Source organism: Zingiber officinale, chromosome 3B (assembly GCF_018446385.1).
Source record: "Zingiber officinale cultivar Zhangliang chromosome 3B, Zo_v1.1, whole genome shotgun sequence".
In the NCBI taxonomy this organism is placed as follows: Eukaryota; Viridiplantae; Streptophyta; class Magnoliopsida; order Zingiberales; family Zingiberaceae; genus Zingiber; species Zingiber officinale.
In genome coordinates this window covers 129012645-129083528 of record NC_055991.1, presented here as the reverse complement: position 1 = coordinate 129083528, position 70884 = coordinate 129012645, and the positions used below count along the sequence as shown (strand labels likewise).

The following is a 70884-nucleotide window of genomic DNA, read 5'->3' as shown; positions in this document are numbered from 1 at the left end:
CTCCAAGCTTCCTTTGCAAAAAGATAATAAGAAAACTAGTGTTTCAATCCTTATGTCCTCAATCCTTTTAATCATACAGAATATCTATCATCTCATTACTGATTCAATCAGAAACCAAATTAAATCTACCAACAAGATAATCAATGATGAAGGTGATTACATCTATAAAATTCTTCTTAACCCCAAAAGATCAGATATCTTACTCAACGATCTACACTAACTGGTCCAGAATTCAAAGCACGGCTAGGATTTGAGCTTGTCTATGTTAATCATAATAGATCGACTTCCCAAATAAATGGATGCACTTATTATTCCACGCCATCGAGAAACTAGTTATGAGAAGTGGGGTCCTTGTAATGGGATGGCTTTGAAGCCTACTATCTTAATGCACCAAATGTTAGAATCTTATCTCATTTCATAAACACTTAGTGCAATGGAATCTTAATTCATAAAAACTTTATTTATCATTACAAGATAGGTCAAAGTGCTCGAAACCTAACACCAACAATCGTAACTAAAGTCCCTCTGATTGCATTGGGGATAGAACCACAGTTGAAGACAAAGTTTGAGTTTTTGGTAGTGAGCAAGCAAGTAAAGTAAACAAAAATTAATTGACAACTCTATTTATAGAGGGAAATGAGCATGCAAACGAGAATAAGAATGACTAGGTGGATAGTCCAAGGGTAGTAACAATGAAAAATATGAAGTATAATTTGTATCAAATTCCTTAAAATGACTTCATTGGTAGCAAAAGTTATAATATGTCACTCCAACGGTCCCACATGATCAGTCTCACAATCATCTATGAATAGGTAAATCAAAAAATTATAACTAATCAGTGCCCTTAAAATGACTTCATTGAATATTACAATGGAGGAATAACTAATGTGTTAAAATTACTAATTTTAATCATCACTTATAATCATAGGGTGAAGTTTGTTGAATCATGCACCGCCAATTACGGCAAGATTAGTACTCTTAAATCCAAAAGAATTCATTATTTTCAATCTTGAAAATGAAAGTTAAAAATTGTTTAACACTGTAACTATGATTATGATCTTATATTGTATCATAAATATATATTTTTTGCTATAATAAATATATATACTCTTAAAAATATTATAAATTATTTATATGATTAAAAATTAATGAAATAATAAAAATAAAAAAAAATAAATTTTACATCAATGCAAAGAAATTGAGAGATTATTATAAAATAAATAGTAGGAAATTAAAGATATTAATGAAAAAAATTAAAAAGAACGCAAGGATGAAGAATGAGACTATGTGAGTTAGAAAATGAGACTAAAAAAATAAAAATTTTCAATCTGACGATTCTTATTTGAGGATACCAACAGAAATACAATTCCATCAAAAAGATATTCCCGATAGATTGTTATTTTCATCGAGAATGAAGAATCCACCAATGGAAATAACCTTCCATCGGAAGGGAGGGGTTACCGACGGATTGTTATTGTCAACGGTAACCGCTGACAAACTCTAATTTTCCACATAATCACCAACGAAATTCAAATTCCATTGGTGATTCTTTGGAGGGTTAACGATGAAATTGGAATTCTGTCAGAATTCATTGACGGAATATTAATTCTATTGGAATTCACCGATGGAACATTAATTCCGTCGGTGATCCATAGTGAAAATCAAGGGCGCAGCCCCTATTTTCACTCACGCGCACATCTTCCCTAATCTCCCGAGTCACGCCGTCTCTCCAGCCCCATTGAAGATCTCCGATAAGATTTCTTCGCCCTAATATCTCCCTCTTCCCAATTCTAGTAATGGCTGGCGGCTTTATCGGTCGTTAGCAAGCCATTTTTTTCTTTGTCGGTCGCCAGCCACTGCTTTGACAACACGCGGCTAGTGGCTGGCACCTTGGCCGGTCACCAAAATGCGGTCGCCCGTTTGGTTGGCCTCCAGAATGTGGTCGGCTGCTTAGCGGCCATAGGTCGAGCGGCCGCTTGGCTGGGCCTGCAGTTTGGTCGGTCGTCGCTTGGGCAGTGGGCAACTGGTGGCCATGGCTGGCAGATTGGTCGGTTGCATTCGGTAGCTTGGCTGACTGCCAGCTCACAACCAGAAGCATGGCGGCTGTAGCTTGGCTAGCCACCAGCTGTTGGCAGTGAGCTTGGATGCGGCTAGTAGGTTAGCCATGGCTAGGAGGGTGGCCCCCCTCCAGCACGCGACAGACAACTTATCCGAGCACTAGCTTGGTCTTGCCGTGAATTTGTCCTAGCTTGTCATTCTTTATGATTAATTTTAGCTATTTTTTTTGTAGGTTACTGCATTTGCTGCTCTTCTCAGGCTAGACTACTCATTTTCAGGTGTAATTTATTAAACAGTACCTATATTAAGTTATTATTTACATCTATAGCATGAAATGATCATTTTGTTATTTTAGTGTTGGTATATTTACATCTAAGATAATTTTAGACCTCATTATCTTTGGTTAAAACATGAAACATAGTATAGTTTCTTATTTTGTGAAACTCATATACTTTGTAACAAATTATATGAAATTATTTTCTCATTAGTTGACAATGTCTATAAATAAAACTTGGATGTACAATCTGTTGGTCTTGGTGCGGACAACAAGAGGGGGTAAATTGTCCTAAAATTACAATTATACTCTTCTTGTTCTTTCGACTTGAGTTGGACAAACACTTAATAAATAAAAAGAAAATGTGTATAAATAAATACGAGGCTACTGAGATTTACCTGATTTACAACCGGAAAGGTTGTTAATCTAAAGCAATGTAAGCATTAGCAAAGTCTCCTTCGAGCAAGGTCGGAGGTGGAGAAACCTCGTACAACGTTTGAAAGCACAAAATGTAAATACGAAAAACAGAGTTGAAAATGAAGTACATAAAGTGTTGTGCTCGAATAAGAGAACAAGCTTTCCTTTTATAGCCCTCTGGTCAGATTTGACCGTTGGCTTATGTGGCAACTTAAGATTCCTGGAGTAGGTCTGGGCGCACTAACGATGCACACTATCTGCTTCGCAATGTCTCTTCAACGGCTTTAGGATAAACTTTTATCCTCACCCGGGCACCTAGATCAGTACAGGCGCTTGGAGTGTTGCGGATGTGGATTCTGAATGTCATCTGCAGCAACGACTCGTCGAGGCGCTTGGACAAGTCAACTTTGTGTTGACTTGTTCGACTTCTGCTCCAATCACTTGGGTAATTCTCCGGTCATCTAGAGTTGAGCTCACCCTGACCCAACTCCGGCCTTCTCTTCGAGTAGGCTTCCTTCTCGGTTTCTCGTCCCTCAGATCGTAGCGCGCGTCCTTCTCGCTCCACCAGTATACTCTTCTATAGCTTCTCGTTCCTCGGATGTACTGAGTCTGTCAACTCGCTTCCCGTGTCATCTTTCTCATCTACTGCTTTTTTCACTTGACTTTTGTATTCATAAGTTCCTGCACACTCAGATACAAGGCATTAAATAAGCAGAACCTAACTTAACCTGGTTGATCACATTCAAACCAACTCAGGATAATTATAATCTCCCCCTTTTTGATGTGTATCAACCCGGATTAAGATTAGGGTTAAACAAAAATATAAAAAATAATTGTAATTAAGTATGGGTGAAATATTACAATTAAGTACAAGTGAAATATTGTAATTAAGTACAAGTGAATTGCAATTTAAGAAAAACAAATACACATTTCCCTTTTTAACCCCTAACTTTCTCTCCTCATTTGATCACGTCAAAAAAATAGGGGTACATGCTAAAAAATTCTAAAACTTTTTCAGGGTTACTCAAATAATGACCAAGTTTGGGAAAAAAATTTAATAATTATTTTTTGAATATCCAAATTTCTAAAAATCAAAAACCAGATTTGTCAAAAATAATTAAAAAATTATTTTTAATCTTCTAGAAATTATGAAAAAAAAAATCACTGACAAAGATAATTATCCAGATTAGTGTTAAATTTTTCATGAGTAAATAATATTTATTTTAATTAAAATAAATCATTTGGATAGCATGTATTTTTGAAATAAAAATGCTTAAAAATAGAATTTTCATCTAAAAATCTGGCTGATTATTTCCAATGTTCAACATACAATGGTAATTAACTAAAAAATTAGTTTTTTTCAAAATTCATCTCCAAAAAAATTTTAAATTTTAACTTGTATTTTTTGATTAAAAATTCATAAAAAAATTATACTATCGTCGTCGAAAAATTTAAAAAAAAATCTAACAGAAAATAAATTTCATTATTAAAAAAAATTCAACCAAAAATATGAACAGTATGGATATATGAAATATTTAATTTTACTAAACAATAATAAGATTAAACTAAGTTTTTATTTTGGCATGCATAAAAATTAATTAAATCTAACTACATATGATATGATTTGGGTACCTAATATAAGTTTTTACATATTGAATTAATAAGACAATTTTTTGAAATATATTTTTTATCACTTTTCTAATTTAGCACTTGTAAAATCTAAAATATCAATGAAGTATTTGAAAATTTCTAAAATTCTAAACATTTGAACATACATAATTCTTTTCTAATGTTTTTATTTATTCCTTTAATTTTTATTTTCAATTTTGAGTTTATCAAAATTTTCTAAAGGAGATATATTAGCTAAAGTAGTTCTTAAGTCTAAATTTTCTCTTTTTAACTGTATGCATTTCATCCTTAGCTTGCATAATGATCTAGAAAGCTTTTGTATACCTTCATATAGCTGATTATGAGGTAGAAGGCGTACCGCACTTATCAAGTCATCCTCATAATTCGATGCTCTCCCTTTATCGCTGTTTTCTTCTGACGTTTCTCCCCCTTCATCTATGTTTATATCTGAGTTACTTTAATTTCGTCATCTTTCTGGTGATCCGCAATTAGTGTTAGTCTGGCTTACTCTTCCAGTTCGGACTTGGATGACGACTCGTCCCATGTTGCTCAAAGGTTCTTGTGCTTGATTTTATTTTGCCCTTTATCCTTTTCTTTTGGTTTATTCTTTTGTTTAGGGTAGTTGTCTTTGATGTGCTATTCTTCTTAATAGTTATAGTATTGAACCTTTCTTCTTCTCCTTACTAGTTTTTTTTTTTGCTTGAGACTTACTAAACTTGTTAATTTTAAAGAACTTAGAAATTTTTCTTACCATGAATGCTTCTGCGTCTTCGTCGAGAGATAATTCTGAGTCTAGTTCATCCTTTTTGCCTTGTAGTGCTAGGTTCTGGTTTGTCTTCATTTCTTTTGTAACTCATACACATCTAAACTCGTGTAATTCGAAAGTCGAGAATAGTTCTTCTAGAGTACTTACCTCCAAGTCCTTAGAGATGTAGTATGCATCTACTAAGGTTGACCACTCTTGTGTTCTCGGAAAGACGTTGAGTGCGTATCGGATTGAGTCTCAATTCGTTATCGATTATCAAAGGTTGTTGAGTTGGGTGATCAGTTCCTTGATCTTCATATGGAGTTGAGTCACCTTCTCTCCCTTGTTCATTCGGATATTTATTAGCTAATTTCGGATGTCCCGTCTCACTAGCTTGGCTTCCAAGGTGTCTTCCTGGAGCTCTAGGAATTTCTCCCAAAGATCTTTTAGGGGGTTGTAGGTGCCGATTTGGTTGACTTCTTAAGATGGCAGTACGATTAACAAATGGAATTCTACTTTGTTATTGGCTATAAAGTTAGCCTGCTACTTTTTGTTCCAGAGGTGTTCCTTTTTTTGTTCTCCATTTTCATCTCTGGACTTCAAAATCATTTTTTAAGTTAGAAATATGTCCAAATCAGTTTTAAAGTATGCCTCTAATTTGTGCTTCCAAAATGCAAATTCTCCTTCAAACTTGGGTGGTTGAATGTGTTGGTACAATTTACACTAATGATCAAACTCAAGTTTTAATGAATAACAAGTTTAATAAAGTTAGAGTGTTTGTGATCTAATTGTTTTGCCAAATGTACAGGAGTTGACGGATTTGGAGGACTTGAGACTAGACTGAAATCCAACTAAGTTCACGACACCCGATAGCTGGTGCGAAGTCCAGATAGGTCAATGAGTGACCCGATATCTGGCAGAAAGTCCAATTGGGTCTGCGGGACCTGACAATCAACTGAAATCCAATTGGATCTACGGGTCTGATAACTGACGGAAAGACCTGATGGGTCAAAGGCAAGTTAAGCGACTACAGTTGGTAAGTGAGATAAGTCACTGAGGAGGGAGATCCAGTGAGGACGCATTCCCGGTTGAGAGAACAGTAGGCGTTGATCTAGCTTAGATCCATTTGGGAAACCTAAACTGAGACTGTGACTAGATCCTAGTTTTGGGGAGATAGGATCTAATTAATACTACTATCTTATTGTGATAACTTTCTTTTGCATGATAAACATATTTTTGTTACATGAACTAACTCTTTTTTGTAAGAAAGAGAAGTGTAAAAAGAGGTCTCCAAGTGCCCGGAAGGGATCCGGGGGCCCGAACAAGTTTCAACCAGGCGGGTGCCTAGCTAGGCACCTAGGCAGTCCGGGCGCTTGAAGTTGGTCCAAGCGCTCGGACCAGAAAAACTCATCCAGAAGCTGAGTTGGAGCGTGTCGACTGGCCGAGCCCACATCAACGGTCCAGGCACCCAGAGGGGGTACGGGCGCCCGGAGGTGGATAAATTTGAGGACGAAGTTTCGACGAGAGGTTGCCACGTCAGCACATTCCAAGCACCCAGGAGAGGATCTAAGCACCTGAACGTGGCTATATAAAAAGGCTTCGACTAGCAGCTCAAAAATAACATCTACTACAACTTTCATTCTTGTGCACTACTTCAAAGAAACTCCTACGATGTTGTAACACTCCACTGACAACCGGACATCAATCTCTATTTAGTTTTCTCTATTATTGGTAACCTTTCATTATAATTCTTGTACTTCATTTATGTAACATTTTGAATTATTAGTGGATTGCCCAGTGAAAGCACTCAATGAGTGCGGGCCTTGGTGTAGGAGTCGTCGAAGGCTTCGAACTAAGTAAAAAACTACTTATGTTAGCGCTTGTCTTTTTCTTTCTCACTACTTTCCCCTTAGCTTTATTTCTGTTGCGTATTCTTGATTTCTAAAAAAGCGATGAACGCTATTCCCCCCCCCCCCCCCCCCGTCTTAATGATCCAACAAGTAGTATCAGAGCCAGGTTGGCTCTGAATTGGTACAACCACCAATTAAGTAGGGGTGACTTTCAAACTTTCTTTTAATTTTTCTTTTCAATTTTGAGTTTTCGATATAGTGCAAATTGGTACAATTATCTTTTTTGATAAGTCTTCTCGTCACTTTTTGCAATATCTTGAATTGGTGTAATACCAATCAAGTCTTTCTTTTCTCCCATACTACTTACCTCAAGACCAAGTATTGGCAATATTTCTAAGTTTCTCTTTTAGAAATTAATGGTCCAGAACGAGGGATACAGCACCGTTCCCCCCCCCCCCCCCCCCCCCTCTTCAATGAGGATGACTTCCCATATTGAAAGAAGATGATGGCAGTGTACTTGAAGACAGACTTTGAGCAATGGTTCAACATCTACAAAGGATACAAGCCTTTGATCGACAACAACATCGGAATTCCGGTGGACCCAGAAAATTAGAATTCGGAGATGAAAAAGAAGGCACAAACTGACTTCAAGGCATTGAACACGATCCAGTGCGGACTCACGAAGGAGGATCTAAACCACATCGGTCCACATGAAAATGCAAAGGAACTTTGGGATAAACTCATCGAGTTACACGAAGGAACAAATGATGCAAAGGAAGGAGAAAAGGTGACTTGGGATGAGGCGTCTTCCGAAGAATCGGACATCGAAGATCTAAAGCATCACAACTACCTCGCATTGATGGCATCCGGACCAGAATCCGAAAATGAGGCGGATCAAGATGACAAGTCCAAATACGAGTCAAGCTACGAGTCCGTACTCATTTTTGATAGTTCCGATAAGGTACAATCAATTTTAACTACAAAATTCTTTAAAATTATTGTCTATCTTAATAAATAATTAATTAAATCTAAAAAATAAAATAACACACTCCTTAAGGAAAATCAACACTTTAAGGAACAACTTAACTCCCAAACCGAAAACACTAACCCAACTCAAGTCGAAAGACTTGAAAAAGAAAACTCTAAATTGAAAACTAAAGTAACTAATCTAAAAGAATTGTTAAAAAAAATTCACAACCAGATCTAAGTATCTAGATATGATACTTGGATGTCAACGAGCTGTATATAATAAATCCGGACTCGGATACAAGTCCAGCTAAACAAAAAAAATATTTATATCACTTATGAGCCAAAATAAGAAACTAACTAAAGCGTGAGTTCTGAAAGCTTGTCTAACTGAGCAAGTAGGATTCAATCAATTTTATGCACCTAAAAATGAAATTCATGACCTAAAACCAAATCCATCTACACCTATTAATTCAAACTCAAACCTAAAATATAAAATGAAATCAAACAAATCAAACTCAAATTGAAAAGCTAAATTTAAATCAAATAACTATAAATTTAATTTAAACTCAAATTACAATGAAATTTATTATAACTATAAAATAAATCGACACAAACCTAAAACCTAAATTCAAAATTTTATAATTCAAGGGAGGCTCCAAATTAGTTGGCACCTCCAAAATAATAATTTACATGACTGGGTAATTAGGACTAGGTTAAATAGGGATAAAAATTTAACTTGAAATAATACTGAAAAAAATCTTGGATGATAGTAGGTTAGGGAAGCTCTATCTATGTATGTCTAGGAAGATATAACTTCGACCTAGTACATTTGATTTAATGGAACTAATTGAAACTATCCCTTACTAATCCTACTGGTTACGCCAAAGTTTTGTACTAAGTTCAGTGGACATGACTATTTAAAATTTTTTAAATGTGTGATTACTCTAATGATGTCCAAGTGACTCACCACAACTTAGACGTTTATCCAAAGAATAATTACTTGTTGAACCCAAAGTTAAACTTGATTCTAACACAAGTTAAACCAAACCCTAAAATTCAACTTAACTCATCTCACAAAATTATAGGATTCTCTTGATTAAAAATATAGATTGGGTGAGACAAATAAGGATAAATTTAAATTAAATTTAAATTTAAATTTAAATTCAAATTCAAATTTAAATTAAATTAAAACAACAACAACAACAACCAAGCATTTTCCCACTAGGTGGGGTCAGCTAAATTAAAATTAAAAACAAAAGGTAAGTTAACACGTATGCTAAATTTATTACTCCTATTTTTTGTAGGAATCTAAATGGATAGTGGATAGTGGGTGCTCCCGACACATGACCGAGGATCAAATAATGTTCACAAACCTGACATTCAAAATACTAGGAACAGTTGCCTTAAGAAATAATGACAAACTTAAGGTAATTAGAATAGGTAACATTGAATTAAAATCTAATTTCATTATTCATAAAGTACTACTTATTGAAAATTTTAAATTCAACTTGCTCAATGTTAGTTAATTATGTGATTCAGAGTATAAGGTTAGGTTTACATCCACTGAATGTTTAATTAAACATATGAAAGACCCCACAATAAAATTAAAAAGATTTAGGAATAATAATATTTACATAATTAGCTTAGCCAGCTCCTCACTTAAATGTCACTTCACACAAAAGGAGGAAATCTGGTTATGGCATAGAAGACTATCTCACACTCATTTTAGAAATATACCAAACTAAATGGCTTAGTTAGAGGATTACCAAAACTACCTAACTTAGACTCAACAATTTATAATGCTTGTCAACAAGAAAAACATACCAAACCAACCCACAAACCAACTAATCAAACTCAAACCAATTCAACACTTGAATTATTACACTTAGATTTATTTGACTTACATGGGATTAAATATATTAATGAAAATTTAAACTGTCTAATTATAATTGATGATTACTCAAGATTAACTTGGTTAAGTTTTTAAAATAATAAAGATGAAACATTTAAAATATTTAGTGATTTTTGTAAACAAATTGAAAACAAAAAAGACTAAAAAATCAAAAGAATTAGGAGTGACAACGGTAGGGAATTTAAAAATCATAGGTTTATTAAATTCTGCGTAGATACCCATCAAGAATTCTCATGTCCTAATATACCTCAACAAAATTCTTAGTAGTTGACGTCATGCCCTCGGATGAGCATCCTTTCATAGTAGCTGACGTCATCTAAATTTCTTGAAGACCGTGCAAATCTCTAATCATTATGGTTGAGCATGCGGCCATACCTTTTAATTAAGCCTCATTAATATCTTCCGCTAGCTGAACGTCATGTGTCTCACTTTCTGCTGCCACACGTTTAACGTGATAAGCGGATATCTACTGGTGATGTGACAGGCACCTTTTAAAATTCTATGGCCGGATTTTCTCCTAGTTTTTTAAACTCTTGATCGAGCGGCTCAGGGCAATCGGCCGCGAGGGTTATAAACCCCACTTCGCGTCGCTGTCGTCTTCATTTCGTGTGCCTTCGTCTTTGAGCCTTTTCTGTGACGCTTCACCTTTTTTTTCTTCTCCGGTGATTGTTTTCTGTAAACTTCTTCGCTTTTTCCCTATCTGAATCTATTTGTTGTTCCTTCTTGAATCCTTTATCTTTAATGGTCAGTTCTTTGCAACCCCCTGTCCTCGTCCCTGGGCTCTGGTATACTTCCACCGAGTCCAAGTTCTATGGGGACGACATTGAAGGGATGAAATCCGCCTACCACCTCCTATTTGACTACCAAATTGTCATTACATCTGCATACAACCGGCCACATCAGCCACTAGCGGACTTTCTATATTTTTTTAAGGATCAGTTCACTGCCGACCTTCAGTTCCCCATGCATCCATTTTTTTTCATTGTTTGTAAATACTTTCATATTTCCCTTAATCAGCTGGTGCCGAACTCCTTTAGACTATTGTGTGGGGTCATTGTTTTATTCCGCCTACACAGCATTCCCTTGACTCCTCGGGCTTTTCATTATTTTTATTATCCCAAATTGTCCGAGTCAGGGACGTTCTTGTTTCAAGCCCGAGTGAGCTCAGTCTTTTTTGATAAAATATTGTCCTCCAATAAGCATTAGAGGGAACACTACTTCTTTCTTCATTTTCCCTAGCGGTCAGACTTCCCGACCGGCTGCTAGATGGAAGTGATGAATCCCCCATCGCTTAGGAAATATAGAAGTCGATCGGACTTTCTCCAAACAGCTTTCTGTTTGGCCAATCAGAAATATCATATTCACCGGTTGCTGTTGGAGGGGTCCTTTACGTGTTCATCTTCAGCCTGATCCGTACGCGGCTTCCATCTAGCCTAAGTATGCCCTTTCTTGTCTTCATCTTTGAATCTAACTGATTTTGCCTTCTTTTTTATAGCTTGCATCATGTTGAGGGCACGTCTGGTCGGCAAGAATACACTTGCAGACACAAAAATTAATGATGCGGTAGTGGCCGAATTGGAGAGTTGAGGCTTACAGTTGGTCGGCTCGCACGAAGATCCGCTTGGCAACACCGAAGGAACGCAAGCATCGGCTAGTGAGGGTGGAAGAAGTCAGACTGCGGCTAGTGATGCAGCGGCCGCTACAGTCGACCTCCCTCCCGAACGACCCTCAATGCTGCCGATCATGGTGGCTTCTGAGTCGGCCACTTCTGGTGAACCTCTAGTATGACACAAGAGGTGTCGCGTGGAAGGGTCCTCCTGTTCTGCTACTTCCGTCCTACAGATTCCAGCCTAAGCCGCCTCACAACCATCCTCCGATAGGGGCGAGACATTCATGGTTGCTCTTCTCGAGCAGGAAGCCGCAACGCTCCACACCTCCCTTCATTCCACTGGACACCGTTGTTGTCCGAGCTAGAAGATTGTGTCCTGCACCCCCAAACACCACATACGGATCCAAGGGTTGGTCGCACAAATATAGGTTGATGCCCAGGCCCATGCGGCGGTCATCTCTCCAGGGGAGCTCGTGAACAGCCATACAGATGTCCATTGGGGTATGTGCGTTGTCTTTGCACTTACTTCTCTTTATCTGCTCTGCCTTTACCATTTTTCTGTTGCTGCAGTACTGGATCCAGAGTCTGGCCATGTGCAGAGGCTTGAATTTTTGGAGCATGAAGTCCAATAGTTGCACGCTCCGAGCGGCCAGTCAGCGACTTCTGAGACGCGCTTGGAGCAGCTGACTATGAAGGCCACTCAACTAAAGGTCGATCTGTAAAAGAGTGTCGAGCTGCTGGAGGCAGAGAGGGACAAGAGTACCGAGCAAGCTTCACAACTGGCGAGGCTTAATAAGCAGGCCAGCTCTTTTGAGGCGAGGATCCTTTCGGCCAATACCAAGAAGCTTTGAGCCATTAAGGATCTGGAGATCAAGAATAAAAAGGCTCAGATCCTGGCCCAAAACCTAAAGGAGGCAGCTCTGAGTGCCGAGCTTGAGAGTCGATCGACTGAGCAAGCAGTCGCGCAAGAGCAGTTGACCGCTAAGGATGTCAAGCTGGCTACTTTGAAGGCTGAGCTAGAGGCTTCCCGAACGGTATTAGAAATTTATCATGGTGTTGAGGCAAGCCGGTTCGAGATTATGAAGCAAGAATACCTCCGCTCGGACCCTTTTGAGGCAAGCAGTCGCGCAAGAGTAGTTGACCGCTAAGGATGTCGAGCTTGCTACTTTGAAGGCTGAGCTAGAGGCTTCCCGAATGGCATTAGAAGTTTATCAAGGTGTTGAGGCAAGCCGGTTCGAGATTATGAAGCAAGAATACCTCCGCTCGGACCCTTTCAATGACCGGCTCACCGATCAAGCGCTCCGCCTCTTCAACCTCACCATTGATGGGACGCTCGACCAGTTGAAGGGTGGTGGCTATATCTCAACCGCATTGACCAACAAGGTCATCAGTCGGGACAAGCTGACCAAGCCGCTACCCGATGATGTGTTGGATTACCTTGAGTGACCCCACCCCCTGCGAAGCTCACCTTCTTTTGTACTTCCCCTTGCAAACTTGTAAAAAGTTTTTAAGTCTTAATGCATGATCGCCCATTCGACATATCTTTGTTTATTTGGTTGTCACACTTGTTCATGGATGCATCGCCACTTGAATCAAGTAGGACTACGAACCACTTACCGTTTTACGAAAAATTTCTAAGTGTGGTTTTATGTCCTCCAGATCATCGATGTAACCAGTCACTAGGATGTCCGAGCGATCAGTTCAACGCTGCCAAACGGCCTTATTTTAATGAAAACTACTTGGAACGGCACGTTTCCTGGTCAGCCTTATTCTTGACTTACATATTCATCGATCCTCTTCATTTGTCATAGACTTGGTTTTAGAGAGGTCGATCAGCCGTTATTCGTTGTAGACTCGGGTTTATAGTCGTTGCTCAGCTGTTGAAGCCGCAGACTTGGATTTTAAGTTGTTGCTCAACTGTTGACGAAGACTTAGATTTATAGCCGTCACTCGGATGTTGAAGGCGCAGACTTGGGTTTAAAGTTGCCGCTCGACTGTTGACGAAAACTTGGGTTTAAAGTCATCGCTCGACTGTTGACAAAGACTTGGGTTTAAAGTCACCGCTCGACTATTGACGAAGACTTGGATTTAAAGTCGTCGCTTGACTGTTGAAGGCATAGACTTGGGTTTAAAGTCATCGCTCGACTGTTGATAAAGACAGGGGTTTAAAATCATCGCTCGACTGTTGACGAAGACAGGAGTTTAAGGTCGTCGCTCGACCGTTGATGAAGACAAGGGTTTAAGGTCGCCGCTCAATTGTTGACGAAGACAGAGGTTTAAGGTCGCTACTCAACCATTGACGAAGACAGGGGTTTAAGGTCGTCGCTCGACCATTGACGAAAACATGGATTTAAGATCGTCGCTTGACTGTTGATGTAGACTAGGGTTTATAGTCATCACTCGACTTTTAACTTTGTCGATTGGCACAAGAGTCTGGAACACTTGGGATTTTTATTCATTCTCTTCCTACATCCATAAGACATAGACTTATACAAATACATTAGGATTTAACCACGTACCTTGCCTTCGACCGACTAGGGTGGGTCTAGACCTCCTCCCTCTCCTCATAGACCAGCGCGAGGGGCTCCTTTATGATGGCGTTCACCTCCAAGTGTTGGTTCTTCCGAGCGACCCTTGCTTTTTTAGACTTGACCATCTCAACATAACATTGTCGAGTGGCCAACTAATTGCCTTTGACTTCGCCGACCTCGTTGTCCACTGGAAACATAATCTTCTGGCAGAAGGTGGACATCACTGTTCGGAACTCATTGAGGGTCGGCCAGCCCAGTATGACATTGTAGGCGGACGGCGCGTCCACCACGATAAAGTTCGTGGTCCTGGTCCTCTTGAGTGGCTCCTCTCGGAGCGAAATGGCCAGCCGTGCCTGCCTGATCGGCAACACTTTGTTACCTGTGAAGCTGTAGAGTGGGATCGTCATTGGCTGCAACTCGCTCCTGTCGATTTGTAGTTGGTCGAACACCTTCTTGAATATAATATTCACCGAGCTCCTTGTATCAACAAAGGTTCGGTGAATAATATAATTAGTAATTACCGCTCGGATGATTAGGACGTCGTCGTGAGAAATCTCCACTCCCTCTAAGTCTCGGGGGCCGAAACTTATCTCAGGTCCTTCGGTCTTCTTCTTGCTGCATCCAACAACATGGATCTCTAGTCTCCGAGCGTGTGATTTCCTCGCTCGGTTGGAATCACCGTCGGTCAATCCACCGGTGATCATTCCAATTTCTCCCCGAGCGAAATTGCTCCTGTTCTCCTCCTCTCGATCCGAGGCTCTGTTCTGCTCGGCAGGAGCTTGGGCGAGACTCGTGTCATTCCTCCACTGGGATTGACGATGGTGGCGCTTAGATGCCCCTCTCTTCCTCCCTCCAACCAGTTAACCAACGTCTATGATGTCGCTCGGGTGATAGTGACTGACGATAATATCCACGTGGAACCGGTTGGCTTGCAATCAGCATTAGATCATAGCAGTCACGAGTGTTGTGCGTCGCTGAGTGATAGAAGGATCAGAATAGTGGCGTTCATGCCTTGCCTTTTGTAGCCTTTGGGCGGCCGGCCTCTACATGATGCACGACATGTATCTTCTGCTCCTAGTGTTGTTGGGCTCCTCCCAATCGGGGCCCCTTTGGGGTTTGATGGCTGCTTGATGGTCGCCACTCGAGCACTGCTAGGGGCTCAACAGGCGCCTCATTTCTTCTAGCCGTTTAGGTTTCTTCCACGTTTATGTGTTCTGTGGCCCTCCTGAGCAGATAGTCTAAGTCTCTCAACGGCTTCTGGTTGAGTGATCGGAAGAACTCCCATTCGGTGAGGCTCTGGGCGAAGACGTTCACCAATACTTCTACAGAGAATGAGGGAATATCCATAGCCACCTGGTTGAAGTACTGATATAGGCCTTTAGTGCCTCGCTAGGCCCTTGCTTCAAGGAGAACATATTAGCGCTTGTCTTCTGGTGGCGGCGACTACTGACGAAGTGGTGTAAGAACGCCGCTCGGAAGTTCTTGAATATGTGAATGGATCCATTCGGCAATCTCTTAAACCAGCGTTGTGCTGATCCAGAGAGGGTGGTGAGGAAGACCCGACACTTCACCCCATCAGTGTACTGATAAAGTTTGGCCGCGTTGTCAAACTTGGCCAAGTGGTTATCTGGATCAGTAGTTTTGTTGTATTCCCCGATTGCCAGCAGGATATAGTGCCTCGGTAGAGGGTCGTCTAGAATCTCCTGCGAGAATTGTTGATTGATTCGCTCCGGCGAATCATCTTCCCTTGGTGCCTTCCTTTTCGTGCATCCCAAATGGGTGCGTCATCCGAGGAAGACCCCCGGTCCTTATCCGCTCAGCTCGTTCCTTTGATGGAGTCCGAAATAATGCTCAATAAAAAGGGATCGGCGCATTGGGTACCTCCCCATATGTACCAATCGTCTTCTTGTTTTGCCCCCGAACGGATACATGCTCCACTCGGTCTCTATATCCTGCTTGATGCCCTACCGCTGATGTCACGGGCTCATGCATTTGGCGCTCGGCCAGCGCTCATTGTTATTGTTGCTCCACTATCCTTGCCACTCGGGCTTGTATAAGCATGTCGAGCTCCTCCTTTGTCAGCGTCACCGTGGTGAGTCGTCCAATGTCCTCCATCTTCTCATTTCGGATGCAGGCTACGTTCCTACAGATGACGCTAAAATGATTCTGTCCAAAAACGAGAGGGTGGAAAGCTGGGGATGTGGTTGCTGCGTTGATTGGATGTAGTCTGCATCCCGTGCTACAAAACAAGCAACGTCAATCCCGAGCCAAGGAAGGGGTCCCCGGCGTTGGCCCTCCGACGCTCAAGTCAATCACCGGAACTGTAGAGGAAAGCAGAACAACAGTAACACAAGCGCAAACAGTAATAACGCGCGTACTTCCACTAGTGCTTAGGCCCTCCTTTATATAGAGCCCTGGTGAGCGACGTGCATGCTCCTCGAGGCGTGGACACGTTCTCTAATGTGTCATATAAAAGGATCTGTCAGGAAAGTGTCTCTAACATCATACCTTAACAAGGTATGCATATCCCTGACAAAAAAGTAGAACCTTCCACCGTACGATCCGCCTGTTGACCATGCCTCGTGTCAGTGACACTATCTCCCAAAAAATATCGAGAGATATAACAATGATCCCGCTGCTTGGTCGAGCGGGGTAGCCGCTCGGTCAGGACTTCTCCTCTCTGTCGGCCTCAGAGAGATAACAGTGTTCCCGCTGCTTGGCTGAGCGGGGTAGTTGCTCGGCCGGAACTCCTTTGCTCTGTCAGCCTCAGAGAGATAACACTGGTCCCGCTGCTTGGTCGAGCGGGGTAGTCACTCGGTCGGGACTCCTCCACTCTGTCAGCCTCAGTTGCTCTTCTTTGCGGTGACTGGGCGTAGTAACTTGTCTATCCCGTTCGGACAAGCTCTTCGGTCTCCTCGGCATCCTGTGGCTCCGCACTGAGTGTCTGACTGTCTTATCTCGAGCTGGACGGTTGACCTGCTCGGACACTGATTAATACGACCGGTCGTTGTAGTCTCTTGCCGATTGGACACTGGTTGTCCCGACCGATCATTGTAGTCGACCTCCACTCAGACATTATAGGTGAGTCTTTTGCCACCTCAGTATTTGACTGCACCGGATGGATCCCCTTTATCGCTGCATCAAGAGGGTTTGAGAAATTTCTATATAATATAATACTGGTAAAAAATAATTTTGCGTTGGGTGCGGCCTCATAGTCTATACATAAATCCGCTCCTTGAATGCTTTTTTTCCGCCAATATAGTGAACTGAAGTTGCATTTTCTTTTTTTGATTTTCTGAATTTCTAAAGGATTGGCCTGTCTAACCGTTGTTTGCCTCGTGCCCCAAGCCGCAGGTGAGGAAAGCGAGGGCCGAGGGGTCATGAGCTTACATGAACGAGTAGTTCTCTTGAGAGATAGGAAAGCCTAATGGCTCATCAGTTGATCAGCACGGGGTGCACTTATATCCATACAGGTTAAATCTTCCAGTTCACCTGAATGATTCAGCCTGCGACAATTCTTCGCTCTTCGATGGAAGCTCCACTTGCAGCACAGCGAGCACAAAGGACTCCACCACGGAAGAGTTATGGGAGCATACGTCTGGCGAATCGGATTCCGTTAGCTCGAACAGCTCCTTGATAATCATCTCTGACAATTCTGATGGCTTCACTTCTCCTCTCGGTTCTCAGCATTGGCATCTGAAAGGTGATGTCCCAACACCAATGACAGGTCGTGGGCCAAATGCTAGTTCCTCCGGCTGGGAAATTGATGAGACAGTGGTCGAGAGGAGCTCGTTTCTGTAAATAGATGATGATACTGAACACAGTAGGAATTTTAATGAGATTGACAAAAATAGGCAACATAAGGGGAGTTCTGGTGAATTATGGAGAAAATCAACACAAGAACCAACTCCCCAAACATTTTATTGATTTCGGTCATTGCAGATTAAATGTAAAGAAAAGAAGAGAGTAGGATTTAAATTTAATTTTTCATTTTCTTAAAACCAATGTTTTCATCTATAAAGAAAATAGTAGCTAAGTGTCGGGGTGATAAATTTTAGCCGATATGAAAATATGATCCGAATCGAATAAAAAAAATTAGATTAGGGTCAAATTTTATTAGATTCGGATCGGATTTGGATAGACCTGATTTGATATGATTATAAATGAGTTGATTCAGGTCAATATGAAATGATCCAATTACAATCCGTGAATTTATTTATAAATATTTTCGGATTACATTATGATTGAATTCGGGTTAAAATAAATCTATTTTAATAAAATCGGTCTTTCGAGTTGGATTTAGATTGAGTTCATGTTAAGATGAATATATTTTTATAAATGGATCATTTCTGATTAAGTCCGATTCAAATTAAATTCGATTATGAGTCAGTTTCGGTCGGATTAAAATTAAATATATATAAACAGGTCTAGTTCAGACCACCGAACAATTTGACTAAAATAATATTAATTAAGTCTAATTTAAATTTTAACATTCTAAACTGTTAATTTATTATTCTGAATCTACTAAGAGCATCCATAATGACACCAAATATTTTCTCCAAATATTTATGGGGCCCACTTCCATATCATCAATCAAATATCTTATTTATCAAATATCCCAAAACTCACAATAAAATATCCCCTCAACCAAATATTTATGGGCCCACCTATCAAATATTTTTATCTCTCAATCATAACTTATGGGGCCCACTTTCCTACCACCCACAATGAAATCACCGGGCACAACTTTGTGCCCGGTGATTTCTATTCTTTTTTCAAATATCTCCCATAATGAAGAATATTTGAGAAAAGAGGATATTTGAAGAAATATCTCCTCCAAATATTCTCCATTAAAGATGCTATAATCTGAATCGACTCGAATTACCGCTCATAGTCAAGTGGTATGCATCTGGGGTTCAATTTAATTTCTACATCTTCACTTCTCCCATAAAGTAATACTCAAGCCATTCTCCCACTTAACTCGAGCCGCTGAGCCTCTCATGGATGACAATGATATTTAATATAAATATTTTAATTTAATTTGATGTATGAAAAATTAAAGGGTGTTTGGTTAAATGATGGGAATGACTATGAGTATGAATTTGATAGTAGGATGGAATGAGAATAGGAATGGAAATGAAACCCATCAAGTTATATGGGTTTGGTTGATTCTCATAAATCTAGTAATCATTCCCAAAATGTCATTCCCAAACCCACAATCCAAACACTATCTTTTACTATCATTCCATTCCCTCATTCCCAAACTCATCAACCAAACAAATATACAAAAGGCTTAGGGTTTAGAAATACATTTACGCACTAAAATTAAATGGTAATATTTAATGTGATAGAAAAATATTAATGGTAGATATATAAATCGAAGCAATTTAAAATTGTCACGAAAGACTGAGGTATTATTTGATTCTTTCTTATAAATTGGAATAAGAATTGGAATAAAAATTATAGTGTTATGAATAAAACAGGTATGAATAGAAATATTATTTTTAAAAATAATATTTGATTAGTTGAATATTTTTTATTGGAATAAATCAAAATTTCTTTTTTTACTGTTAGAGGAAAATAAGAGAAAAAAATATATGTTAGAAAAAATTGAATGTGATAGAAAAATATGATAAGAAAATGATAAGAAAAAAGTAGGATGAGAGAGAAAGTATGATGAAAGAAAATGAGTAAAGAGAGTGTGATGTGAAAGAGCATGTAGCAAAAAGACGATTCGCTCACCCAGTGCCCTTGTTGATGTTAGAGAGCTTGATGAGAGAGGATGAGGAGAGAGAAAATATGATCAGAGAGAAAATACGATCAGGGAGAAAATGTGATGGAAGAGAATAAAGAGAGAGTGTGTGATAAAAGAAAATGAAAAGCAATAGTGTGTGATGGCAAAAGGTGAATACACTTGCCCCAGCGCCCCCGCCAACCCGTCTCAAGGCCAACACGGAGAGAAGCAAGAGTGTGTGATAGAAGAGATTGAGGAGAGAACGAGTATAATGAAAGAGAAAGTGTGATGGGAAAGAAAGTATGATAAGAAAAAATATAAAAAAAAAAGTGTGATAGAAGAGAAAGCATAGTGGCAAAATGCGACTACGCTCGCTCTCATCGCCCCCGCCAACCCGTCCCAGAGCCAACACGGAAGAGATAAATTTCTAGTAACTATTAACCTTTGGAATAGTGACTAGTGCATAAAGGAGACATTTACCTCGGCCATGTCGAGATTCGAATCCTAGACCTTATGGTGGCGGTACGTCATGCGTTAGCCGCTAGACCATCCTGAGAGGACTCGTGATAGGATAGAAAATATGATGAGAAAGAATGAGGAGAAAATGAAAAGAAAGAAAGTGTAAAGATAGAATGAGGAGAGAGAAAATATAATAAGAAAAAATAATAGAATAGATAGGAAAGAAAAATTAAATAAATATATTAAAAAAATTATCTAAAATTTAATTTTTATTTTTATTCCCGTCACAATACAAGAGAGGAAATGAGTTCCATCACTACCTAAATTTTAAAATTTTTATTCTAAAATATTAATTTAATTCTCATCAATCAAATAAAAAACTTATAAATAAATCAATTTCCTTGTTTTCAAATACTAAATCAAAGCCAGATGAATGGTCATGCACGAAAGGAATCTTTCACTAGATTGGAGTAACTAAAGGCCTCTCCCACCTTGCATTTGTGTATTGCGGAACTTGCTCTCTGCCCATGTAAACAAAGCGCGAGTCAAGCAATATTGGGTCATCTTTATCTTTTTTGTCGTGCACAGTGGAAGAAGAAGAGCTTTCATTAAATTAAGGTGAGCGAGGAGTTCATTGATTAAACCGCTCTTTCTCCCTCTCACTCCAGAGAGTCCAGGGTCATCTTTATCCCTCTCCTCCTGGAAGCTGTCATGTGCGATTCCTCTCTTTCTCTTTCGCTTTCTCTTTCTATCTTCCTACAATTGTCAAAAAAGAGTCGAAAGAGCAACACAGGGAAGCCGAAGGAGATAAGAAAGCTCGATATATAGAGATCAAGAGACTTCAACCACATACTTCTTCCCCAACGCTCTGCGAGTGCCCATTTAACTCGGCCTTCTTTTGCTCCAGCCTCATAGCCTTTCCCTCAACTGAGCAGTACTCTGTTCTATACGTTCTAAGTCTCAACAACTTCTGCAGTTTGCTCGCGGCATGAAGGACAGATCCCTTCAGCACCATTATCTCCAACAGCAACAAGTACAGGGGAGTCCCTGCGAAGACGTGGACAGCAGCCGGAGCAGCGGCGAGGCGAAGAGACCGAATCCCGACGTGGAGCCCAAAGGGAGGGTAGGAGGTGAGTCGACTATTGAGGCGGCGAAGCGGCCGCGGGGACGGCCCCCGGGGTCCAAGAACAAGCCCAAGCTGCCCGTCGTCATCACGCGCGAAGCCGAGCCCTCCGCCGCCATGCGCCCGCACTTGCTCGAGATCTCCCCCGGCCACGACATCGCCGACTCGCTGGCCGTGTTCTCCCGCCGTCGTAACCTCGGCTTCTGCGTTCTCTCCGGCACCGGCGCCGTCGCCAACGTCTCCCTCCGTCAGCCCCACGGAGGCATGGCCGCCGCACCGGCCATGATCACTTTGCGAGGCCGCTTCGAGATCCTCTCCGTCTCGGCCACCTTCCTCCCGCCAGCCATGGCCAAGCTGTCGTCCGCCGCCGGGGGCGATAGCATCTCGATCTCTCTGGCGGGGCCGCAGGGACTCGTGGTGGGTGGAACGGTGGCCGGGCCGCTGGTGTCCGCGGAGACAGTAGCGCTGGTGGTGGCGGCATTCACAAACCCGACCTTCCACCGGCTCCCGGCTGAGGACGACGAGCCGGCCTCTGTTCCGTTCTCCGGCAACATGCAGGAGCGCGACCAAGGGCCGGCGGCCGACTCGACCGGCCTGTTCACATATGGCAGCCACGTGCCATCGGACTCGGGTTGTTGGGCACCCATCTCTCGTCCACCGCAACCTCCTCCATTCTGATGTTTAAACTAATTATTCCTCCGCTCTGTTTCCATAATTTCCCTGCTACTGAAGAAGAGTCGATGACTTCCCCACTTTTATCCATTCTTTAATTAGCTTCGCTGGAGTGCCATCGACACAGCAACGTTGTCAAGGAAGTCTCTAAAAACAAGCGATTGCTTTAATTCCTTGATCACCCAAAATCACTCTCTAATTGCTACGATCCCGAATTAAGATTTATGAAATGATTGTAAAATGGCGTGTGGGCCGTGTGGCAGTGGCCGGGGAGGCGGAAGATCTATTTGGCACCTTTCTGTGGGCATTTTAGGCGACAAAGAATGGAGTGCTCTCCTCGGAAGGAGTGGCTGGGGAATGCTCGTCAGACTCGGAGTGGGGTTTAGCAGAACAAGACAGTCTCAGTCCAGCACAGGGATACGCACGCGATCTGTTCCCTGATGGATCACTTTTCCATCTCTCTTTCACACTCCTGTCTGGTTCGGTACTGTTTCCCCGTCCTTATCTACCATCAGTGCCTTCTCTGGTGCAAGTTTGGCAGGAGCGTGTACTTTTTGACTCGAGGGCCTTCGGCTTTAGCCGCGGGAAGGAAAGTGCGTGCGTTGGGCGATTCAAAAGCAGCCCGCCTTCAAAGAGAGGCAGAGAACTCCGGGAACCTGGACTTTTTCCTCGAGGTAGGAGGGTTCACACTTTTCAGCTATCTGAAACGACGTATCTAACTCGAGGAAAGTAAAAGCTCTGAGGTGAAATCACACAGAGAAGAGAAGACCTTTGTTCACTAAGCATGGTGAGCGAGATGCAAAGGAAGCAAAGTGGTGACAGGCTTACCTGCATGCAGGCGCGCGCGCGGCTTTGCTTCCAAGCTCGTCCCCAGGATCGGATTCAGATCAACCGGTTAATTTAGCAACCATTTATTGAGTTTATTATTGAATCTGAACGTTGCATTCGACATTGACATTTAGTACTAAAAGATCAACAACACCTTGACTTGAACTCATGTTCTAAACGTATTTCCCAATTCAAGCTTATAATTAAATAAGATGTTGTCATTTGTTGAAGTGATTAATGGAATAACTGGCCAGATAGATATGGAAAAATACGATACCCTGGAGTTTACTTTAATATTGGCAAACAAAGGCGGCGTGTTAAGTGACATGTAGAATTGATTACGAGCACTTATTCTCACCCTTTAGCTATAGTGATCCGAGAATTTTTGTTTCTTTTACTATAGGAGAAATAAAATGGCCAAGTGATCACCTTTTTAACACCCTAAATATGAAGTAAATCATTTTTACATAGTTTTAGAATATATTTTTACTATAGAAATGAGATTTTGGTCCATATATACGTAAGGGGAACCCATCATTCCAAAGTCAACTCGAATTTATAATATGGATGTCAACTCTTTTACATGAATAATAAAATGAAGGTGGGTGGGACACTACTTGTGTATGCTACTAACAGCCTCTTTTTTAAGCTGGCATATATTAAAAATCCATATAATAATTTTATTTAAAAGTGTTATGTGATTAATTTAAAAGTATTCAATTTCATCTCAAAGTAGATTTATCTATTCAAATTTAAAATTAAAAGGAAAAAAATCTCAAATATTATTTTTTTTATTCTAAGCTGCTAAATAACTATTTTTTAGTCTTCGGTCATTTTTAAAATATGAATGAATTTCATTGTTCTTCTAAAGCAGATTTATATATTTAAATTAAAATTTAAGAGAAAACTCTCATAATAATTTTTGTTTAAAATTGTTAGGCATCTTAAATCAAACGTGTACAATGATTGATGTATTGTAGTTCTAAGTGACATAATCGTACATTAGTTTTGTTTTTTTTTCCATTGAGAGTGTGATCTTACATTAGTTAACGAAACAGTAGAGCAACAGCGGAGGGTGGTGTCGAGCCTCGGCCAATGAACATTGTCATGGTTGTGTCGTCCCGTTCAATCTGATCCAACGTCAAACAAAGGCCTGGTCTTTCCAAGCCCACTTTCCCTTTCCCTTCCAGTCCCACTTCGTCCTCTCTCTCTCTCTCTCTCTCTCTCTCTCTCCTGGGGGGCGCTTGGAGTGAGGGAGAAGGAGAAAGAAGGACAGAAGGAGAAGGAGAAGGAGAAGGAGAAGGAGAGAAGGGAAAGGAGAATGGACGATCTGTCTTCGTTGTTGATGCTTTCCAACCTCCTCCACCTCCAAACCTACCTCGATCCCACCACCTCCTCCCCCCCTTCGCCCTCTTCCTTCCCCTCCACCTCCTCTGCCGCTGCTCCTCTCCTCTTCTTCGCCATCGCCTCCGTCCTCTCCTACGCCTCCTCCTCCCTCCGTGATCGCCGCCCTCGCCGTCGCCGCCGCTGCCACAGCTCCTCCTCCCTTTCACCGCCGCCCCGCCCTTCCCGTTCTCTCGCCTCCGCCTCCTCAGCCTTCTTCCTTTCCCCCGATCGCGCTCTCTCCATGGATCCGTCTTCCCGTGACACCCGCTTCCGATCCTTGTACGGGATCTCCTACCCCATCTTCGAAACCCTCCTCAAGAGCCTCCGCCACCTTGACGCCGCTTCGCTCCCCTCTTCTCTCCCACTCGACCGCGCTCTCTCCATCTCCCTCTCCCGCCTCTCCCGAGGCCTCTCCTCACGCTCCCTAGCCAGATCCCTCGGCGTTTCCCCCAGCATCGTCTCCCGCTGCACTCACGCCCTCACCCGCCTTCTCTCCACACGTCTATACCCCCACTACGTCACCCTTCCGACCACCCCCGACCACCTCCTCTCCACCATTCAGTTCTTCAAGGATCTCACTGGCCTGCCTAACCTTGCTGCCGCCATCGCATCCTCCCCCGTCCGCCTCCGCCCCTCGTCACCTTCCGATTCGGCTGCCGAGTATGGTGCCGATCTCCTCCGATCGACGAGTCGTTCCTTCCCCTCCATCCTCCTCCAGGCCGTTTCCGACCACCGCAAGATCTTCTTGGACGCCTGTGTTCGGGCACCCGGTTCCTCGGATCCCGCCTCCCACTTCCGCGAGAGCAGCTTGTACCACCGCCTCCTCGACGAGGACAACCCCCTCCCCTTTCGGGACAATATCATCACCGTCCGTGGTCAACGTGCCCGCTCTTACCTCATTGGTGACTCGTCCTACCCGCTCCTACCCTTCCTACTCACCCCCTTTTCTACGCCGGCGTCTTCAGTGTCATCGGCCAGTAGTTCAGGTGCATACGCACGAGAGATGTTTGATTCTGCTGTTGCTAAAGGTAGGGCGGCGTCAGTGGAGGCAGCGATTGCATTGCTGAAGGGAAGATGGAAGATTCTCCGGAATCTCAATGTGGGGCTTGATCATGCTGCTCAAACGGTTGTTGCGTGTGTGGTTCTCCACAACATGTGTCAGTTCGCAAAGGAGCCAGAGGATGAGGGGAGGTACATGTGGCGGGATCCGCCAGAGAGTTCACAATCGGCTAGCCTGGTGGATAGCGAGAGATCTCTATCCTACTTGGGTAAGACCCTACGGCAGGCGTTGGCGGATGATCTCTATGAGCGACAGCATAAGCATAGCTCAGGGGCAAGATGAGCGATTTTCAGGTACGGAAAAATGGTTATATTGCTTACTGGAATTCTGTCAACTCGCCCTTTACATGCCCGTGCTTTTGGCTTGCTGTTTATTTGTTCTATATTAATGCAGAATATGTGGCTGGCTGTTTTATAGTTCCTGATTCTTGTAAATGTTTCCTCTAAATTTATCGAACATGGTATGTACTAAAAACAATAATGACTCCATCTATTTAATCGAAGACAAATGTTTGGCATTTAATGGTCTTAACTGTCATAATATGTCCTAATCTCCATTAGGCAGTTACTAAATTTTGTTTGTGGTATACTAGTTTTGATGGGGGTATTGACAGCGGTGATGTATTGTATTTTGTTGATAGCATATCTATCCTCTTCTACAAATTCATGATTTCTTTATTTAAGCCCTTGTGCACTTAAATAACTTCCACTACAAAAAAAAAATAACATGGCATCCACATCTTATGACATATTTGGATTCCAAATATCATTCAACTTTTGCGTTACCTTGCACAACTACTAGTTAGGGAAGTATCGTCAGCACAGACTATCAAAATTATTTTCATAGCGGTGATATGTTGGTCAAATAATGAATAAATTTGCATTGTACGACTTCAAAAAAATACGAGTGACCATTTCATAAAAAATTCAAACCATATATGAGGATTAAGCTTGAGACCATAAATCATCTCTTTTCCATACTTTCTTTGTGTGCAACATAATCTAGAGGTTGCGTGACATTAACTTTATCAGAAATATCACCACATAGAGGAAGGTATTTTTGACATTCATTCAAACATTTGCTGATTTTAACAATCAAGAAAGAAAGAAGACAAAAATAAATCGTTGCCAAGAATGTGTCAATCATCTTATGAGTCTGACTATCCTTTGACAATTAGCTTTGAAATGATCCATTTTGCCATCCAAAAGATTAATTGTATGTATTTTGTGGCTTAATTCAGTTTTTTGGGCAATGTTACACATTATTGTCCATTTGCTTATATTTTCTTAAAAAAATTGAGCTGCCTATGTATTATCATTATGCGATGGCTCAACCATGTACCACCTTTGTACTTTTTTAAAAAAAATATTGCATTTGATAATTAGGAAGTCATGTTTATATATATTTGACAACTTTGGGGGTCAAATTGACATAATAAACATTTGAAGAGCCAAATTAAGTGTTTTTTTAACTTCAGGAGCTAAACTGAAATTCCTAATTGTTTTTGTTACTGATTAGATAGGTAAATACAATGTGGTTGTACCAGTCCAATACCGAACTACCAGTTACCATTCAAAACCTAATTGTTTTTTCTTCCAGTACTTCACAATTCTTCTTCATAGCATTAGCCATAAAATAGAAGGATATTTTTCTTTCTCTTGACGTAATGTATTAGTAGTTAAATTTGAAAAGTACTGGCAAATTATTTGGATATTCTAGCGTGTCTCAGTGGGATAGTTTGTGGTGGTGATGAAATGGAAATTATTATTGACAGAGTTACTTGTGGTGCAAGGTCTAAAGGTTCTATATTAAATAATGGTTTCTTCTTCCAGTGAATCTTCCTTCTGAAAAACTTTGAGTTTTGCATTCTAGTAATTTTGTGTTTGTTATTGTGTCAATTTTTATGATTGGTATCCAATCAATTTAATCATTTCATGATATGGGAGCATCCATCCTTGAAATTGTCAGTTATGATACATTCTCCACTAATGGTTATAGATGTTAGGTTCGTTTGATGTGTATGCAAGGAAAACTGAACGATTCTGTCATGCTTAATTTTGAGTTCAAGTGGAGATTTTTTTGAAGTTATGCTAAGTACAAGTTATATTAATCATGTGATAATTGCAGGAAACTCATGGGTGATCTGATAATTAAGTTGACGCCTTTGGTCAGGGATTCATCAAAGCCCAATTGTATGGATGCCCTAATCTTTAGCATCAAAAGCCCAATATGCCTGAAACACCAGCTTAGCCACTTGAATTTGTGAAGGCTACTTTTCCTGCAACTGAAGAATGAATGATCTGACTTAAGAATCCGTTGCTGCAGTCTGTGCCAGTGTGGGTTTCCCAGTGCCAAATATTAGTGATAGGGCAATTTTATTGGATTTATATAACTAACAATTTCCCATGGGAATATCTTATCTGGCTTTGCTAGCTACCGTCTGACAGCCGTAAGACATAAAAGCCATGCAGTCTTAGCATTGAAGAAATCAGAAAGAAGTTGGCAGAACTCAACTAGTAGCAAGACAAGGGGATCAATTTGTTTTTTTGTTTTCAATAGTGATTATTGGGAAACAAATTGTTGTTAACGGTTGACTGACTTGAATTTGTAGTTCCCTTGCCACATTGATGCTCACATTATTGGATAATTGCAACTTGCAGTTGCAGGGATGGACTCTTTTAGTCTTAAATGATATAATGTGAGTTGATGTGTGGTATGAGATAGTACCAGAGTTCTTCCATGGAAAGGGTAAGTGAATGACTGAATGGGCTGTTAGATTGTGGATATAAATTTTTGCAAGATTTTTAAATGTCTAGTTTTTTTAGATTGAAATGATGCGGATTATATATTTAAGTTGCATCCAGTTCCATTCTGTATGGTATCAATATCTGGTTCCACTTTATGCCTCAAGCCAACTGGTGCTTATAAGGACCCAGGGCCACTCATAGCCATATGGGACCTGGCAACTCATCTTTTCATAAATATTTGAGGCCTTTCCGATATTCTCAGATTCATTATTCTCCATTCCTTTCTCATTGTGCTGCCATCAATTGACTTTACAGGTGGGCATCTCCTGCAAATGCAAAAAAGGTGAGCGGGACGTATCGGTGATTTTTTATTATTGTTGTTGTTTTACTCGGTGATTTTCTATTATTGTCGTTGTTTTAATTTGAACCATGGAATCCATCTCTGTGATCACTTGAATTTTTAAATTAAGGTAATCTATCCATATATGGTTAGCTAAGGAAAGTTTATGGAAGAATTACAAGACTACAAGATGTTCTCGGTCTTTATCTTACATGCACTCAGTTGAATGTATCTTTTTATTCTAGCATATCCGTTTTAGACGTGAAAAGTTAATGTTTTTTGGATGGATTTATCACTATCTCAACTATTTTTTTATGGTTTTGTTTGTTGGCACCAATGTTACGTGTTATGCGTGGTTCCCCTTGGGTACTATGTGAACTGTTCTTGCCACCCGCTCAAGCATTACCCGCTTTTTTTTTTTTTAATAGATTCTGTGTAGCAATAATTTGATTATTGCAGACACTCCCATTAGTTCTGCTCAGAATGAAAATAATATCCCTCATTGCCGACCCATTTCCTTTTCACTCATAAAGTATAAATGATTGATAGTGCTACTAGCAAAAAAAGATAATGCTGTATCGCACTTTTTTTTTCCTTCTTCTAGTTAGTCCTCTGGGCACGCAAATTTGTATTATTGATTTGATTGTATCTAGCAGCTGAACTAGTTTTGCCAACTAATATGAGGGTAAATGATAAGAATCTTTAGTGATTATAAATGACATTTTTAAATTGTCTTATTATCTTCGGTAAAGTAGATAATAATTTTTAATCATAATTTTAATTTTACATACCGTCTCAATCACAAAAAAAATTATTTTCAATCTCTACATGTCAAATTTTATTTATTTCAATTCCCTCATATAAATATTATTAGCTAATTGCCTCTCAATTGTATAACTATAAAAGATCTAAAAATAAGTATAATTTCTCTTAAAATCAGCATTTTACACTAGAATCAAGTATATTTTCTATTAAATTGAATGTGATTTTATTCCTGTTTTAATATAATTCTTCCTAAATTCAGCATCATTTTAAAAAAAATATCTAGTATATTTTTTATTTAATTGAGTATTATTTAAAGAAAATTTAGTATATTTTCTATCCAATTGAGGTGGAAAAGGATTCGTGTTCAATTTGATAAAAAATATACTAAAATGAGTATAATTTCTCTTAAAGTCAGCACTTTATATTAGAATTGAGTATATTTTCTATTAAAATTGTCCCTCATATTTTTAGGTACAAATAATCTAAAAATAAATATAATTTCTATTAAATTCAGCATTTTAAAATAGAATTGAGTATATTTTCTTTTAAACTGAGCACGATTTTTTTTCCTACTTAATATAATTCTTCTTCAATTTAGCATTATTTAAAGAAAATCTAGTATATTTTTTATCTAATTGAGTACCATTTAAAAAAAAATTAGTATATTTTTCATTCAATTTAGATGGGAAAAAAATCGTGTTCAATTTGATAGAAAATATACTAAATTCTAATTTAATGTTAGAAATTATATTCATTTTTAAATTTTTTTATATGTAAAATATCAAGGATAATTAGGTAAATATGTTGGGTTAGAAAGTGAAAATATTTTTTTTTAATAAGGATTACATGTAAATTTTCCCTATTATCTTTGAAGATAGATAACTTTTTCATTGTAATAAATTTATAGCATAATTTATGCATACTCACAAGTTAATTTTTAGCAATTATAAATGATAATTTTAGATATTAATTTTGAAGATAAGATAGCTTTTTCATTGTGAGATAAATTTAAAGCATAATTTATGTACATTCACACGTTAATCTTCAGTGACAATTCTAAAATCTAACCACAAGCACCCTGGTAAAAACAAAATCACTAGTTCACTACACGACATACGTTCCCCAGTACACTTCATGTGCACTCGGCAATGACACGACTCGTCCCTCACATCCATACACTCCACATTTTCCATGTTGTCTCCTTTCCTGCACTCATATTATCCCATGGGCCCAGCAATGATTGGTACATAGATTCAAAGAATCATAATATTAACCATTTTTCTTTTGCAGGTAACAATAAATGGATAAATGATGATGAATCATGTAACCTACAGAGGCCTGTCAACGGACGCTCGCAGGTCGATCTCCTGCGTCCATGCGCCCTTCTTCTGCGTATGGATGTGCCAGTAAGTTTGTGCTAATGCATCTGGATCCAACGTTGTGTTCTGTTCTCCAATTGACGATCTATTATATTACATGCATTCAGAAAAAAAAAATATATGCAAAAAACAGGAAGATCAAAGAATTGATTCGATGTAAAATCTTATCCACTGCTGACCTTGGAGAACCAATAACCCCGTCGATGATGACATGCGTGACGTGAATTCCAGACGATTGGAACTCTCTCGCAAGGCATTGAGACAATCCCCTCAGAGCAAATTTACCACAGCCTGCAACACCATTTATGTAATTAATCAATTAACGCCCTCTTATAAGCTTTTAGCACGGTGAGGTTGCTAATTAATCTTACTTAGCTCGCAGTAGCCTGCAAATCCAATAAGCGAGGCGGAAGAACCGGTGAAGATTATGGTGCCTCTGCGCCTCTCCACCATGCCGGGAATCACCTATAGTTGATATCGAGCCAGCAGATAATTAAGCTGCATACGCACATGAGTGAAAATGATGAATAAGTTTCGGTACATGTTGGGCGCAGTGGAAGGCTCCGACAGCGGAGACGGAGAGGGAGCGCTCGAAGGATTGGGCGGTGACGGCCGTGAAACTGATGGGTGGGCTGGAGACGGGCGGCTCGCATGCATTGAACACCAGCACTTCGAGGAAGCCGAGGGAGAGCACCACCTCGAAGGCCTCGCGGACCGACTTGGAGTCGGAACAGTCGATGCGGATGGCAAACACCTGCGCCTTCGCCTCGCAGGCGATCTCCTCCGCCAACGCAGATAGCTTACCTAGACAAATTGAGAAGATTTACACTATTATAATTAATTCGGAAAGTAGAAAGAGGAGCTAGAATCGATCGATGGATGGGTGGGTCTGGGTGCGTGCCGAGGTCGCGGGCCAGAATGGCGACGGTGTAGCCTTCGTGAGCGAACTTGCTGGCGACGGAGCGGCCGAGCTTGGGGCCGACGCCGATGACGGCGGCGATGCCGCGGGGGGAGGTGGAGCATGACATGGACCGCATGCTAATTGTCGTCGACATGCTTTGATGGTGGATTGAGAGAGGGAGGAAAATAGAACATGCAGCGGGCGCGGAATGTCTGTAACGTTGATGGAACGTATGTTACCGACCTCAAACGGATTACGGAAATTGAGATTTATCTCCTTTGGGTTTTTATCGCTTTTCTTGGTTGCTTTCCATGGAGATTCCCTGCTATCCGATCAGATTTGGACAGCCGCCACGTTTGGCCCACGGTGGTGTGACGTGTCGTGGTTTAGTCAAGGCATAAGGAGGATGGATAAACATGCAGACGGCTTCAACCTCGCTCGAATTGTCATCTGATTAAAAGAATTTGAGAGATGTGACGAGGGCTACATTGCAGTGACAATGTCCAGTTTCGTTGGCCTAAATTTGTCCTGATAATTTTGCAGTTGGCAGCGCCTTCAAATAGTCGGAAATTATGAAAAGTGCCCTTTTAATTCGTAAAACCTCTAAAAGCTACTTGGACACATATATATATATAAAGGTGATAAATTTATGTAGCTAAAAAAAAAGGAGTGACATTTGAGGGCAATATCCCTTTAGGGAAAATAAAAGCAAGCAGCAGGAACAGTGACATTTTCGCTTGTCCTTCAGACAGAACTTCTATACTTTTTGTTTTCACTGGTTTTCTGTTTCATCTAAATTCTCCGGGATCATTCCCAACTACATGATTTACAATGTTTCCTGTTCAATCAAGGCGGCATATTGACCTGACCTTGACATATGAGAAGCAGTGTTGGGGGGCACCTTTCTTACATAGAGTCAAATGAACCTGGGGCTAAACTATACGACCAAGTAATGGGGGATGGTTAGAAATTGCAGAGATTGCTCGAGGTACATAAAAACCAATAAAACAAAAAGATGAGCTCTATCTGTTCAGCAGCCAGCAAAGATTAGAATATTGGAACTAAACAGGGTACTTGCCGTATCAAATTACATTTAAAAGACAAGTGTAAGATGGAAGGGAGCATAATATTGGGATACAAATCTTTACATGTAATTAACCAAATCAATAGGCAAACAAGACAGGCAATACACTCGAGCTTACTAGGAACTAACCATGTGACTTTTCCTACTGTACAATGAATCAGGCATGCAATTGAGACAATTTTAACGCTGCATACAGTCAACATTACTGAACTGCAAGTCGCTGAAGATGATCAAGGAAGACTTCAAGGCTAACATCATCTGTGAATAAGATATCTCCACCAGGTGGGGGAGGATTGTTGGAGTTGTATGTGACGGATGGGTTCAGTTTCACCAAAAGGAAACGAGCCTGAAATAATAAGGATTTATTCATCTAATCAGTCACCATCAGTTGGATAGCGTTAGAAGATATGCATTCATTCATTTAACTTTGATGACTTCCACAAATTCAGGCATTGTCAGTTCAAAGCTTGAAAATAGCACCAGAGTATTCTATGGACAATTCGGTGCACGAAGTTCCTGCCAATGCAACGTCCCGGGAAGGATCAGACTACATTGTATCTATTGTACACAACCTTACCGGGATTGCAAAAGGTTGTTTCTACAACCCTAAACCCTTGACAACAAGGTCATATGGCAGAAACTTTACTATTACGCCAAGGCTTCCTTTCTAAGATGCAACAAAAATAATTTAATGATCTAGAAACAAGTAATGAGATTGCAACTATTTCCTAGGAATTTAAGTTATGGTAGTTCTCAAGTAATGAGCTTGCTAATCCATCTAGTGGGATAAGGCTTGGTTGTTATTAGAATTCTCATGAATGCAATACACGGATTAAAATAAATTGACGTTATGAGTCTCTTTTGTCCAATATGTTGACAAATGTAAGATTTGTGGAGTATTAGAAATGGCATGCATGCTGTGCAACATACTACTAGTTTCATGAATTTTCTCAGCTGAAATCAATCATAATAGGTAGGAATCAGTATATGGTGGCATGGATCAACCAAAATTTGCAACTCATATCTCAGTTCTAGACAATGCATTTGGTCTTGGCTCATGAAGACACAACAAGGATAATCAGCAAAAAGAGGAGTTTTCCTTCACTGCAATCCAAATAAATAGTGAGATTTCTTCACCTCTATTCAATCATTGTTCAAAGTATAACCATCCTGCCCAAGCTGCTTTCCTTTAAAATATTAACTACTAAAGACAGTTCATGTCACTTGACATACTGTCAGATGATATGGACGTAATAAGTATTCCACATTTCCACAAAAGAAAGAAAACCATTTTATTTTGGATTTTAAATTTTCAATGATGCTGACTCTAGGAGAGAAAGGAAAGTAACCTGAGAGCCATGCTGGTCACAAACAACTAAACGAGGAACAGGAAATCGCTCTTTCATTATTGCATCTGCTTCCTCACGTGGAGCTTTAAGCAAATAAGCAAATGTCTGCACAAAATACGTGTCATTAAGATCAAACAAGCACAATCTGCGATCATCTAAATGAGGTTAGCATTAAATAAATAGAAAAAAATGAAAATTAACCCTGGTGGATAAAAGCACCATTTCATCAAGTCAATTGATGTTTATATTCAGCATTCACACAAAGCATGGCAGCATCCAGATTAATTATATAAAAGCAAGAACACACAAGAAGAAGCTGGAGAAGCAGGATAAATATCTAATAACTTTTATCTGTAATGCTACTACATAATGCAGAGGTGAGGTGCATAGATCATGACCATGATTTTGGTATTTACCAGAGATCAACCAAATATGATTTGCTGATTTGTAAATGGTAAAATAAAGACCAGTGCATACTGCCTTTTCTCCACATTCTAAAGCTTCTTAAAAGATTTTTTCCCTTTTACAGCCTCAAACTAGTAAATATTGCTTCATCTATTGTCTTATTTATGGACCATCCCCTATAATTTTGATTTGCCTGATAGCCAAATTCCATAATAAGGATATATCCATAATAGTTTCAATCGCGATGTTTGTGCACTTTAGTAGAAGCAGCATTCTTAATTTTTTTTCCCAATTTTTTTTTTTAAATTGTGAACATCCCATGAACCAATTGATACTCCCATCACATCAGTTACTAGTTGCATCAAGATGAATCAAAATAATTTGTTTTTACAAGCTCGAAGTGTATTCTATTGTTTGAAATTTCACAGCAAATGTTCCAAAACATGAGAAGTCCATTTGTTGCAAGTAAATGCTAATGGCTTGCATCTCTAACAATTATCCTTTTTTTCTAAAACAGATTTGACCTATGTATGTTTGCTGCTAACATAGTGATGATTTGTTTTTTTCACTCGGTCAGAATTTGTAACATAACAAATAGCTAGCTTAAGTCATGATTTGTTAAATCAATTACCAAATACCAAAGACTAAACCCAGCAAAAAGGAGGAAGAAAAATAAAAACAATGACAAGCAATAAGTTTGCCATATCGCAGATTACTACATGATAAATCCATGATCCTGTACGTGTATTAATACACTAACTCAAATCGAGATTGAAAGAATCAAGTAGTAGAGGCAGGCTAGTTAACTAACCATGAACTGGATGTCATTCAATCATCCTAGGAGTTTGGGTCTATTGGTGGATCCTTGAATGTTGAATCCATATATCCTCAGTTTTCTGTTGAAATTGTTATTTGTTCGACTACATGGAATGAGGATAGATGAGTGCATATAATGTTTGGATCTAAGGACCTAGTAGATGGAGCCTGCCAGTAAATCCATATCAGGAAAATGAGATGCAAGATAGTACTGTGGGCAACTCAATGTAGTGCATAAAGTTTGTGAATCCTTATACTTATAGATCATACAAGCAAGAGTGACAATGTAGTACATTAATCACATAATTAATTTTATATCTCGAAACAAATAAGAGGGACAAGCTTCAAAAAGGTAATCAGAGTAGGAAACCAAGAAATAATATGGACAACAATTAGTCAAGATAATTAGAATGTTCAAAACCTGCCAACTGCAGTTTGGGCAAAAATTGAGTAACCTAACTAGATTAAGATCCAACCAATACAGGGCTAATCACAGGTACACGAAATTAGCCTCATCACTAACCTTAGTTACAAAGAAGGGGAGCTTGGTACAACGGTAAAGTTGTTGCTTTGTGACCTAAAGGTCACGGGTTCGAATCCTGGAAGCAGCCTCATGCAAAAAGCAGGGTAAGGTTGTGTACAATGGATCCTTTCCCGGACCCCGCATGTCAGGAGCTTCATGCACCGGGACTAACCTTAGTTAAAAAGGAGCAACATCTTACTGGTGACAAACTGACAATGTTGCCAAAGCTTGCATTGTTTCACGTGATCAAGGAAAAAAGCTAAACCTTATACAATTCCTATGCTTTGTGAAGAAAGGATGAGATGTCAAATTATTGTATTCTAGAAATCACAGATCTCTAACAAGCAAATACACACCTGTTCAAGAAGTAATGGAAAAGGAAACAGGTATAGATCATCATTAGTTTTTCTAAAAGTAATTATTAATGAATAAAATTCTAAAAAGTATGTTTTTCATGCTGAATCCTAGAGGGTACAAGAAGGCAATCAAAACTAAATCTCAAGCAGCAGTAGCTATATATAACCTCATGTTCAGGTTGATTTTGGTAGCCAGAATTTCGCCATTGTGCAATGCTTGCTCCATGAAATACAACTACACTAAAATATGAATCCAGAAGAAGGATCCTGTCGGCAGCAATTGCAGTTACATCCAGAAGAACTGGTTCAGGGGAAGAATGAAAGGAGTAAGAAATCAGTGATGGTTGGATCATGACAACTGCATTTGCAACATTCTCTCGGTTGAGAATCATCCTGTAGTATGCTGTCTCATCAGGGCTATTGTTAAAGACCTGCATGAAACACCATTACTAGGAAAGAGTAATTAATTGCAAAAAAAATAACACAGCGCATTGCCTAAAGAAATGGTCTTGCCTGCACAAATTGTGAACGCCTCAAATGAAACATAAACTGAGGAAATATCGATAAACGTGGAGACAAACTAAAAGAGGAAGGGCTGTCTTTCTGGTAATCCCCAAACTTGGAACATAATCGGATCAGCGATCGATCAAGCCACCTTATTGGATCAAAATCATCCTTACAAAAACAAGAAGTAATACAAAGTTGTAGTAACAACCATCAAATGAAGAAAGCAAACCGATAAGGCAACCATAAAGTAGGGCACGGCCTTATGTTGTTTAATCTAAGCATTTGAAAATACTTAAGAGAATCAAGGTAGTGAAATTGGAAAAAGAAAACATATAAGAGAGTAACTAAAAAGGATATTTCATGAAAACAACAAATATAATATTGCTCTATATTTTTTTCTCAGATTAAAAGCTGAATGTTCCAACTTAGTAATAAAGTGACAATTACTAGAATATGATAGATATTATTCAATGGAAAAGGACCTATTACATCTAGGTACATAAGAGCTGAAAATAATACCTAATAGCTAAACAACCAAGGTGGGGACTAAACTAAATTTTTACACACCCTTCAAGGTAGAGCATAGATACCAAAATAAGCATCTAGCTTGCTAGAAAAATAAAGGACAAAATCCCATAATTTCAATGTAGGTCTACAAAGTACGCTGCTTCTACCTTTCCTTTTTTAACATATTCCCTTCTTAAAAAGAAATATCTTGCTCCCTTTCTAAAATAAAGATAATTAGATCAATAAATGTATTTCCTTTTTTCCTTTTTGAATCTTGTCTATTTTTCCAAAGCTGCCGAAGAGATTTTCAGCCATTCTTTTTTTTCCCAAATATGGGCCCTACTTGACGATGAGTGGCTGAACATAAGCTAGGGCTTGATTAAGGAGTTGGGCTTGGGGCACTTAGCATGTAATGGGCAATGGGGATTGCCGCAAGCAATCAACAATTAGGAAGATGCAAACTGTTGTGTGAGTTTAAATTTTTCACGCACTTTCTATGCAATAAGGCTGAAGATCCACAAGAAAGAAATTGTGATTTCCAAGCATTTGACCTATGAGATCATGCTGAATGGGAGACAAAGAAGGATCTATAGAAGATAGATCAGATATATGGCAGAAGCAACTTTAAGCAGTTGATGGATGGATGAGATGATTTCTGGTGATACCTGTGATGACATGAAGTGACAACTTCAATGAAATCTTAATTATAGGAGCTAAAGACCCATTTGTGTAATGATGGTGCATGAGCAGAACAAGGACCAATAGCCGTGAGGGAAAATTTTGTTGGTTCTTGTACTTTTCCACTGCTACAGCAAAGTTGTCCATTGTCAAGTTTGCTTGAATGTGCAAGCACACAGGGCAGAGGATGTAGAAGAAGTTAGGAAACAAAAGATCTTCATGACAGAGCATTGGTACTACTACCTTTCTCTTCTTAATCATAAAGTGGCAGCATGAACAGTTCAGCTGTTAGTATGAGCAGCTTGAGTGTCAGGGGATGAGGACAGAGATAGTGCATCTGAACTGCTCAAGGTCATTATCCAGGATGAGAATACTAAGATAATGTCACCTGAAGAGGACGTTTACAATAATGAAGGGGGGATATGATATTTGGAGTGTGACACTGTTCATGAAAGATTGAGTGGAATCTTTGCTTTAATTAGTTTACAATCCACATCACTGCCCTCAATGCATTTTTGCAGCCCATATGGTTTGATAATGTTTTATAGTATGATCTCTTTACTTAGCAAGTGCAAAACTGGCAATTCCTTAGCATAACCTAACTTTAATATATAAATTTCAACGATTCAATGGAGAAAGCTACCAAATAAATACAATGGGAGTGATAGGTATCATAATTTTAGGCAAAAGCTAACTTAAATTAAATTCATTATTAGTTGCTTAAATGCAATTAACTATGTAAAATACCTCTATTTCCATCTTAAGAGAAACTAAACGTGCCATGACTGCAGCAGCAGCTTCTTGATCAAAACCAGCAAGCAAATCCTACAGAAGATAGAGATGGTGGCTTAGCAATGTATTAAAACAGATACAGAACTTGTGTATAGAGAGAGAGAGAGAGGTTTGATATGTTGTGCACCTTGCTTGTGCGACGCTGCTACGCGACAAAGTGAGGCAAGGCGTCACTCAGGGAGCCCAAATGGCTTCTGGGTGCCCCACCTCACTCAGTCGTGCAGCTGCATCGCGCACGATCGGTCCGCAACATAACAAATATATATATATAGTTCTCCTTCGACAACCATTAACTTTAAGCCATTCAGTAAACAAGAGCTTGTGACCACGATTATTTGGGGTCAACTACTGGGTTGGATACATCGCTAGTAATATCAGAGATTTTAAGTCGACTTTAGTAACTTTAAGTAGAAATTTCTTTAGTCTCCCATGACACATCTTACCTTCAATAAGTTTCCTTTCAACAATGTCTAATCCATTTTCTCTTATTTATTGTTTATTGAATCTACAGCTAATCATTCTATAAACACAGTATCTTTTAATCATCATTGCTAGTAACCATGATTGGTTTACCTGCACATCAGCAGAACCAGTTACCCATCTTCTAGACAGAGTAGTCACTCGTAATCTCATTTGACCATCACTATGTTGATAACTGCAAAAATAATGTGTAACGAAATCAACATAGCCCCTGGTTGCCGGTAGTGAGACAATGAGAAAAAAAGAATCTAAGGATTGCCCATACTATGTCAAAAATTGGAAGTAGAATTGGTTGCTCGTATGTTGAGAGATTGATTCTGGACCATCTTTCCTGGCTATCTCAAATATCAGACATAATGATGTCTTTTTATCAAGTCCACACATCTTCCAAGCAGTTGTGTTCCCCTGACCAACAACCGTCTCTGCACAAAGAGGCCCTTTCTGGCAAAATCAAAGAACTACCATTAAATTAATAACTAAGCAATGATATAAAGGTAGCATTACAATCAACCCACTTTTTCAAGAGAAGCACAGGGACCTATGATACCCTGAACTTTTACATCCTTTGAGCAATTAACTTCGAACACACCGCTGTGAAAATGTTCCAGAAGGGACACCAAAAAAAAAAATCAGGAGTGATGTTAACTGAGATTATTTTATGAAGTGCATAAAATAAATTACTTCAAATTCACAAAAAGACGAAGAGGATGGGGTTATTAGGCAAAAATAAGACTACAATCATAAGATGCATTTTTCAGAGAGAAACCTTACTTGAATGCTAAACCAAGATCATAATCAGTTGACTGAAAAATTCGTCGAAGTGAATCCTTAAAAACAGAGTGTCCAAAACTCTCTGCTAGAACAACAATACCTCCTGTTCTCTCAACTACAACTTTAAGTTCTGCCACACCAACCTAAAAAGACACTTTGTGATTAACATAAAGATATAAAAATGGTCCACAATTCCAATATTTCACTATAAATAAGACTTTGGATGGCCAAGGTTGGCAAAGAAAACAAACAATATCTAAAGGAATACATTGCGTTAACACATCCATAGTTTCAAACACTACAATAAACCAATAGAAGTTTTAAGAGTATTAAACATTCAGGTCATGCGCATCTCAGTATGCACATACCTATTTATCCTGCCAATGTTTTTTGGTGTTAGTAAGATTACATAAATCATTATAAGAACAAAAGTTATTACATCTATTCACAAGGTCTATCCAACTTTTCATGTACTTATTTATATTGCCTACACATAATGCAACACAACAAAAAGTCAAAATGATAGATCATTTTTATCTCATATATTTGGCATGTCATACTGTATCGCCAAGTACATACCGCAATTACTGCCCATATTGACAGTGAAATCAGCATTCCTAGTCATACTTTCAACCTTGAATTGAGTTATTTAATAATATTATTCATGAATCAAGAGTTGAGTCTTTGGCGGCATGATTTTTCGTCTATTTAAATGTCAAGTAGGGGAAAAATAGAAATTTGGGATTCTATCTTACTCATTGCGGAGTTTGCTTACAATAGTTTTGTAAAACCTTCTACAAGTAAAAGTCCATTTAACAATGTCGTTCTGAGTCAAACTCTCTATAATGGTCAAACTCATTATCCGAACAATTTAGTTGTATTACCAACTATTTCCCTCTCTACCACTTTTCACCTTTGTGAATCAGTTGAGAGTTTTTTTAAGAATAATGCATGTCAATATTAGGATAATATTTATATTGTTGATTCACCACTTGAATTAAACATCACGCTTTGAATATATAGGATCTAGCATATTATCAAGGGACATTAAAACCTCCTTATTTAGTTATTTGTTAGTTGATTTATCTACAAGCAGTGCTCTGACCACTTAGCGGCAACTCTTCCTCCCGCATTATAGCAGACCCATATTAATGAGTGTGTTATGGATATGCAATGTGCTAGCTCCCCATATAAGTACTATACTTAGTCCACTAGAAATGAGTCTCAAGTACAAAAGACATGGATCACAGAAAAGAAACTACATCACATGACTCACATAACTTATTTGCTAAGATTTAACAAGATGAATCAAAATCATCTTATATAAAGACACCCTTAATCGTTCACTTCGTACTATGTGTGTCGCAAGACTTGACGGAACATCTTGCTCCCTTACTCAAGGAATAGACTTCTTCTAAGCGAAGAGGAATAACATAATTAGGTTTTAATAAGTCACGATTAAGTTTTTAATATGCCATTAGGCTTTTTATATGTTTTCTTATTTAAATTCTGTTATTTAATTTTTTTTAAATTTAAATTTAGTAGAATTTTGAGTAATTCAGTAGGATTTTCACAAAGATCTAATCATATTCCCAATCTGTAAAGGGATGAGGATGCATGTATTAAATTATCTTTCAATTTAATAATATTATTTCCCTCTTCATTCGTCAACAGTTGAGTTTTTGTTCATCCTACATCACCATCTTTGCTTGGACCAATAAATACCAACTTTACTACCTGATAGGCTGTAGTATTTTGTACCCTAGAAGTATGACTGACAAAAACAAGTCTCACTCTAAAACAAAAGGTCGTGAAAGGTCCAGTGAATTGAATATTAATGAGAGTCTGAGAGTGTACACTCTGAATGTTTAATCCCATTTAAACAAGATAAAAAAAATTAGAAAATTAAAAAATGGCTTAACATAAGTATCCAGTAAAAACATAAGAACGAGGCAGTATAAACAGTGGCTCATTAAGGCAAAAAGTAAAACACTGAACACTTTGACAACACTATTCAAGCTCAATATGACTCACATCAAATAATTAGGTGGAAACCAAAAGACACGGCTTTAAATAATTAGGTGAATACAGACCTGATCAAGTGCACAAGCAAACAAATCTAGCACATGGCCTTGGTGAACAAGTTGCTTTGAAAGGGCCTCATAGAATTTGACGGCTTTATTATAAAGTGCAGCAGCTCCTTTATCAAGATCTTTGTGAGAACGAATTGGTTCAGAAAGATTCTTTGATACAATCTGCAAGCATTATGATATTCTCAGGTTTACTCACAATCTTAAGGAAAAGAAAGGCAATTCATAAACAGCACAAAAAGGCAATATATCAGACATGTATATTACAAACTTGATATACTAAATTATTATCAATAAAATTATGCAAAATGTAATAGTTTACAATAAACTAATACACAATTGTACAGGAGTTATATCCCTTATGAAAGGCTGTCAAATAACAGTTTTACCTCTCAAAGGTTTACTCCTACATGAGCTTTGTTCACATCACACAGTCCTTGTACTGTTCCCAAAATATTAACACAAATAAAAAAAACATTAAAAGTCAAGATTTGACTTTTTGGGCAGAATTATAGATATGTTACACCAACATACACTCAAATCACAGGAACATGTGAGTTGTTATTTGTATGATTTGAAAGCTTATGTCATGCCAAATGGCATGGTCAAAATGTATCATTCTTGTAAATTATCAAAATTTTATACTAATTGAAGCAAGTAACAATCCCATGCCACTGCCTATGTCAATTGTGTTGATGAGTATGGTAATGTGTCAACATTGAACATGGTTTGGCGCACGTAAGATGAATTCAAGCAACATTTTTCTTTAGTTTGTTTCTCCAAAATTGTAACTTTATTGATCATCTAAGTGTCAATCTTATTTTTCAAGGTTAACAAGCTTTATCTCAACACCCATTGAACCATATCAAAGTGTTAGCATAGCACAGTGACAAATCTATATGTTCTAACCAGAAACTAAAACTTCGGTAGGTTTTTTATTTCCAACAAAAAAAACTCACCATATTGATCAAGACATTGAAACAGCAAAAACGATATCATGGACATGGTACAATTATAAGCAAAAAAATAGTTTGAAAAAAAATTGCACAAAACATCTAGATTGACAAAAGAAAAGTCTATAGACCTGCTACTCCCAAATTAGAAGATTATGAAAGTCTTGGTGCCAATTAGCATGAATAAGACTTACTGATCCTGATCCTTGGGTAGATGGGCCACCAACAAAAGCCATTATCCTTGCTCCTGAACCAGGAACACAGAGCCCCAACAAACTAGCTGCAATACTTAATGCAGTACTTGTACATCTTGATGCACGTTGGTCAGCTGGAACAGGCCAAGGGTCTCTTGGAAGCTCTTCAAGTACCTTCATCCAAATAGACCAAAAAATGTATGTCAACGTTATTGTTTATCTGCTAAAATATTAATCTAGCAATACATCAAATGAGGAAGGGAGGAAAATGTTATTTCCACAAAATAAACAAATCCAAAATTCCAGATCTCATAACTATGTATAGCATGTTATTGAAGGCATAGTCTTGCATATAGATCAACTGTTCACTGGACAAGGGATAAGATTCATGTAGCTTGACCCCAACTAATTGGGACCAAGATGGCTTCCTGTTATATCATTTTGACATGTTAAAATAAGGCTCCTACTTTCTAGAACAGTCTTAAAAAAAAACAGATTACCTGAAACTAAATATGTTTCAAATATTGTTAAAGATGCCAACAGTCAGGAAATTACCTATCTGAATCCTATTTATAAGTTAATACTTCAATAGGTAAAAAGAGGATGGCTATCGCAGTGAAATATATACAGCTGACTTGTCTTCTGTCCTCCAATATATGAATATGGCATATCCTTTTTTCATTTTAAAATCTTATAAGAAATGATAACAGATCTTAATAGAATATACTAGAATTAGAAACCTCACTGAATTCAAGACAAATTCGCATTCTGAGGCAGGCAAGAGGAATCTAGCAATACTCTCTGGTGAGAGGCCATCCCTAGGCCCTGCAATTACCCCCACATTGGGCCTTGGCCTCCCAGCAAAGAAACACATTTGCTCCAGGAGCTGCTCCTTAGTGATTTCCTTTGATCCCTTAAACACGTAAGATTTTGGCATATGTCCAAACCCTAATTCATGAACCTGCATACGATATAATTGAGTAGTTTATATGGACCATAGTTAGCTGAAAATCCAGATAGAAAGTCACCAGGTAGATGTAACAACCTGTACATAAGTTCCAAAAGTGATTAAACCAACAAGGGAATTCTCAGGCAAAAGCTCAATGGCCTGCGACAAGGCAGACTTCAAGAACATAATCTCCTCCTCTATCAGACATGTGTCAACAACAAAGAGGAACACTGAAGGCATTTTAGGGCCAGTATCTGGGGAGGATGCATACTCAATGGTTGTATACTGAGGAAAAAGCTCAGCAGGGAGGTTTTCCTCAGAAATTGACATATAATGCTGGGGAAAGTGATTCCGCTGAAAGCAAAATGGGCATACCCAAATCTTGGCAACATAGTCAACAACAGAGAAAGGGTTGAGTATGGAGCGACAGATCCGACACCTAAGAGGCGAGTAAGGCAACACTGGCGTATCAGGGATAGGTTTTAGAGGAGTGTACATAGCGGCAACTGGTATCACGCAGCTCAAAGCTTCCTGCTTTGTGCCCGGGAATGTGTTCCATGTCATCCGCACTCCATCCTGTGTCTCTAGGTCGACGAACTCCGACATTCTCAAGGGATTGTTAAATCGCTACAGCAGCTGGTACTACTCGACTGATAGTCCTAACTGGTTATCGTCCTTTGAGTGGATTGTTATTCGCGCAAAAGTGCTGCTGAACAACAGAAATAAGCATGAGAGATTAGTAACGATAACAACACCTGTCGAGGGTAAAAGAAACTAACGCCACTAAATGCTGATGCCTCTCAGAACATATCCATATAAAACAAGATGATCGAAATTTCAAGAGATCAGCAGACAGATATTCCACTAAACGGCCGAATTTAGTACGAGAAGAAATCCAGTTTGTATAATCAAAGATCATGTTATTGAATTCTCCTTAATTAGGAGCGACCAAGAAAGCTCAAAGCAAACTCCTTTGCGAAACCCATAATTCTTCAAAAAAAAAAAACATCTCCCGGGAAACAATATCGAGAGCAAGCTCATACATAAACTGGATCGGCAAAACCTAGAACACGCCAAAGAAACATACTGCTAAATTCCAATTCCTTGCAATAAGAGAAAACCCTAATTAGAGCTGAAACAAATACTGTGGCTGTTCTCGGCTTTCCGTCCCCCAGCGGAAGCGACAAGGAGACGATGAAATCGAATCGACCGAAGTGGCTTAGGGCAGCGAGCCTAGCGTCGCGTTTCTCTGCCGCGCGGCTGACTTAAAAAGACGGTTAAGACCCGCGAACCCAAATTCCCATTTGCCCTCAATGCGTTATTTCACTTAAGTTGAGATTAGCGCCAGATGTTTGAATCACGCACGTTTACGGTGGGACAGTAGGGAAATGGAGGAGAAAAATATATCTAGGGTGTGTTTGGTTTTTACCGTTTTCATTTTTATTTTTTGAAAAATGTACATTTTCTAAAAAATAGAAAATAATTTTTTGTCATTCTTTAAGAAAACGATAGCCAATTTTTTAGAAAACGCACGCGAAAAACACAAACCAAACACTATTTTTCAGAAAACGCACATTTTCCAAAAAATAAAAATGAAAAATGCGCGTACCAAACGTCCCCCTAGCTTTTCTAAATTATCATGCCATATTAAAAGTTATAAATCCACTCAGGGTGATTTGGGCTTTTTATTTTTATTTTTATTTTTTTTTGGCCCTCGCCAAAAATGAAAAAAACAGATTAAGGGGGGTGTTTAATTAAAATTTATTAATTAGAATGGTAATGAATTTAATTAGAGGGTGAATAAAATTCTGAATTGTATTATGGTGTTTAGCTCAAATTCTGAAATGAATATATTTCTAATTGATAATATTTATTTTGAATCAACATCAATAATGAAAATCAAATAAATTTTTAATTTTATCCTTATTAGTTTAATGTATTAAAAAAAATCTATTTTTTTAAATATCATAAATGTCATCTTTAAATTATGAAAAACAAAACATTTTAATTTTTTCATTGAGGCTAACCTCGTTGTTTAATCTCTTATTTTTAAAATTAAAATTAGCAACCTCTTCTCGCTCCAAAAATTTTATAGTCAATTGCCGCAATGAATCCATTACAAAAATTGCAATTAAAATATTTTCTGACAATCAGACTGAAATAAGGTATTCAAAAAGAACATGTCAGATGCAGGATGAAAACCAACTGAATATATGTAATGCCTGTATAAGTAAAAAATTATAGTAAGGTCAGATTTAAAAGTTTAATTATCTAATTGAAGAAATTAAGATATGTCAAGAGAAAATTTCTTGACCCACTTTAAGCTCAAAACTACCAATCTAGTCAAACAGCTTTAAATTGGAAATAAGACTTTTAATCTGATCTGGAGTAACCAAAGCTGAAGCCTTGATTCCTAAAGATGCACTGTGATAAGTACCCCCTTGAACAATAGCCATTACTGCTGGATTTTGAAGAGCATTTCCTTTCTTCTTCCCACTATATTTTCTGTGATCTATTTGTCTTCTGATTCTGTTAGCAGCGCTGTAAATAATGAAGCATTAGGTGGTGCACCCTCTCCAAGAAGTTGTAAATGCTCAGCCCTTGAAAGATATGTAATTATATGCTCCCAGGACTCTTGCACATAATTGTCATATTCAATGGCTATTGATATTATAGCCTATTAACAGAAAATAGCTTCTAAACTACTAACGTTAGTATAATCAAGACTTAAATTGATATTACCATAGCATACAGAGGATGGATTATAGGAAGATTCAAAACGTATAACTATACTGATTCAGATCTAAAGCTGAGTTATGGCTCTGCTATTACTTACTAAGTGCAGCCAAAACAGTATGGTTCTGAGTTATGATACTGCTGAAACTTAAACCAAAAAAAAAAACAATGAAATACATTAATAATCTATTTGATGACACAAAAGAAAGAGAAAGAGAAAGGGAAAGAAATTTTAAAAAAAAAAAAAACCTCCGTTGGGATGCCCTAAGGGCCGTATTGGTGCATATTTGGTGATTAATGTCACCAAATAATGTGTGTGCATTAATAATTTGGGTTGATGTGGCAGTCCGGAAATTCAATACTATTAATCTGTTAATCTAGACTGATGCGGTGTAGGTCCGTTCAACACATGTGCCTTGGGGGGACATGAGGCAGTACATAGTTGTGTTCCACCAGTTCAAATTTTCTGATCGATAAAATACAATTCAGAAAATGGATCATTCTTCATCATTTGTGGAGAATGATGACTCTAATTTATCCACCAATGATGGAGAATGATTCACCCTCTGATTCATGTTTTACAGATCAAAGGATTCACGCTCGTATTTCATCACATATTCCCTAAATTAAATTTAAAAAAAATAAAAAAAATCATTTGGCTATTTGTCTATTTAATTTCATTTTTTTCATCATGAAAGTTGTTGTTCGTTTTATTAAAAAAAGTTTTAAAAATCTCAATGGGTATTTCATTTAATTAAAAATAATTTTTACCAAATTTAAATTTAAATAAAATTAAAATCACCAACTGGCTAGTTTAATAAAAAAACTTACATTAAATACTAATCAATTTCTATAAATTCATACATTCATCCCAACACCTATCTATTCACAATGAGACTCAATATCTCATCTCTACTATTCTCATATTATCAATTTCATTTTCAATATTTATTTCTTAAATCCTAATTTTTTTATCTAAATATCTCATTATTCGAGCAGCTCTAGCTCAAAGAACTACTTTTCCCACTCCCCTAACACCCTTCCTTCTCGGTCCCACATTGATTTTTTATCCTTATATCCTTCTCCTTTTATTTTTAAGTTTTTATTGGTTTTATTTTTTTTTGTTAATAAATTTTTTTTATCAAATTTATTCTTTTTGAATAATTTTTTATTATATGTTTGTAATTTTTATTTATTTTTATGGTAGATTTTAGGAGTTATTATTTATAAAAAAATTTAAAAGCATACAAATATGGACCAAAATAAAAATTATATATATAATACTAACAAAAATACTAACAAGAAATGATAAACATATTTATAGTTTACGAATAAATATTTTTTTTCCTAATGAAGAGTACATCTAATAATATAAAAAAATACATAAAAATACAAATTTTAATCAATATTACCTCCAAATTCTGCTCTCGATACGTTTGGTGGTATACATATTACTTCGTATCATAAATGAACACATATCTTATAACGAGTGACTCATCCTTTAGTTTCGTACGATGAATGTTGCCACCATCACATTAGAATGGGTGGTACAGGGTAATGAGAGTATAAGAAAACTTACACGAAGTGATTACCAACATAAGCAATAGTTATTTCTCGACGCTCTTAGTTTGGAACTGGAGTTTTTAATGGCAAGTGAGTAAAACAACTCATAACATTCTCACTAAATATATGCAAAACAAGATTGTACCTTGATGCGATAACAATTCTCAAAGGCATAAAGTTCATCAAATACATTTCTGGTGTCCACTGCTCGAACCAATTCAATAAGAATAATATATTAACTATCAAATTCTGCTCCCGATATATTTAATGGTGTATCTATTATTTCATATCATAAATGAATAAATGTTAAAAATTATATAAAATATAAAAATGGAAAAAATTGATAAAAAAAATAAATACAATTGATTAAAAAAACAAAACTAAATAAAATCGAAAAAATAGAAATAAAGGAGTTAAAATAAAATAACTTATTATTTCAAAGAATAGTGGGTATAAATTAAGATAATTTAAAAGGGGAGAGAGGGGTGAATACTGCCAGGACTCAGGAGGGGGTGGGAGAAATAATTAACTCTAACTTAACGAGCGAAGATGAAGTGCATGTTGAAGTTCAGTTTATGATCCAGGAGAAAAAAATGATGTTATATACATATTTCAACTAAGCAAACAAATACATAAAGTATATCAAAGTAATAACAACAACAACCATTACTTCTGAACCTTAATAGAAAAAAAAAAATATGAATACATTAATAATCTATTTTGATGACACTGAAGTAAGAGAAAGACAAATAAATTGGAAAAAAATCTCCGTGGGAGATGAACCCTTATTAGTGGCAAAAAATAAATATGTTTGTCCTTATGCTACGTTTGGTTGGATGTAATGTAATTGAGCTTGTAATGTAATTAAATTTATAATGTAATGTAATGTAATCCTGATTACATTACTACGTTTGGTAATGTAATGTATGTAATCTTTGATTACAAGGGTAATTATATTCTTTTGTTGGGTGTCCATTATTTTTTATAACGAATGTAATTCGTATTATTATAAAATGACAAAAATATCCTACGACCTCTACGTGTGGGCGCTACATCTTTGTCGGAGTTTGCGGTCGCCGCTGTCGCCGGCCACTGCCGCCGCCGCCGGCCGGTCACCTGTCGTCAGTCGCCACCAGCGGTGGCGGCGGCGGGCAACGATGGACGGCGACAGATTAGGGGTATATTTGACATTTAAATTTTTGTTAAACGATGACCTTGTAATGTAATCGGATTACAATATGTTTATTTTGTAATCCAGATTACAATATTTCATTACATTTTGTAATCCAGATTACATTACATTTCAAGTTAAAAATGAAACCAAACAAATTAATCAGCCTTGTAATGTAATCTGGATTATATTACAAGACAGATTACCCCCTACCAAATGCAGCCTTAGCGCCCCTGTCAATTTGTCCCAAAGTCAATACGGAGGAGATAAATCATGAACGGCTATTAGTTTTTGGAATAGTGACTAGCACATAAGGGAGACATTTATCTCAGCTTTGTTGAGATTCGAATCTCATACCTTATGATGACAATACCTCATGCGCTAGCCACTAGACCTATCCGAGGGGACTAAGGAGATGAACCAGTATTGTGGCATTATTTGGTGGTTAATAACATCAATTGATGTAATGCTCTTTTAATTTAGTTTAATAAAAATTTTTATTTTATTTTATTACAACTAGCAGTTACTAATTAAACATTAATTAAACTTTTAAAATAATAATATTATGTTATTTTAAATAATAATGATTTATATTTTAAATAATAATATATAATAAATAGCCCCAACTCTTCATAATTTTAATTTATTAAACTAATATTTTTTTTTAAAAAAAATAAATTAAATTATTTTTAAAAATATTATTATTTTATTTAAATAATATTAATTTTAAAATTCAAAATTTAAATTTAAAAGGTATTTATTTACTATAAAATAAGAATAATGATGTGGTGGATAGTGAGACCATAAATAGTAAGTGTTTATATTAAATTAATGTGAGTATGTATAAATAATGGTAAGATGTTAATATAATAGTGGTAAAATGCGATTCGCACGTCACAGCGTCTCACCTGGTCCGTCCCTAGGTCAACACGAAAAAAATAAATAAGATATTAATATAATAAATATATGGCACGAGGACTTTATAATTTTTTAGATGGAAGATAAATTATGGAGAATTAATTCATACCAATGTGGGTGCCCTAAAGGCATCACGATCATCAATGATCACCCTAAAAAGTAGATTTATTTTTCTTGTATCACCTATCACATCAAAAATTTTGAACTCAGTAAAACATCTCCAATAAGTAACATTAAAAAAACAATAGATTCATTAGCTTACTATTTTAGCCTATGCAAACTAGTTTTTTATTTAAACAAAAAATCTAAACCACCCGATGATAATAGATTTAAAAATGAAGGTTATTTTTTAAACCACCCAACAATTTAGTCCCTATTGGGAATGCCTTTATAATTTCGATATATTATAAAAATATTATTATGAATGTGTTAATACCAGACTTATTTTCAATATAATAATTTAAGACATCTTTAATGGTTGGAGTTTTAATTTATTTTTTAATAATTTTTAATCATAAAATCCTACTACCCTCTCTATAATTAAAAAAAAATCTACAAATTTAAAAATCTAATTATTAATTAATTATTATTAATTTTGAAAGAAAAATAAAATTTGAATTTTCAAAACTGCTCAGAATTAAAAATCTCAAATCTTATGCTAACAATCATAATGGTTTTTATTTTGACAAACCTCTTTGAAAATCATTGGAGATGCTCCAAGTCAAGTTTTCAATAGAAGGAGTCGATCCACGTGGGGATTATTGCTTCGTGAACTTGGATCCGGAGCTGCCACGTCATACTAGTGCAGAGTTTTTATTTTTTTTTTCTCTCCACATTGAAATCCTTTATCCATATTCCATCCGAAGAAGCAGGGAGAGCAGCCGGCGCCATCGAACTATGGCGTAAATTAGCAGAACGGAGTAGATCGCGCCCATGGCCTCCGGCTCCGCTTACTTCCCGCTTCGCCCTCTCTTTCATGACCGCTGCAACCCATCTCACTCTCGTCTCTCCTCTCTGCTTCGCCCCTCCCCTTTGCTCCCCGTTCATCTTGGCTTCGCATGCTTGACCCTCCGGTCCACTGCAGATGGTGTCAGGGTCAAGAGCCACGCTGCCGCTGACGATCCTGCGCTGCTAAGGAGGCCCCTCGACTTTGCCCCATCGCAGGAAGATCAACCGGACGAGCCTTTCTCCTCTGCAGATCGGAGGACGCCGGGAAGAAGCCGGCGGCGGAAGGACGAGGACTGGTTGGACTGGGAGGACGTGATTTTGGAGGACACCGTCCCCCTTGTTAGCTTTGTTAGGATGATCCTGCACTCTGGAAAGTAGGTGAAGCTTCTTATTTGAAACAAATCTTCTCGCTTGTTCGAGTCTAAATATGTTTTATTAGTTAAATCCCATTCTGTGTTTTAATCTCATTGAAACATATTTCTTTGCTTGGTTGCAGTTTATTTTTTATTACAACTGCTAATGCCATTTGCGATGAGAACAGCATGTAATTGGAGGCCATTTCTTATTCGATGAATTGCCTAGATTAAGAGATACGAATGGTTTTGGGTGAGCCTGGATGCTTCATGTGGATAATTTTATTATACCATAACTTTGGTGGTAATCTGTTTTGCAAGGTAGACAAAAAAATTAGAGAGAAATGTAATGATTTGCTGGCACCTAAAAATTAAAGACTAGCAAAATGAGGAATGAACATTTGGAAGAGAAGTATATTAATTCTAACATCTGAAAATTGTTATTATTAGATGATTACTGAAAATCTAGTTGAATGAAATATGACTTGGCAATACCTGAAACGACTTTACTTATTACCTTTTATGAAAATGCAAGTATGTTCTCTGGTGTGAACTTGATTGCAGTAAGGAGAGAACCCATGTTTAAGTAAATTTTGTGCTGATTGGGTTGCCTTTAAGAATGATAGTGTAAGCACTGAACAAGGTGACTTACAAATAATTTCCGTATGGAGGGCCATAAAAATTTTAGATTTTATGATAAAAAAACTTGAAAATGTTTTTTTCAGAAGCCATATATTGGGGTCACCTATATAACTATATCGATATGCATTCTTCTGGTTTAGATCTATACAGGTGAATATCTTTAAGTAGTTGACTCCCTTGCTATGATTCCTAAGTATGATAAGAATAGGTGAAAAGTTGGTTTAGACTACTAGCATGAAACTTTGTAGATTGTTGCCATGTCCACTGCAAAGTTCTATCCTGCTAGCATGAAACTAAAAACACACCATTTAGATTCCCTTAACTATTTTCTGTTCTATCCCAATGTTAATCTTATTAGAATGCTTAGTAGTTTTCTTGAGCACACTCGCTAATATGTTATTGGATGCATTATCACTTTGCAGGTATAAAAGTGGAGACAGACTGATTCCTGAGCATGAAAAGACAATATTAGAAAGATTGCTTCCATATCATCCACAGTCTCAGAAGAAGATAGGTTGTGGAATTGATTATATCACAGTATGTCTTTATAATTCACACATTTTAATGCCTTATCCAAGTAATTATTTCCTGATTTATGGGTTAATGTGTTCGTATAAATTAAAGGTGTATGTTATAATGTCTCCATCTTCTCATATTATATTGATGAGGACCATTCTATTCTATGTTGATATTGGATATTTTACATAGTCTAAATCCAATGATTTGCTTGCATGGTGTTAGTGCCTTAATAATTGATTGAAGGAATTTAGATGTTGTTAAGTAGACTGGAGTGTAAATGAGCATGTTGTTGGGAATTAGAAGATTTCACAGAATAATATCCATTTCCTCCAACAATCCTCATCACCAACAATGCCCGAGACTTGATCACTTGAATCTAGGTATTCAATCACCACTTGAGCTACTTGTTGGTCTCCTACCATTTCTGTTATGACTTATTAACTGGCACCCCAATTGTGACTTGTCCACGAGGAACTATTAAGATTACTAACCTGAGCCAATACATAAAGACACATGTGCAAGATGAGATAGTACATTTACGTCTTAGTGTTTATACTAGTTTTTGTAAGTGAAATGAAAACAAAAAGACTCATACTACAAGCATTGGTTTGTTATAAATGAACTGTTATTTTTTGTGCATGAGAGGAAACCCAAGCATTTAGGAAGTTTCAAAGTTAAAGGCAATATTGAGTATGATCTTTTTCTTGATAACTTCACCAAAATGCAACAATGTTTTTTTAGGGAAGGAACGCGCAATCCATCATAAAATATTAATATTTAAAAGTATGGTAAAAATTAAAGTATTGTCACAAATGTATACAAGTTGCAACATTGCAGGGATTAATTGGTCAAACATTTGAAAGATTCGTTTGTATGGTTATTGGTTATCTCTTAAAGGCGACAAGCAAATTTCTCAAATGGTGCACCTAAAGTTAGCAATTTCCCAACAACTGTACTTGCACCTGGTTCAGAAATTCTCAAAGGGTGTACTTCCTCGTATGAAATATCCAAAATACCTCAACTACCCCTTATGTACAGGATCCATCAAGAAGATTTGGTTAAACACCTTGATGGACCAAAACATGTTAAGATACATACATAAGATCATAATTAGAACCAATGGTTTCCTAGGAAAACGTACATACTCAAATTTATGTCTCATGTCATGGTTTAGATTCTGTGCAATGTTAATTGGCACAAATAAAATCTTCTTTTTGTCTATTGATTGACACACTAGAAGCTCCAACACCCCCAATACACAAGTGGACATGTAGAGTGATTCATTGAGCTCAAACATGACTTTCATGCAAACCCAAAAGCCTACCTCTTCTTTTAGGCCGACACCAGTTTTTTTGGCATGACCGAAACAACACAAAAATTGATTTGTTCTAGCTAGGGAGGACCTTAATTCCAAGATTTTAAACCTTGTTTCATGCATAGGAACCATCATGATGTTGTAACCAAACTACCTTAATGGCCTAAAATAAATTTTAAATTTTGGAAAAATCTAAATGGATCTTACTCTCACAAGTCTATCCTTATTTATTGAAAGAGATAATGTTTAGGCCTAAAAAGATCAAGAAAGAAAAACAAATGTTTATAACACCAAAGGTATTTTGGGTGTTTATAACTTCGCCCATGATGAATTACCTCGTCATGGTCGGTCCCAAGCTCGGAAAAAGGAGGGAGGTTGCATTAGGTTGTCAACCAGCCTTAAACTAATGTAAATGTTCAATGAATGGATCCATTAAACTATTGAACTAATGCTAGGTTGTTCTAAGGAAGGAATGACTTATAGCAGAGGCGGATCTAGGATTTTAGATTTGGGGGGTCGTATACTAAGTGACAAAAATAATTATTAATGCATTATATAATAATGACCTCTCCAAATTTTCAAAATGCATAATGTATATTAGTTAAAATGTGAAAAATAAAGAAGAAAAAAAAATTTAAAATTCAGTCCTACGAAGATTCGAACTCAAGAGGTGTGTTAAAATAAAAATAAAACTTACCATTAGACCAACTATACATATATTTTAAATTAAGGTAAAATTATATATATATACTAATAAAATTTTAAAAATTTCTCTATAAAATTATGTTATTAAAAAATTTGGGAGGGGGAGGGGGCCGTGGCCCCCTCATGTCCTAATGTAGATCCACCGCTACCTTATAGGGTCCAACTGTAATGTCTTAGCAAGGATCGTTACATCTCCAGAAAATCATTACAGGGTCCGATTGTAACATATTGACAAGGACCACTACATCTTCTTGAGAGTTTGAGTGTAGTGTTAAATAAACAAGAGTTCTCACACTATAGGTTGGATAAAAATAAATATTATAGGAAAACTAATAGTCTAAGATTTAAAATATAGGAACCCTCAATGGTAAAGCAACGGAGGTAGCAGGTACGATGATTAGGAGAAGAATTAGTATTTTATGTGTACAAGAGATAAAATGGATAAGCAAGAAGGCGAAGATGAAAGAGTACTCGAGTTTTAAGTCATGGTACACAAGAAAGAGTAAAACAAGAAATGGAGTGAGTATTGTTGTAGATAGTTTGTTAAAGGATGAAGTTGTAAAAGTAGTTAGAAAGTGGATAGAATTAAACATAATTAGCATATATACACCTCAAGTAGGATTAGATGAAGATACCAAATCAAGGTTTTGAAATAACCTAGATGAAGTATTGCAAGATATTTCGTCAAATGAAATGATTTTAATAGGAGCGATCTAAATGAGCATGTCGGAGTGAAAGATGAGAAATATCAGAGGGTGCACGCGGTTATGGGTTCGAAACAAGAAATAAAGAAGGGAAAACGATATTGGATTTTGCAATAGCATATGATCTTATACTAGCTAATACGTTTTTTAAGAAAAGAATAGAACACTTGACTACATTCAAAAGTGAGAATAATAAATTATAAATTGGCTTTCTTATGGTTAGGAAGAGAAACAGAAAGATTTATAAAGAGTGCAAGGTCATCCCTAAAGAAAGTTTAAAAAAAAAAAGCAGTCCGGTGCACGAAGCTCTTGCTATGCGGGGTTCCGGGGAAGGATCCATTGTACGCAGCCTTACCCTGCTTTTTTGCAAGAGGCTGTTTCCAGATCCCTAAAGAAAGCTTAACTCCTCAATATAAGTTAGTAGTGATGGATATACACCTCAATTATAGTATTAATAGAAACAAATATACATGACTCCTAGAATTAAGTGGTGAAAGTTAAAGAATGCGAAGCAAAATATATTTAAGGAGAAGATAGAAGTACAAACATTAGGTGAAATATACAGTGACTCTAATATGACATAGGATAAGATGATATCAAAGTTGAAAATAGTAGCTAAGAGTATACTCGGTGAGTTACCCAGTAAGGAATCTTAGTGGTAGAATGAGAAAGTATAGGGAAAAGTGAGGAATTATATATTTGTAAGAACGAGGAAAACTTAAAAAATATATATATAATAGCCAAGAAAGAGGCTAAGAAAGCAGTGAATGAAGCAAAAAATAAATTTTTTTAACGGTTATATCAAAAACTGGATACAAAAGAAGGGGAAAGAGACATTTATAGCATAGTTAAAGTGAGAGAGATGAAGAGAAGAGATCTTATCTAAATAAGATGTATTAAAGATGAATGCAATAGGGTACTAGTAAATGAAGGAGACATAAAAGAGTGGTGTAAGATGTATTTTCATCAACTTTTTAATGAAGGTTTAGGTGACCAACTTAATTTGGGTAATTTAAGTAGCCCAAATGAGTATAGAAATTTAAATTTTTATTGTAGAATTCAAATTTCAGAAATAAAACAAGCTTTAAATGGGAAAATGAAAAAACCGTTGGACCAAATGATATTCCGATAGAGGTATGAAAGTGGAAAACAAGGTATTAAATCGCTTACACAATTATTTAATATGATATTGAAAATAGAAAAAAAATCTGATTAATGGAGGGTACGTATTCTAGTTTCTTTTTATAAAAAACAATGGAGATGTATAAAATTTTACAAACTATAGGAGTATTAAACTAAGGAGTCATACCATGAAACTTTGAAAAAAAAAATAATAGAAAGAAGATTAAAGAAGGAGACCAGGATAACCGAAAATCAATTTGGGTTCGTACTTGAAAGGTCAACAATAGAAGTTATACATCTTCTCAAGTAACTAATTGAAAAGTATCGAGAGCATAAGCAAGATCTACACATGATATTCATCGACTTAGAAAAAGCTTATATAGAGTCCCAAAAGAAATTATATGGAGAATTCTAGAAAAGAGAGGAGTTAACATATCATATATTGAACTAATTAAGTATATGTATGAACATTTTCAATAAAGATAACATTATATTAAACATCAACTCTAAGTCCTTGTCTTTTTACACTAATCACGGATGAAAGATGAGACGTGAAGGAGTAAATGATAAACTAGAATCTCGACGGGAAACACTATAAATAAAAAGTTTTAAGTTTAGTAGAGTAAAGATATAATATATAAAATTTAAGTTTAACAATATTAGACGTAATGAGATAATTATTAGATAGAAGATAACAAGTTGTCTGGATTGAGAATTTTAAGTATTTAGGATCGTTTTTTTGTAAAACGATGAAGAGATTGAGAGATGTCTTACATTGAATACAAACAGGATGGTTGAAATGAGAAAGAGCATCGGGTGTTCTATGTGATTGTAAAGTATTTTTAAAACTTAAAGGGAAGTTCTAAAAAAACAACGGTTAGACGTGTTATGCTATTGAGAGTTGTAGAGATGAGGATGTTAAAGTGGATGTGTGGACATACGAGGATGAACATAATAAGAAATGAGAGCATTAGAGAGAGTCGGAATTGCATCTATTGAGAGAAAATTCCGAGAGACATTTAAGATAGTATGGACATGTACTTAGACGATCAATAACTTAGACGATCAATAAATACTCCAGTTGATGTGGAACTATGATAAATACGCACATTAAATGAGGAAGAGAAAAATTAAAAAAAAGACTTGGTTAGCAAGAATAAAACAAGATAAAATCTATTTAAATATAGATGATGATATAGTAGAGGATAAAGTCCAATGGCGTATAAGAATCCATATAGCCGACTCTGCCTAGTGAGATAAGACTTGGTTGTAAAAGAAAGGTGAAGAAAAAGTTTGCTTTTGGGAAAAAAAAAATTGGAACCTTGTTAGCCTATTGGGAAATTCCTAACTTGATCTATGTCTATTAGGAAAATTTTCAAGGTTTTATCATTATCTTTAGTCTGAATGATGCATAACTCAATTAAATACTTGCTAATCTTCTAAGGTTATTTGCTTGCACAACGAGTGCCGCTGAGTATGACTGGTTCGGTACGGTATATTGAATTTTGTATATGTTACCATATACCATATCGAAAATGTCCGTATAAAAGAATTTATATCGATGTCGTACCAAAAATTCAATATATAGAAGTTTCGATATACCGAATTTTCGGTATAGTATAAATTGCATACCGGTCATATTGAAAATTTCGGCATACTGAAAATTTTGATATACCGAAATCACTTTAATAATAAGAAACATAACCAATTCAGAAGCCCCCACAATTGTCCTATTCATAATAACAAAACATTAACAAATGGACAACAAACAATAAGATTAGAAAAAACACAATCAATCATTAACATCAACTAAAGTATTGATTACAAAAGAAAGTTCACCAACAACAACTAACATCAACTAAAGTATTAATTATAAAAGAAAGTTCACCAACAACAACAAAAATCAACTAAAGTATTGATTACAAAAGTGCCTTTTCTTATCCGAAAAAATTTCCCTATCCAAAAAAGCACAAAAGGAAATACTTTGTAATTTGTATTAGGTTAAATCAAACCACTTTCTAAATGAATGAGAAGTAACATCTGCTGCACCTCCACTACCAAGTAGGCACACTTGTAGAAGTAGATACATGATGAGGATAATGGACTCTTAATTATTTTAAGATATCCAACGATGAAAACTTTAAAGTCAACAACTATGAATATGTAGATCATCTTCATACCTGAATTCTATATAGCAGGATCATTGTTTATGGTAGTTGACTGAATGGGTGGTGGAGAGGACATAACTTGCAAGTCCTAGCAAAAATTTAAAACGAGCATCAAGCATTTGACCAATACATGAGGTAGAGCATGCATATGGTGTTAATATCAAAATGTTAAAAAGTCAAAACCATTTTACATTAAATGCATCAGTGAACAAATAAAAAAAAAAAACTTAATTGTGATTCTAGAGATCTAGAGAACAAAGCAAACCAACACATTCAAATAAGATTAAAGAATCATCAAGTAGCAGAAGAAATCAAACAGCTGCAGCAAAGGTATATTGGCAATTAACTATGGATAACATTTGCATCTAGCTTATGTTGATAGACAACATTTGCATTTAGCTTAAGTTGATTATTACATTGAAAAAAAAAGAATTAAAGTTACAAGGTATATAGTATAGAACAAACAACTGCTTGAAATCAATATGGTGAGAGCATCAGATTAGATATCATTTCATAAGGATTTCAATTTTTCTAAAAACTCTTGTTGTTGTATGGTCTCAAAAAAACTTAATGCATGTAAACTTCACATCATCATAAGAGTTCACCAAGTACTTCAGCGTCTGAATACTAAGATGGAAGATATGAGAGAAAGGAGGGGAATTGACTTTCTGAGTGTTTCCCTCCTTTTCCACACATCTTCTATCTAGCGTGATTCTAGTAATCTAATAATTGACAACAACAAATAATAAGCAAAGCATTATGTCAAAAATTGAAGTTAAAACATGGTTCTTGCAAAAGAAAAATATTTTCGTGAATACATATAATAGTTGAAGGAAACACTAGCACTACAAATGTTTGACATTTAAGAACCCAAAGTTAGCCAAAATTAACCACTAAGAAGAAAAACAAAAGCATACAACAACAACCAAGCTTTATCCCAATAGGTGGGGTCAGGTATATGGATCCTTTTACGCCATTAGGCTCTATCCCCTATTATATCATTATCTATACTTAAATAAATTTTATCTTGTTCTATTGTTGCTAACCAAGTCGTTTTTTGTTTTCCTCTTCCTCGTTTGATGTGCGTATTTGTCTTAGTTTCATATCGTCTAACTAGAGCATTTTTTGGATAGCAAAACAAAAACATAGCGACAAAGAAAACATATCGTCCAAAATAAGCATAAATAGAAAGCATTGTGTGTAAAAACTTGATGTCAAGATAATTATAGTGGTTCCATTTCAAAAAATAGTATTTGGATAGAAAGAGAAAGAGTTATTGTGTATAATCTAGCATTTTATATGCAATCTTGTCATGTAAGCAGAGTGACCCTTTCAATGAAAATATAGTGGTTCCATTTAAGGACGGAGTGATCCTTTCGCTATTCTTATAATTCTTTTTTGTATAAATATACATATTATATGAGACTACCATGGAAACCATGAATAAGCAATTCTAATAAACTAAGGGCAATTGAGCTTCATTGCATTATTATATCTTTAGGGGTAGGCATATGGGTTTTATTGCACCACTTAGTCATTGATTGCCACATAAGACATAACATTAATAATGCCTAAGTAATTTAGATCTCTTTTGGTTAATAATGTTTTATATATTTTCTTTGTATCTCTTTAACTCTGATTTATTTTTTCAACTATGAGTGCTACTAGACTTTTTGAACAGAGTTTCTCTTATCTTAGTCTATCTCTCCTAGTGACCCTACATTTTGATCTCAATAGACATATGGTTAGCAATATAAATATAATCTTTCTTTTCAAATTAGACCAAAGTGGAGGCGAAAGTAGAACATGTAGCTATGTCATAGTCTTGAGTGGCATTTGCAGCTATAAAAAGAAACATTATAATGCATGTTAGATATGATAAATATTATTTAAATTTAATTAAATAAAAAACTCTTACGCTTTTCAATCTCTTCAATTTTCCTATATAATTCAAGTTTATCATCTGTTGGATCTTTCCAAAAATTGAACTCCTTCGCTCTTAGCAAATCACTAGTGCACGCCAATGCCTCTACCATTTTAGGATTCAAATTGCTTCCGGAAGGATCCACAATCATTTTGCCCAAACTAAAAGCAGGCAACGGTTGAGCATGGAATTGCAAAAATATACTTGGCAATAATTGAAAGGATTGGGTACCTAGTTTCACTTCCTCTCCACCACTCCAAAAGATTGAAAGATTGATTAGACCATTTTTCAATCTCATCGGCTAGGTACTTATCCACTTCATTTGACGTCTCTTGAAGTTGTTCTTTTTCATTTTGTGCTTTCACATTATTAAACAATTCATCACAAAGACCACCACCACTAGTACCATCATCTCCACCGTCATACTCTATTTGCATACTTTGACTCTCAACATTCAATATATCATTTATTCCCTTATACTCAGTTCACAAAGTTACTAAGTATTGTTTGTCCTTATCAACGAACTCTTGGATCTTTGTAGGAGTACCTCTAAATTTTTTGACACTAACTTTGATCATCTGAAGTTTGGTCCTCAGGTCTAAAATATTCCCAATAAATATCAAAGGATTCATATTATCCCAATTCCTCCAATACTTGTCAAACTTTTAACTTCATTGCACATGCTACCTTTCGAAGAGTTGGATCTAAATAATGAATTCTCTCTCTCAATCTCAATTTGTAGTGCAATCATTGATTGATAAATTAATTGGGATGTAGGAATTTTTGATGCACTTAGTTCCAAAGTGACATCCTAAAACTTTTTCAAAGCCTTTGGACTCTCCCAATCATCAACAATTGGAGGCCCCATCCTTTCTTTACCCTTTTAATTTTTTTTTCATGAAAATAATTCGTAAAAGGCAACCATTCTTCGATCATCCTTTCTAACACCCTTCTATACTTTAATGCAACTTCAAGCATTTTATAAGTTGCATTTCACCTTGTTTTGACATGCATAGGTACCATTGGATGTATTAGAAAAAATGGCTAGCATGGTAAACTCCCTAAATTTATTTAATCTTGATGGAAAAGAATGAATAAAAACAACTGCATTTCTTATAGCTTTAATTATAGCTTTAATTGAAATATTAAGTTCCATCAAGTCATCCTTAACAATTAAGTATATGACACACACAACTCGAGTGCAAGTATTTCCCTTCAAATAATAATGAATTTTGAATTTTTATTCTTCTTTTCAAGTAATCAATTGCAGTGTCATTAAAGGAAGCATTATTGACTACAATTGAGAAGACCTTTTCTATTCCCCATTCGCTGAGACAAACCTCAACCATCTTGCCAATTTCTTCCCCTATATAACTAGTGATTTTTTTAAAGTTAATTATTCTTTTATGCAACTTCCAATCACTATCCAAAAAGTGAGTTGTCACTACCATATAATTTATGTTTTGAATGGATGTCCAAGTATCAGTTGTGATACTTACCCTTTGATCGCCAATCACACTTTGTATCTAAGCTTTTTCAACTCAGAATAGATCATAAACCATACTTGCAACTTTCTTTTGATCAAAAATTCTGAATCTCGATTGTAATTCATGCAATAACTCTACAAACCTCTTCCCTTTGACACCCTAAAGACACTTCATTGACAATCACATACCTTGTCAATTTCAATTCACAACTTTTCTAATTAAATGTATGAGGAGCCAAAGGCACTTCCTTGTCCCATAGTCTCATTCGTCAATGTAGTTTGACTTTCATCATTCCCACTTGCTTTGTCTAGCGGACTTGACTTACACTTCTTTATCAAGTGATTTTTTAACCCACTAGGACTTACTATTGGGATCTCAACATTACAATATTTGCATATCCTGATTTGTTATTCGCTTCCGTTACACAACTTCTTTTTTCCCTTTTCATAATGGTCCTAAAATATACTCCTGGATTGTTTAGGAGCCATAGGAGGCTTTGATTTCGAAGATTTTCTTAATCCTTTTCGACTCGTAGAGGTCTATGTTTTATATTTGTTTGATGTTTGGGATGAACTTGGTAGCGTATTAGACTCTCTCTTAGAAAAAGATAATAATTTATATGATTCGTTGTATGTGGAAGCAGAGAATTTGTGATCTGAAACATAACGAGTAAATACAATGCTAAATCCAAAAAAGAGAGGAAAAAGTTGGATAAGAGAAATCAAACCTTTGGCCTTGTTGTTGAAATCCGAGAACAAACTAGGTGAAGATGATGAATACTTCAACAAATACTTCAAGTAAATCGAGGACTGTATACGAGTTCGGGTTAGGGATCATGAAGAGAAATAAGAAGAGAGATGAGAAAATGGTTTTGGGTTAGGGTTTTAAGAGAAGTGGTCTTGTATAGAGTTTTCGAGAAGAGGAAAGGAAAAAGAGATCAAGAGGGGAGTCAGCCATGGAGGGAATGTTGACGAGCTTGAGGTGGGGAGGAGTGGCTTGGTTTTTTGTCAAAGTTGGCAACAATGGAGAGGAGAGGAAAAACTTTTATCTCAATAGCTGATAGGCCAATACAACTTTTAAAGAATAATAAATAATTTATATTTTATTTCAATTCCCTGAGAGGATAATGTAGTTAGGGATGACAATAGGTCGGGTTTGGATCGGATTCTATATCCTCCGTCCCCATACCCATTAAATGATCGGATATCTTCTATAGTTATAATTTTTCTTCTTTCTATCCAACTATTATCATTCAACAAAAATATATTAAAATTAACAACCTATTAAAATATATATATATATATATAATTAAAAAAATAGATTAAACATCTATATAGTCTCCTCCTAATATCAACAAAAATAGTAAGTTGATTTTGAAAAAAAGAAATTTTCTTTAATATATGTATATATATTATTTAATCGGGTATTCGGGTCGGATATCGGGTATTGATAGTCCCTCCATACCCTCCTCCATTCGGGTCGGATGTCGGATCCTCTATCGGGTTCGGGTGAAATTGCCATCTCTAAATGTAGTTGGCTTGGTTTATTGTCTTTTTTTTTTATGTCAATTGTAGCACCTTACATACAACTTTCCAACTTAATTAAAATAATAAATAATTTTAAAATAAATATATTGGGTATTTTGGTATATACCGAAATATCAAAAAATGGTAAATTTTATACCGATATTGATACCGAAAATTTTAGTACGGTATAATACTGTATCAAACTTTTCAGTATATCGACAATTTCAATATAAACGGTAAATATCAGTATAATATATGCAATATATCAAAATTTTCAATATTTTCTTCACCCGATGAAGAAGTGGAAGGTATGATCCTTCAACCATAAGTGGAAGGTATGATGATCGTGTATGCCTTCCTCATGGTTGCATATGGTCCAATTATGATAGTGATATCCTCAATAAAATGCTTAGTTGGGAGGCAATTTTTTGGAGCCATCTATATCAGCCTGTTGACTTCGTTAGCAGTCTTGTCACTTTGGCAGCTGACAATTGTTAGTTCCAGTCGACTTTCACCCCTCAGTTGATTTGAGTTATTTGGATCGCTGGAGAGTTCATCTATTCTTTAGCTTGTTGGAGACTATTTTAGCAATCAATTTAGGGATGCAATGAAGCCACGATATAGATCAGAAATTTGCACACTCTACTAGCTTCTTCCTTCTTGCTGCAAGGTTGGAACCGCCAACCCAGCGGCCCCCTCAACCCGGCCTCACAAGTATGAGAGGGAGTAAATCACGGTGAATACGGGCCCAGCTATGACATGGTGGTCTCAGGTGTTTAGCACGGACAGATATTGATGTTATCGCATTTGCTGCCGCAGACCCTCGACCTCTCGACTCATGCTGCAAGAATCCATGTCATAACCAGTTGATCCCGCCCGTGGGGGCAGCTTCTTCCTTCTTGTAGATATGGGTGATGGAGTGGTTAAGTGAACCGAGGTTGACTTCCCCTTGTATACTTAATTGAAATGGCCAGTATAGTACAAAAACTAGCCGCAACTTCATGATAGAAAATTTTGAACAGCAAAGCAGAGTGGAAAGAGAGGAAAGCGTCAAGGTTGTTAACAAGAGCGAGAAGGTTGACTCTATTGTTTGATAAGGATCCTATTGGGATGTGCCAGAGCCACCTGAGATCGTCTATTAATACAAGTGAATTGACAGCCAGGGATTGGAAGGTCTGCGAGCTCCATGATGGCTGTATCATCTAAATTATTTTTCAAAAACCATCAATTATATGATATTTTATGTCGACATTAAAATGAATTAATTTCATTGTTTGCAGCTCATGAATATTTATCATATTGTTCTTAAATGGATTATCAATCTTACATTTATCAACATAAACCTTTGCTATCATGTCATTTTTTTCATGATTCTGCTCCTTTCTCTTTTACAGATAGGGTATCATCCACAATTTGAAAACTCCCGATGTTTGTTCATTGCTCGGATGAACGGGGATTTAGAAGATTTCTCATATTGGAAGTGCATCAAAGGTTTCATTAGGAAGAATTACCCTCTGTACGCAGATTCTTTCATTCTTCGGCATTTCCGAAGGCGCAGATATGATTGACGAAATGAACATATAGTTGGCCGACTTGATTGGGTTGAATCCTAAGTCTATTTGATGTATTTGAAGGTGTTATAACTTAAATAAGTGCATCATTCTTGTATTTATTATCCGAGAGAGTAAATGATGTATCAATGGAAGTAGCGTTGATTTTTATTTTTATTTTATTTGCCTTCTGGGGGATTAATCAACGCGGCAACACATTGAACTGGAATGTCTTCTGCGTTTTTATGGGATGCCTAGTTGGTTAAAGGGCGACATCTTTGTTATAATAGGACAATGGGTGAATTTTCAAGCTAAGCATGTAAATTTGATCTATTCGAGTACTTGATTAAGCTCAAGTAACCAATTCTATCAAGTCTATCACATTAAGTGGTCATATCATGTTGAGTGGGTTGCTTGATCTAATTAGTTTAGTCACTCTAGGTGAGTCGAGGTGGATTAGTTGGCTTGTTAGCCAATCAATCTAGGCGGGGCAATTGATTTAAGCAGGTTAGTCGACTTGAGCTAGTTGAGTATTCAGGTCAGCAGGTTAACCCATTCAACTCAGCCAACCAGGGCATCTGCCTACGTTACTTTAGTTAGCATAATCAACTAGCTCATTTAGGGGATTTACCTTGAAGAAGTGGGAAGCCTCAATTTGTATGTATTAGTTAAGTTGGTTTTAGAAAGGAGGGAGGGTTTGGCAAGCAAATCGTTTTGTTTGCATGCGTTGATTAGTAAAAGAATAACCAGCTTAGTGTTTAATTCAGAATCTCAACCTTTTATTAAGTAATATAATTTTAATTCTTTATTTATAATTTTTTCTGATTATTTTTATATAAATATATATATTCTCTTTAGTCTGATTGGCAACACCATGAGTATAAAAATTTCTATAAATATTTTGGATCGACGATGTTAGAAAGTATAATATTTTCGATCGACGATGTTAGAAAGTATAGTTTTCTCGATCTTTTGGCTAAGATCAAGAATAGTATATGCTCTTATTAGATATAAAAATTTAAATCAATTTTTTATAAAGAAAAATTCATTAGAGTAATTTATTGTTGGTGTTCTCGAATGTCGTTCTTATATTATACTATTGTATAAGGTACTAATTTATATATATTCATGTATTATATAATACAGGTAAGACATAACCTATGTTAATAAAAAAAATCTTATATTTTTCCACGATTAAATTATTTTCTATAAAATAAAACATTTTTTTCCCAATAAATAAACCACAAATGTCACAAATGATGTATTATTTCCAAAACAAATTTTTATAAAGCACGTTTCACAGATATTTTTTCCTAGGAAATAAACAAAGCACAGATGCCACTTTGTCTTTGTCCTAAACCACTTTGCGCCACATTCACAGCATATCTTATCGATCGTCGGACCATTACATCTCCAACAATATCTAATCTGACCCACTTTTTAGGATCAGTGACGGATCTAGGGGAGTGAGGATGTACTTGAGCCTCCTCTTATTTTAAAAAAATTATATTAGTATATTACAGTTCAAGGGACAGCGAGAAGAAAAATAAATTTTAATTTTCTTCTTTAAGTACCCTTTTCTTTTTTTTTTATCTGGATTCACCACTAAATAGGATCGATTTTATACGAACTATTTAGAAGCTAATGAAGGTTTGAATCTTACTTTTAGACATATTACATTTGAAAGTTTGAATTATCTGTGACGTTTCTGATGATTGATAAAAAAAAAAAAAATTAAGTCGTCGGTAAATTAGAGAAAAATCCTCAATCATAATGTTAACTTTGTATGTAATCCCCATGTCCAAAAAACTTTGTTTCCACTCCCTGCATACAAAGTATTACTTGTTTCAACTCCCTCATGTAAATATTGATACCTAAATTGCCCTTCAGATTTTTTAAGTAAAAAAATCTCAAAATTGAGTACAAAAAGTCCAAAAATGAGTATAATTCTTCTTAAAGTCAGTACTTTATATTAAAAATCGAGTATATTTTCTATCAAAATTGTCTCTCTTATTTTTTAGGTATAAAAAGTCTAAAAATAAGTATAATTCATGTTAAATTCAGCACTTTACACTATAATCTAGTACTCTATACTAGGATCGAGTATATTTTCTATCGAAATTAACCCTCATATTTTTCGGTACAAATAGTCTAAAAATGAGTATAATTCCTATTAAATTCAGCACATGAAACTAAAATTGAGTATATTTTGAGGTGAAAAAAGAATTGTACTCAATTTGATAGAAAATATATTAGATTCTAAGTTAATATACTCAATTTAAGAGAATTTATACTGATTTTTAGATTTTTTATACCTAAAAATATCATGAGCAATTAGGAAAAGATGTTTGACTGGGGAGTGAAAACAAAAATTTTCATGAATAAAAACTACATGCAAAAATTTATTTACCAATAGGGATTACATGCAAAATTACCCTTAAGTCGTTCGTTTTTCAAACTAATTGGATAGTAAAAATCGAAATAACTGAATTATCAAAATAAAATAAAATTTGAAACGAATTAGGAAGCCCATCAAACACTCGAGCACTGAGACGAAACGAACTAGACCACAACTAATCATGTGGCAGTAGAATGTTACTTCACCCAGTTTGTCACGCTGCACCCACCTGCCACGTTCCCCAATCAACACACCCCACTCACTCGCTGACCCCACTCACTCGCTGATCCACCACCACAGCTTCCCAATAAAATCAACCCCCCACCTGAGATCAGTTTCTCCTCTAGTGTATTTCCAGTTGCCAATGGCGCTCCTATACGGTGCTCCTTTCCATTCTCCTCCGCTTCCCTTTCCCAAGATCCACCACCCGAACTCCTCCCACAGCTTCTTCTCCGACGCCTCTTCGGCTTCCGCTAGCAGTGGCTGCTGTTGCAAGTCCAGGAGGCGAAGCTCCAGCGTGGTGGCGTCCGCAACTGGCGCTCCCGGTGCCGTTTCCGTTGCCGCATCGGAGCCGTCGGTTGCGCCGCGTAAGCTGAGGATTCTGATAGCCGGCGGCGGGATCGGGGGGCTGGTGTTTGCGCTGGCGGCGAAGAGGAAAGGGTTCGAGGTGTTGGTGTTCGAGAAGGACGTGAGCGCGATACGAGGGGAGGGGCAGTACAGAGGTCCAATCCAGATACAGAGCAATGCTCTGGCGGCGCTGGAGGCCATCGACATGGACGTCGCCGAGGAGGTCATGAATGCTGGCTGCATCACCGGGGATCGAATCAATGGGTTGGTGGACGGAATCTCCGGGAGCTGGTGCGTCCTCTTCTTTCCTTTCTTGGTTCCAACTTTGATCTGTGTCAACTTCATAAACTACTGAGTCGTTATAACATACGAGCCCCAAATTTCTTGGCTTATATTTATTGTGTTGGTCCAATATGCTAAAATTCAGGTACACCAAGTTCGATACTTTTACTCCTGCAGCAGAACGAGGGCTTCCAGTTACCAGAGTTATCAGTCGAATGACTTTGCAACAAATATTAGCTCGCGCTCTTGGTGATGACCTCATTCTAAATGACAGCAATGTTGTAGACTTCGTAGATAATGGGGACAAGGTAGATTGTCATTCCGATTAATGGTTGTACTTTGTTTCATATTTGCCATTCTGATTGTTCAATATGGTTAGTAGTTGCGAAGGCCTATCAAATTTGTTCACAAGGTTTTGGGTTCAAAACTCACCTTCATGAATGCTTGAGGGTTCTCATAGTCATAGCTATTGTTATTATCTTTTTTGAGAAACTATTTCTAATAAATGATATAATATAGAGGAATGCTACTTGTCACCAGGTAACTGTAGTGCTTGAGAATGGGCAGCAACATGAAGGTGATCTTTTGGTTGGAGCTGATGGAATATGGTCAAACGTTAGTTGCTTATTGAGTTTATTTCATCTAACGGTTGATAAGATGAAGATATAAGCATGATTGGATAAATAATTTTCAGGTACGTAAAGTTCTATTTGGATTCACAGAAGCATCTTATTCAGGCTATACCTGCTACACTGGTATTGCAGATTTTATTCCTCCAGATATTGAAACCGTTGGGTATATTTCTTATTTCTTTTGAAGATTTTATGACCTTAATATTAACACTAATTTCTAATTTTAGTTTCCTGCTTTTGTTTAATCTTTGTTTATGAAGGTACCGGGTATTTCTAGGGCACAAACAATATTTTGTTTCTTCTGATGTGGGTGCTGGGAAGATGCAATGGTATGCATTTCACAATGAGCCTCCTGGTGGAACTGATGTTCCAAATGGTAGATATTCTAAATTTAATTTTTCATTTTCCGTTTTCAAATGGAAATGGCAGGTGACATAACAACACATGTTATCAATTGAGATGAAATTGACAAATTCAAAAGTGAAATCTGAATCACATAATCGTGGGTGTGGATTCTAGAGTGTTTAACATGGAATTTTGAGTGGTTAATGAATAAATAGAAAAATTAGGAATTTTATTTACTCTCTATGTTTAGAGTCTTGCATATCTTCTTTTGCAGGTAAAAGGAAAAGACTTCTTAAAATATTTGGTGGCTGGTGTGATAATGTTATAGATTTACTAGAAGCAACCGATGAGGAAGCAATTCTTCGTCGTGACATATACGATCGAATACCAATTATGAATTGGGGAAAAGGTCGTGTGACATTGCTTGGTGACTCAGTCCATGCAATGCAACCAAATATGGGTCAAGGTGGTTGCATGGCCATTGAGGTGCTTTTTCATTCTGTTTACTTTAATCATGCAGTAGCCTGTCTTGTCCTTTCATAAGATGATAAGATACTTCACCATGGATATTAGTTTTAGCATGTGAACATGAAAATGTCCTAGAATTTTCATAATCTGTTGTGTGTAGATAGGAAGTTCATGTCATGTATTTCTTATGGATCTTAAATTTAATGACTAAAATCTATCATTTTGTAGGATAGTTATGAACTTGCTCTAGAACTTGAAAAATCCTGGAATCATAGTGTTAAAACTGGGCAGCCAATGGATATCATATCTCCTCTAAAGCGGTAAGTGGAAAGGCACTTGTATATTTTATTGCACATTATATGGATTAACTTAACGCTGCAACATGTTGTAAATGCTTTACTTATTCTGTTGCATTTGATTACTGTAAAGTTACTTCTCATTGATGCATATACTACGTACTCTCTCTTTCTTAGCCTGGGTATATATCTGTTCACACTTCCTTAGTTTGTGCGGTATCACATAAAATACCAGTGCTTCTTGACATATTGATAAACTTGTTACTTTACTTTGCATGAGTTAACTCGTTTGGTTGTTGCTCTAAGTTATGAGGAAGAAAGAAGACTCCGAGTTGCTGTCATATACGGAATGGCACGAATGGCAGCAAACATGGCCTCCACTTACAGGCCCTTCCTGGGTGTAGGATTAGGACCCTTATCGGTATGGACCCCATACTTGTAGCCTCTCAATTTATCTCAATTCTAAAAACTGAACCTTGAATTCTACAACAATCTCCCCTTATTTTGTCCTTTTTTTCTTCAAAGTATTTTTTTATTAATAAAATTGGTTTTGTAGTTTTTGACCAAGTTTCGGATTCCTCATCCCGGAAGGGTTGGTGGGAGATTTTTGATAAAACTTGCAATGCCGCTAATGCTCGATTGGGTTCTTGGAGGAAATAGGTAAAATTTGTGACATCTTACTTTTGTCTATTATTAATCAAAT

General features: G+C 37.0%; 6 protein-coding genes across 13 annotated transcripts in view; 3 read left to right on the top strand and 3 right to left on the bottom strand.

The window, feature by feature from the left end:
* Positions 1-20592: 20592 nt before the first annotated feature.
* Positions 20593-22073, bottom strand: LOC122055227. Its single transcript, XM_042616596.1, has 3 exons — positions 22064-22073; positions 21041-21984; positions 20593-20943 (listed from the first exon to the last, which is right to left on the bottom strand). Exons 1-3 carry the CDS (start codon positions 22071-22073, stop codon positions 20662-20664), a joined length of 1236 nt encoding a protein of 411 aa, XP_042472530.1. The 3' UTR covers positions 20593-20661.
* A 1870-nt stretch (positions 22074-23943) lies between these two features.
* LOC121967698 (protein ANTAGONIST OF LIKE HETEROCHROMATIN PROTEIN 1-like) lies at positions 23944-28065 on the top strand. 2 transcript variants are annotated; one of them, XR_006107830.1, is made up of 3 exons: positions 23944-25549; positions 27384-27592; positions 27690-28065. XR_006107830.1 is itself a non-coding variant. In XM_042518088.1 (2 exons), exon 1 carries the CDS (start codon positions 24132-24134, stop codon positions 25536-25538), a length of 1407 nt encoding a protein of 468 aa, XP_042374022.1. In that variant the 5' UTR covers positions 23944-24131; the 3' UTR covers positions 25539-25549; positions 27384-28065. The 2 variants fall into 2 exon arrangements, 1 of the variants encoding a protein (XP_042374022.1); XM_042518088.1 differs by having other exon boundaries at positions 27384-28065.
* Positions 28066-30145: 2080 nt separating this feature from the next.
* Positions 30146-31639, bottom strand: LOC121968616 (3-oxoacyl-[acyl-carrier-protein] reductase FabG-like). 2 transcript variants are annotated; one of them, XM_042518931.1, is made up of 5 exons: positions 31389-31639; positions 31029-31291; positions 30859-30952; positions 30667-30778; positions 30146-30572 (listed from the first exon to the last, which is right to left on the bottom strand). In XM_042518931.1, exons 1-5 carry the CDS (start codon positions 31540-31542, stop codon positions 30437-30439), a joined length of 759 nt encoding a protein of 252 aa, XP_042374865.1. In that variant the 5' UTR covers positions 31543-31639; the 3' UTR covers positions 30146-30436. The 2 variants fall into 2 exon arrangements, with proteins under 2 accessions (XP_042374865.1, XP_042374866.1); XM_042518932.1 differs by having other exon boundaries at positions 30146-30553.
* Positions 31640-32435: 796 nt separating this feature from the next.
* On the bottom strand, positions 32436-45138 carry LOC121967697 (protein transport protein SEC23-like). Of its 5 annotated transcripts, none has more exons than XM_042518082.1 (14): positions 44988-45138; positions 43939-44551; positions 43639-43854; positions 42894-43067; positions 41750-41911; positions 39657-39799; positions 39401-39476; positions 39151-39326; positions 38979-39060; positions 38361-38438; positions 36435-36596; positions 36089-36352; positions 33822-33926; positions 32436-32818 (listed from the first exon to the last, which is right to left on the bottom strand). In XM_042518082.1, the coding sequence occupies exons 2-14, from the start codon at positions 44446-44448 to the stop codon at positions 32675-32677; spliced, it is 2292 nt and encodes a 763-aa protein (XP_042374016.1). In that variant the 5' UTR covers positions 44449-44551; positions 44988-45138; the 3' UTR covers positions 32436-32674. The 5 variants fall into 5 exon arrangements, with proteins under 5 accessions (XP_042374016.1, XP_042374021.1, XP_042374020.1 ...); XM_042518087.1 differs by having other exon boundaries at positions 43939-44548; positions 44988-45125; XM_042518086.1 differs by having other exon boundaries at positions 44886-45097.
* A 5922-nt stretch (positions 45139-51060) lies between these two features.
* LOC121967696 (protein DCL, chloroplastic-like) lies at positions 51061-65370 on the top strand. Of its 2 annotated transcripts, none has more exons than XM_042518081.1 (3): positions 51061-51552; positions 52596-52687; positions 65038-65370. In XM_042518081.1, exons 1-3 carry the CDS (start codon positions 51164-51166, stop codon positions 65058-65060), a joined length of 504 nt encoding a protein of 167 aa, XP_042374015.1. In that variant the 5' UTR covers positions 51061-51163; the 3' UTR covers positions 65061-65370. The 2 variants fall into 2 exon arrangements, with proteins under 2 accessions (XP_042374015.1, XP_042374014.1); XM_042518080.1 differs by having other exon boundaries at positions 52596-52710.
* A 2553-nt stretch (positions 65371-67923) lies between these two features.
* LOC121967695 (zeaxanthin epoxidase, chloroplastic-like) overlaps positions 67924-70884 on the top strand; it is a 7664-nt gene continuing 4703 nt past the window's right edge. Inside the window, exons 1-9 of the mRNA XM_042518079.1 lie at positions 67924-68449; positions 68586-68748; positions 68981-69055; positions 69135-69235; positions 69333-69448; positions 69692-69903; positions 70114-70205; positions 70488-70602; positions 70738-70841. Coding sequence (XP_042374013.1) covers positions 67956-68449; positions 68586-68748; positions 68981-69055; positions 69135-69235; positions 69333-69448; positions 69692-69903; positions 70114-70205; positions 70488-70602; positions 70738-70841 — 1472 coding nt within the window. The 5' untranslated portion in view covers positions 67924-67955. The remainder of the gene's footprint in view (positions 68450-68585; positions 68749-68980; positions 69056-69134; positions 69236-69332; positions 69449-69691; positions 69904-70113; positions 70206-70487; positions 70603-70737; positions 70842-70884) is intronic.

Coding starts and splice junctions, on each gene's coding strand:
- LOC122055227 (XM_042616596.1), bottom strand. Junction 20,944..21,040: donor CGCAGAGCGTTGGGGAAGAA/GTATGTGGTTGA, acceptor TGACAATTGTAG/GAAGATAGAAAGAGAAAGCG.
- LOC121967697 (XM_042518082.1), bottom strand. CDS start 44,448: ATGTCGGAGTTCGTCGACCTAGAGACACAGGATGGAGTGCGGATGACA. Junction 36,597..38,360: donor CTCTTAAGATGGAAATAGAG/GTATTTTACATA, acceptor TGTTTTTGTAAG/GATGATTTTGATCCAATAAG. Junction 32,819..33,821: donor GTGACCAGCATGGCTCTCAG/GTTACTTTCCTT, acceptor TTATTATTTCAG/GCTCGTTTCCTTTTGGTGAA.
- LOC121967696 (XM_042518080.1), top strand. CDS start 51,164: ATGGCCTCCGGCTCCGCTTACTTCCCGCTTCGCCCTCTCTTTCATGAC. Junction 51,553..52,595: donor ATGATCCTGCACTCTGGAAA/GTAGGTGAAGCT, acceptor ATCACTTTGCAG/GTATAAAAGTGGAGACAGAC. Junction 52,711..65,037: donor GTGGAATTGATTATATCACA/GTATGTCTTTAT, acceptor TCTCTTTTACAG/ATAGGGTATCATCCACAATT.
- LOC121968616 (XM_042518931.1), bottom strand. CDS start 31,542: ATGTCGACGACAATTAGCATGCGGTCCATGTCATGCTCCACCTCCCCC. Junction 30,953..31,028: donor CCTTCCACTGCGCCCAACAT/GTACCGAAACTT, acceptor TATCAACTATAG/GTGATTCCCGGCATGGTGGA. Junction 30,779..30,858: donor TGCAGGCTACTGCGAGCTAA/GTAAGATTAATT, acceptor ATGGTGTTGCAG/GCTGTGGTAAATTTGCTCTG.
- LOC121967698 (XM_042518088.1), top strand. CDS start 24,132: ATGGACGATCTGTCTTCGTTGTTGATGCTTTCCAACCTCCTCCACCTC.